Source organism: Leuciscus leuciscus (assembly GCF_965113295.1).
Source record: "Leuciscus leuciscus genome assembly, chromosome: 12".
NCBI classification, from domain to species: Eukaryota; Metazoa; Chordata; class Actinopteri; order Cypriniformes; family Leuciscidae; genus Leuciscus; species Leuciscus leuciscus.
In genome coordinates this window covers 189,111-259,998 of record NC_138736.1, presented here as the reverse complement: position 1 = coordinate 259,998, position 70,888 = coordinate 189,111, and the positions used below count along the sequence as shown (strand labels likewise).

Genomic DNA, 70,888 nt, shown 5'->3' with positions numbered 1-70,888 from the left:
GCCGAAAAATAATGGGAGTCAATGGCACTGAACCAACTTAACATAACAAAAACTTAACATAACTTAATTTTTTCTGCCCGTCATATCTAAATATGAAAACAATTTAAAATACATCAATGAGGATGACCGACGTTAAATGACGTTAAATTACAGAAAATGTTACGTCTATGTGTCGGTTATGCATGGCCTAATTACCCTTAGGAAAATAGTATTTTGGGACAAAATATTACTATAGAAGTACTATACTATAGAAATACTAGGCCTATAGCGGCTCTAGGATATTATAGAGGTATTATTTTGGTAGCCTACCATTCACAACTTTTGATAGTGGAAGCGCAAATAAATGCGTACCGTTCCGTACCGTAGCGCTCAGTGGAAACGAGCCATAACGTTACATACTTCTGTGATGTTCTGTAATATTTTAAAGCTGCTATAGTATTTCTATAGAATGTCCCACATTACTATAGTATTCCTATAAGATTACTATAATATTTTGTCCCGAAATACTATAAGATTCCTATAGTACTTTTTCGTAAGGGTATGTCCCCCACCGAATCGGCTTCATTAGCCTACCACCACTTACGGTTTGCAAAGATACAATTATAAAATTACTGCAAACCTTTAATCTATCAATATTTATGTTCTATTATGCATTTTCCTTGTTATATGAATAACAGAAATTCATGAAATAATATATAGGCAGACACACAGTAATAAGATATTTATTCAAATGTTGATTTTGAAATGAGTGAACATCACCATATGATTTGGAAAAATAAATAAATAAATAAAATTATAAATGAACATTTCTATAGACAGTTAATCTTTTACATAGAATATCAGAAAAATATTAACAACTTGTTTTTTCAACATCTTCAGTGAAAGTGCACACAGTGAACGTTTCAATGGCAAGAATAAAAACAATCTGTGAATGTTACAGGCGGAAAGGTACAAAAAAGATGTGCAATCTAGCAAGTGCACACATGAACTATAAACAGTAGGCTACTAAAATGGAAGTGGTGCCATAAGATCTCAGTAATTAATCAGACACCACCATCTATTACCGCTAACGATTTCAGCAGCTTTCAGTCCATAATGGCGGACTGTTGGCGGACAGTCCATAATGGCGGACAATCTACAGACTGTTACCCATAACACAACAGAGTTTCGCCTCTTGGGCTTCGATACTCTTTGTTTAGATCAGGGCAGAGCCATAGAGAGAGAGAGTTGCGACACTCTTTGATGTCGCCGCTATGGCTGTCACGTGGTTCATGTAAGCCCCAATAGTTCCAAAACGTACGCTGGCTGTCATGTTCTTCTATGGGACAGACAGCAGCGATTGCATTATTGAACGGTAAATATAAAATAAAACACACACCCAAGTACTTTTTCAGCTGTTATTGCATTATTGCATTTTGTTAATGTCAGTTTTGCATTTGGAGATAAGTTTTAAGCTATATTTTTGGAGGGAAAAGCTTAGTGTTCATGTTCGCATGGGTAGTAGCACTGGCTTTAGCGGCTCTAACTTAACTTTTCCATATCATTCATCTGATGATGGACGTCTCATGATATTTATTTTAGCACAACTGGGCTGTATTAGGCTATTGATTCCCGTGATTTTGCTTATAAATTTTGATTCAGCCATTAGCCTACCTTTGTGATCACGCAAAGAGGTCTGCCGTGGCGGTCCGTTCAGAATTCGCTTAAGCTAGCTCACTTCTTCTGATGAAAGTGGCCACCCCCCAGGACCACAACGTGAAACATGATCATGTTAAGATTAAGAATATTATTTTAAGATTAAGCCATACACATTATCAAAACTATAACAGATTAAAAACGAATTTAAGCATGGCTGATACAAATGAAGGTTTTCAAATAAAATATTTTTTATTAAACAATGACAGACAACAAAAATGTGTGCTTGTGTGTGTGAACAAGAAAAACAAAAACCAGGGGCAGGTGATCCATGAAACAGACAGGACTGGTGATGGCCATAACAATCCTAAAGGTCCAGCATTGTTCTCACAAGCCGCTTCACTCAAGACAATAATAACATAATGAAAAGTTAGTATATCCCAAAAAATTAAATTAAATAAAAGTTGCTATAAAGGTGGTAGCGATTCATTACCGAACTCTTAGCTGACGAAGTCGCGCTAGCTAACGTGCTTGAAAATTGGTTGAAACAACCAACATAAAATATAAATAATTACGCTGTGCATGTACAAATGAAGACCAGTATAAGCATCGCAAAGGGCCTCTGATACAATATAGACAGTTGACAATTCAAAAGAGGTCGATATTTCGGCAACTTAACTCTGGAACAACTCGACGCGCAGCAATGTAAGTGAATGGTGTCCAACGCCCAAATGACAGTGTTTGGAACTATTCCGATCTTCATATCCCGGAAGTAGGCGGTTAAAAGCGCCGCCATTATTTACAACGGAGGTCTATGGGAGTGTCGCAACTCTCTCTCTCTATGGCACTGGATCAGGGGTTTTCAACCGGTGGTCCGCGGCCCCCTGGTGGTCCGCGGCGGCATTGCATGTGGTCCGTGACATGCATTCCAGCCTACGTAATTTCACTATTAAAATCACTTTTTTTTCCATAAAAAAAAAGTTTGTCTTAAAAAAAAGGCAAGTCAGTCAGTAGCCTAATAAATACATTGGCATTCAGTAAAGTGTCGAACCCATAAAAAGTAGAACCATTGTCCGCTTTACATAAAACAAATCACAACATGACCTTGTGTGAGTGAGTGAGTGAGTGAGTGAGTAGCGTTCACACCAAACGCGAATAGAGCGTCTGGCGCAAGTGATTTTCATGTCAAGTCAATGTAAAGACGCGTTTACGCGCATCTGGAGGTCCTGCAGCGCGAATGAGGCGTTTAGCGCGTCGCGGTCGCGCGAATGAGGCAAATTGAGCGTCTGGCGCGATCGCGCGGTTCGCGCGAGTGATTTGAGGGTGAGAGAGAGAGAGAGAGAGAGAGAGAGAGAGAGAGAGAGAGAGAGAGAATTCTGATTAGTCGAGAGGATGTATCGCGTTTAGGCTAAAAATAGGTTTGGCACTTATCGCGATTGGGAAAGAAACTGCATCTTGCAGTACATTTTAAACAAGGAAATATAGCGATTTGGCATGAAATGTTGATGGAGCCGTGAATAGGTTCAGTACACAGCAAAATGACATGACAAACAAAAAAAGCCTTTTCCTCAATTCGACGTCTGACTGTGCTATCTGACAAAGGAATCCACACACTATATGTTGGGGATATTTTGGGGATATTTAATTTAATTTTATCAATCAATAAATTCTACTAGAAACAAACCTTGTTGTAGGCTATTATTTTAATTTGATACTGTGAAGCTGCTTTGATACAATCTGTATTGTGAAAAGCGCTATAAATATACTTGACTTGACTTGACTTTACACACACAATAGTGGGCCGCTGTCGCCGATTACTTGTTAGTTAGAATGGTGGTCCCTGGCACAGAACCAGTTGAAAACCCCTGGTTTAGATGAAGGTTAAGGTTTGATTAATAAAAGTTTAACCTGATAAAAATATATTTATGTAATGTTATCCGTGTTATATTTCATCTGCAATAGCACTGTAGATGTTAATAAAGATCCGTTTGGCCACTAACTTTTAAATGCATCATTATAAGGAGAGTCTCCGCATGAAAGACACGCGACAGCAGATCAACGTGATCCTGCTTTTCTCTCCGAGACAGAAGGAAATTAGATGAAATGTGGAGGATTTTAACTGTGACAAGATGATTGACAGGTCAGTTTACAGTGTCAAGATGATTGACAGGTCAGCCGTTAAAGACACAATAGTATGACGTGAGAGTTTGTCCCAAAGCTTGTCTACTTTTTCTTCACAAAAAGGGTTCACACTCTTAGGGCGTAGTGTATAGGCGAATCGAGACACATGTCTGCGTTCCAGTCTGTTTTCTATGCCCTTCCCTCGCTACTAACTTCCCAACCTCATCGACTGGATAATATTCTGCATGTTCTGATCCAGTCTGACCTCTGACCTGTAATCCTGCCTGAATCATAATCATAATAAGCTGTATAAATAAGCGTGACTCGACTCAGTGTCGGATATATAGTCAAACCAACATCCACTCACACACCTGCAACATTCCTCACATTATCAGTTTATTCGCTATAGTTCAGAAAATGCTAATAAAATATGAGCAGAACTCAGAGTTATGAACTCAGGTGATGTTTGACTGGTTTAGTCCGTCCTTCTGTTAGACTCTCACACATGTGTTGTGTGTATGCTAGGCCAGAGATGTGTGTGTTTAGTCTAGCCTTGAACTGACAGAGTGTGTCTGCTTCCCGGACAATGTTAGGAAGACTGTTCCAGGGTTTTGGTGCTGAATAGGAGAAGGATCTACCGCCAGCAGTCGATGTTGATATTCTAGGTATTATCAACTGGAGTTTTGAGATCGCAAAGACGTGAAGGACTATAATGTGTTAAAGGACAAGTTCGGTATTTTACACTTAAAGCCCTGTTTACAGATTGTATCTGATGAAATAGAACAGTTAAGATTAAAATGTGGACACATGCTGCTGTCCCGAGAATTTTAGGTTTATTTCGCTATTTTAAGATTCCGTCCTAAAAACACATTAAACTTTCGTTTACAAAGACGTGAAACTCACCGAGTGGTCAGGGGTGTTCACTGATATGTTCACTCAAAAATCGCTGAAAAAGATGCATTCCAACTGGTTTTATCGTAGTTTTTGTCCAACTCCATTGACTTAATAGGACGTGCTGTGAGACCGCAGCACCTTTACGGTATTACTCCGCCGCTTCTTCTTCTGCTTCTTCTGTGTATTCAATGAAATGCCCGTGGTTTGCTTGCAATTGGCAAAGGTGCATTATCGCCACCAACTGGGCTGGAGTGTCTATTATTCAAGCTCTCAACGGAAGAATCACGTGTGTGACGCATTTGAGCGAAATAAACCTAAAATTCTCGGGACAGGAGCATGTGTCCAAATTTTAATCTTAACCGTTCTATTTCATCAGATACGATCTGTAAACAGGGCTTTAAGTGTAAAATACCGAACTTGTCCTTTAAGAGCTCGCTCAAGCACTGCGGAGCTAAACCATTCAGTGCTTTGTAAGTAATCAGCAATATTTTAAAGTGTATATGATGTTTAATAGGCAGCCAATGAACCCTCTCCATGCTAAACTGGATCGTCTTGATCACTTGAATCCGCTGTTTAATATATTATTTACTTATTTTGCCTTACAAATGTATTTAACGCAGCATCCAATATGTATAAATGTGTCTTTGGGTTGTTTTAAATGTAAAAAATAATAATTAATATATCATAGAGTTGTTTGAGTTGTTTGCAGTGACATCACAATTGCGTTGCATTGTGGGATGTGGAGCTGTGAGGTGAACAAGTGGACTCGCTCCGGGTCGAGGGTCAGACAGATCCCGTGGGATTCTCCGGAGGGCCGTGCGTAGGTCCTGCGCGAGTGCATGTCTATAAGTGGAGTGGAACGCAGCCTTCAGCCTCATGTGTCAGATCTCTCTCCTCGTGTTTCACCAGCTGCGGGATATTCCTGCCAGGACCATCTTCTCCCTCGGATGACCCTGGAAATAAAGCTGTCCCAGTTAGCACTAATATACAGCGTGTCAGAACACACTAACACACATAAAACTCAGTTAATTATTAACCTTTGACTGGAAGGATATCAAGGGTTGAAGGGTTGTCCAGATTAGCTCACACTGCAGTGGTTTAGATTTATTATTCGACACGGTAATAAGAAAATCTATAATAGTATTAAGAAGAGCCACAGTAGTAGAGGAAGTAGAGGATTATCAGGGCATTAGTTCATCAAGGAGGTTTAATGCTACACTATCTTTAAAATTAAATGGACTGTGTTATTATATCCCAGAATTATAGTTTTTAACCCCGTTAGGGTCAAAGATCAGCGATGGCTCCAGATTATGGCTGGACCTGGACAATTATCTTGATCTGGACTAACTGAGCATCATTAGACAGATTAAAGCTGCGATATTCACTGTTCATGATAAAACTGGTTGCAGTGACTTAAGTTCTTAACTGATGTCAGGAGTGCACAATACTCCATCTGTAATGTTGAATATCATCACTCATATGCAGTCAGTCACGTCTCCTCAGGTTATTTGAGTTCACATGCACTAGACATGCAGCGTACGACACAGATCTTGGTTCACAGTGCGCATATTTGGAGAAATATTGAGTTATTATCACGTTTTGAAAATATTTTGTGCTACTGAATCCCTTTCATTTGCACAGAATCCTGCGATCTGGAGATCTGGAGCGTTTAGACACTGAGTGGAGCTGACATGAATATTCATGATTCTCCTCAGCGAACGCTAAAAAGCAACATTTCTACACCTTGAAACAAGAAGCTAATAAACGCACGATTACCATGATATATATATGGTTTGTGTGTGATTCTCCAGTGTCTTCAGCTCTTACACACAGTCTGAAACACACACACTTCTTCTGAAACACACACTTCTGTACATGATATGCATCACATAAGCATTATGACTTTGTGACATTGTGACTTTGTGACATTGTGATGATGGCATGCCTGTCATTTCTTTCCTATGCAATGTAAAAATAGTAAGTGCCTCTGGCCTCTGCCCACGACGGCCATCTGAACAATGCTTTAAATGGTTATGCACTGTATTATATAATCAAGTCTGATCTGCAATGTTTAATATGATCTGAGTCTTGGACTGTAAACTCAAGTGTTGGCTTTGATGGTTATGTGTCATTCAGAAGCTGCAACCTTTTTATTTTGGGTTTGTCCTTCGTGCGCCGCTGCCAGAAGGGGGGGGGGGGGGGGGGGGGGGTCTGTTGTGGCGGAGTTAAGTTTCTCCTCATATGCAACTTTATATTAATAAATCTCTGTCAAGCTGTCTCTAACACAGCCTCTCTCTGTTGCTATGAAATATAAGAGATTAAATATAAGAATAGAAGACATTGGCTTATAAATAATGTTTTATAGTTGCTTCTCCATGACGGTCTCTTACTTTCATAAGGAGAATGTCTGGATAAATGAAACTTCCGGTATATTTGCAGTGGATTGTGCAGCTGATACTGTACATCTGAATATACTGACTTAAGTCTAAAGATGTACAAGTAATGTTGATAAAAATGCAACAATATTTTCCTCAGATTCTTTCAGGACATTCAGTGGGACTTCATGGTTTCAGCAGATTCTGGGTCATTATAAGATTCATGATATTTCATATGCATTATATTTACCCAGTAAATCAGGTCATAAAAAGATTTAAGAAAGATATTGATTTGAAATGTGTGTTTTGTAATGTGAATCATGAGAGTATTTGTACTGAATTGTTCTGGTGTAATTTTAAGGTAATTTTAAGGAGATATTTAAGACATCACTTTGAGGACAAAAATATTTTTTACGATGAGCCTTTAGAAAATATGTTTTGTTCTTATTTGTTTATTATTTTAGAGAAATATCACATTCATAAATGGGATGAAATAGGATGAAAAAATACACCTATTTTGTACCATTAAAGTTTGATCTTTGTGAGTATCTTAGAGCGTTGGAGGAACACCGAGGCAAAGCACGGTTAGGGTTAGTAAAGCCTTTTTAAGGATTTCAATACCCCATGTATATAGTTCTTCATTTTTGTAGTTATTTTGTTGTTTATTTATTTTATATATTTGTATTATTAGTAGTAGCAGTAGTATTTTATGATAATTTTTACAGATTTTCTTGCTATTATTATTATTGTTATTTTGTATTTATTAGTTGGTTAAAGGTATGAATATGTTCTGGGATTATAATGTTTCATCGCTCGTCATCCGCCACGCCCCCGCCACGCCCCCTCCCCGCCTTTATAAAAGAAGCGCACGCGCACTGCGCTCTTTGTCCCCGGTCGCCTTCCGTCCTCAGGATCCGCTTCACGAACGCCTCATCGAGTCCGTAAGGTGTGTGTTTTTATCCGTTTTCACGAGTTTGATTTCATAAGTGCACTCTCATTTCCTTCGTTTGTGTCGTGATAGCACTGTGGCTTTATTCGCTGGTTGTGTGGTCTGCACGCCCTCTCTCTCTCTCTCTCTCTCTCTCTCTCTCTCTCTCTCTCTCTCTCTCTCTCTCTCTCTCTCTCTCTCTCTCTCTCTCTCTCTCTCTCTCTCTCTCTCTCTCACACACACACTCACACTTCAGGCCTAGATTTTAGTAGTGCAACAGAATCATGTTTAATAGTGGAAATGGACTCGCTACATGAATCGCTGCATGAACATCTGTAACATGCGGCTGCCTGTGTCTGAGACTGAGCGCTACTGCGCATGCGGGAGTCTGTCTGAAGCGCTACTGCGCATGCGGGAGTCTGTCTGAAGCGCTACTGCGCATGCGGGTGACTATCTGCCGCGCGTCTCGCATTTCTCTGACTGGATTCAATCTGAACTTGTTGAATATGAAGTCTGGCTTAATTCAAACATAAGATCGTGCTATATTGTGAATGCAGTCAGCTATAGACATATTCTCGGCACACGCGATTGTCTTGTGCAAAAGTAACGTCTGATCGAAGCGATAAGTTTAGGGTGAGAACACGTCCATTATGCCGTTCAGTGGAATCTGCTGTGCGCATGTGCGAGATCTTTACCCGTGCTCCGGGTGTCACGTGACTTGCTTTGATGGCAGGGAAATTACGTCTCGCACACACACACAATGCATATTATAGCACTTTCACCGTAGAGGTGTGTGTGTGTGTGTGTGTGTGTGTGTGTGTGTGTGTGTGTGTGGTGTGTGTGTGTGTGGTGTGTGTGTGTGTGTGTGTGTGTGTGTGTGTGTGTGTGTGTGTGTGTGTGTGTGTGTGTGTGTGTGTGTGTGTGTGTGTGTGTGTGTGTGTGTGTGTGTGTGTGTGTGTGTGTGTGTGTGTGTGTGTGTGTGTGTGTGTGTGTGTGTGTGTGTGTGTGTGTGTGTGTGTGTGTGTGTGTGTGTGTGTGTGTGTGTGTGTGTGTGTGTGTGTGTGTGTGTGTGTGTGTGTGTGTGTGTGTGTGTGTGTGTGTGTGTGTGTGTGTGTGTGTGTGTGTGTGTGTGTGTGTGTGTGTGTGTGTGTGTGTGTGTGTGTGTGTGTGTGTGTGTGTGTGTGTGTGTGTGTGTGTGTGTGTGTGTGTGTGTGTGTGTGTGTGTGTGTGTGTGTGTGTGTGTGTGTGTGTGTGTGTGTGTGTGTGTGTGTGTGTGTGTGTGTGTGTGTGTGTGTGTGTGTGTGTGTGTGTGTGTGTGTGTGTGTGTGTGTGTGTGTGTGTGTGTGTGTGTGTGTGTGTGTGTGTGTGTGTGTGTGTGTGTGTGTGTGTGTGTGTGTGTGTGTGTGTGTGTGTGTGTGTGTGTGTGTGTGTGTGTGTGTGTGTGTGTGTGTGTGTGTGTGTGTGTGTGTGTGTGTGTGTGTGTGTGTGTGTGTGTGTGTGTGTGTGTGTGTGTGTGTGTGTGTGTGTGTGTGTGTGTGTGTGTGTGTGTGTGTGTGTGTGTGTGTGTGTGTGTGTGTGTGTGTGTGTGTGTGTGTGTGTGTGTGTGTGTGTGTGTGTGTGTGTGTGTGTGTGTGTGTGTGTGTGTGTGTGTGTGTGTGTGTGTGTGTGTGTGTGTGTGTGTGTGTGTGTGTGTGTGTGTGTGTGTGTGTGTGTGTGTGTGTGTGTGTGTGTGTGTGTGTGTGTGTGTGTGTGTGTGTGTGTGTGTGTGTGTGTGTGTGTGTGTGTGTGTGTGTGTGTGTGTGTGTGTGTGTCCAGTACAGAAGAGCTGCACATGTGCATACACTCGTACTACTGAATATCACCATAATTCTATTATTCAATAATACTTACAGAACTTTCAACATGCTTGGATCCTATCAATATTAAAATATAACTAAAATTTTTTAATGAGAAATCATGAATGAAAGTTTGAAACTCACTCTTTGGTTTTCTGACTCAATCTGTCCCTCATCCCTCCAGCAGTTCGTGTGTGTGTGTGTACTCTCCTCAGACTCGTGTGTGTGTGTGTGTTCTTCTCTCCTCAGACTCGTGTGTGTGTGTGTTCTTCTCTCCTCAGACTCGTGTGTGTGTGTGTGTGGTCTTCTCTCCTCAGACTCGTGTGTGTGTGTGTGTGTTCTTCTCTCCTCAGACTCGTGTGTGTGTGTGTGTGTGTTCTTCTCTCCTCAGACTCGTGTGTGTGTGTGTTCTTCTCTCCTCAGACTCGTGTGTGTGTGTGTTCTTCTCTCCTCAGACTCGTGTGTGTGTGTGTGTGGTCTTCTCTCCTCAGACTCGTGTGTGTGTGTTCTTCTCTCCTCAGACTCGTGTGTGTGTGTGTGTGTTCTTCTCTCCTCAGACTCGTGTGTGTGTGTGTTCTTCTCTCCTCAGACTCGTGTGTGTGTGTGTTCTTCTCTCCTCAGACTCGTGTGTGTGTGTGTGTGTGTGTTCTTCTCTCCTCAGACTCGTGTGTGTGTGTGTGTGTGTGTGTGTGTGTGTGTTCTTCTCTCCTCAGACTCATGTGTGTGTTCTTCTCTCCTCAGACTCATGTGTGTGTTCTTCTCTCCTCAGAGTCATGGCTGATAAAGTCGAGCGCACCTTCATCGCCATTAAGCCTGACGGCGTGCAGCGAGGCCTGATGGGAGAGATCATCAAGCGCTTCGAGCAGAAGGGCTTCAGGATGGTGGCCGCCAAGTTCCTGCAGGTGTGTGTTCATCAGCAGCGCATGCTAATGCTCTGCTCGCTCATGCTAACGGTCTCTGCGTGCTCATGCTAACGTGTCTCTGCTCGCAGGCGTCTGAGACTCTGCTGAAGGAGCACTACATCGACCTGAAGGACATGCCCTTCTACGCCGGGCTGGTGAAGTACATGGCCAACGGGCCGGTGCTGGCCATGGTGAGCCATCGACGATCTGTAGCTGTATGCTAATTAAGCGTGTGATGCTAATGAAGCGTGCGACGCTAACGTGTGTGTTCGCAGGTGTGGGAGGGCCTGAGTGTGGTGAAGATCGGGCGCGTGATGCTCGGCGAGACCAACCCCGTCGACTCCAAACCCGGCACCATCCGCGGTGATCTCTGCATCGAAGTGGGAAGGTGTGTGTGAGCGAGATCTCGGAGAATAACCCGTGTCAGGTTTAACTCCTTACTGGAGTTACGCATTCGGATTACTTTTGCAAATAACTAGTAAAGTAACTCATTACTTTTTCAATTTACAACAAAATATCTAAGTTACTTTTTCAAATAAGTAACTCATTAATTTCCCACATGTATTGACTGACAGCTCTCCTGTCCTCATGTTGAGAGAAAGTGAGGGTGTGTAAACGTGAGGGTTATTTTAGTTCTAGACTAAATGTGAACATGCATTTACTAAGAGTTTGAGTAATGCAATATTGTAATGCATTACTTTAAAGTAAGTCCCCCCACCCTGAGAATGACGCTGATGTGTGTGTGTGCTTCAGGAACCTGATCCACGGCAGCGACTCGGTGGCCGCCGCTACTAAAGAGATCGCCCTGTGGTTTAAGCCTGAGGAGCTGGTGAGCTACAAGAGCTGCGCACAACCCTGGCTCTACGAGTGAACACACACATCAACATCGACCCCCGCTGGAGTGTGTGTGTCTCTTTCTCAAGCACTTGTTTAAATAAAACCTGGAATCTCACTTTCATATTCTTCTCTTTATTCTTCAATCATTCTCCAAACAAGCTTTTGTTTTGAGTCCGACGTGATGAGGATCAGAAGGATAGTCAGCTGGATGACACAGTTTAGTTGTTTGCATGAATAAAAATAAAAAAATCCCTAATGTGAATTTTAATAAAATAAATTAAAATGCAAAGTTGAATTCTGGGTTGGTTTGGTTTAGCCTTAATGATATCTAGAAGCTCAAACTATTTCAACACTTGCACTTAGCAGATTTATTCAAGCTCAGTCTCTCTGCCACAACACATCATCTTCCACACAACTGGTGTTTCTGTGGCACGGCTGTGAAACCCTTCTGGAAGCTTCATGTTTCTGTGTCCGGGTATGAAACTCATATCTGCATCTCTTCAGCTCCACTGCTTCATCAGTCAAACATCAATGAGAACTTTTGTTCAAACTCAATAAAAATCTCCCCTTTTCTGACTCTTCTCTGATTGTATATCATTTTGTTTATCAGTTGTATTTAAGTTTTGTTTTTTTTTTAAAGGAAATTGGGTTTCTCATGCCATTTTATTTCTCTTCATGTCTTCATTTATACAGCGCTTTTAACAATATAGATGTTTCACAGCAGCTTTACAGTGATAATAGGAAATTACAGTAACAGATTGTTTAGGCTTTACAGCAGATCTAGAATAAAGTTAGTTTGATTCACTTCCGTTGTAAAGATCATTAGTTATTAACTTAGGGGGGCGCTAACACACACCGTTCTACAGAAAACTCTTAAGTTCTTTATGCGCAAACTTCAAAAACGTGAACCTGTGAGAAAGACGCACATGTGTATCACGAGTTCAGTCTATAGGTGTGTGTGTTTGAATATATGTGCGCAGGCGTGTAGTCCTTCCCTACAAACCAACCCTCAACAAACTATTTGTCTGGCCTTAAAATTTATAATACAGAATTTGTATCGCTTCCATGTAGCCACGCGAACCAGAATTATCCCGACAACGCTTTATCTGTAGAGAGGTAAAGGGAGGGAAGGAGGCCTTCACAGGGAAGAGACTACTGACACTTCAGGACTGTGCTGTCGTCGCGTCCAGCTGAAGGTCCTTCATCAGATCTGCAGTGTGTGTCCAGGCGCAGATCTGGAGTGTGTGAGTGTGTCCAGGCGCAGATCCTTCATCAGATCTGCAGTGTGTGTCCAGGCGCAGATCTGGAGTGTGTGAGTGTGTCCAGGCGCAGGTCCTTCATCAGATCTGCAGTGTGTGTCCAGGCGCAGATCTGGAGTGTGTGAGTGTGTCCAGGCGCAGGTCCTTCATCAGATCTGCAGTGTGTGTCCAGGCGCAGATCTGGAGTGTGTGAGTGTGTCCAGGCGCAGGTCCTTCATCAGATCTGCAGTGTGTGTCCAGGCGCAGATCTGGAGTGTGTCCTTCATCAGATCAGGAGTGTGTGTCAAGTCCTACTCTTGTTCAATTTCCAAAGGACACAAGGACAACTCAAATTTCCAACTCAATCATTTTTATTTTGGCTTTGTCAGTTGATTGGTATGTTCAATGAATTAGGTTGTAAACCTTTAAAGACAGAGAACAAAAGTTATCATTTTAACTAAACATTTCAGTTAAACATTTTTAATGAGTTTAAACGTTTAAATAAACATTTTAAATACATTTTATGATTAATTACCCACTTAAGCCTTTTACATTGAATAACACCATTTCAAACACCATGAAAGTAAATAAAATATTTCACCAACCATTGGCGTCTTTGGACCGAACCTACGAGTGAGTGAACTTGGAGTGTCTTCTCTGTGAAGTTTGTTCCTCTAAATAACTGAGGACCTCCAAGTCTTCACAGGTGCTCCAAATCAGTGATAATTGATCAGGTGACTAGCAGCCGGTTTGCTGCTGGTGCATTCTGGGAAGTGTAGTTCTCTGAGAATTCAGCTCAACACCTCCCACTTGAGCTCCTGGTTTTTTTCAAAACCAGAGAGGTCACACAAGCCCTTCACACCTTTGCTTGTTCTTCAGTGGGAAGTAGAATGACAAGGCGTCTGACATCTCTATGAAGAATTGTGGCTGGGATTTTGGTTTGAAGTCTCTTGGTTCTTTCTCCGTTAGCTCTTGTAGGCCCTTCTTTGCCGTTTGCCTTTGTGATGTGAACAGGATAGCTGGGAAATGTCTTCACAAGCACATCTCTTACGATGCCTTTGCTGTCAGCATTGACACTGACCACTCTAGCCAGCTTGTACTGTCCTCTCAGGGCGTTTTGATCAGCCAACCAGACCACATCTCCAACAGCCACATTTCGCTCTTTAGTGTGCCATTTGTTTCTAATGAACAGATTAGGTCCAGCCAATTGGCTCCACTTCTTCCAGAAATTGCTTACCTCTGCTTGAATATGTTTAAGTCTTTTATAAGGGTAGCCATCAAACTGGAAATCTCCAGGGTCTCCCTTTGGATTGGCACGTCCTAAAAGCAGAGAATTTGGGGTGATGTACTCTACACAGTCTTCTCTGCTTTGAGTTCTTGCATCGATGGGTCTCTCATTTGCAAGATTGGCTGCCATGAAGAGAAAAGTTTGGAATTCTCCCCATGTGAAAACACCATCTCCACCAAGGTTGCTCAACGCCCGCTTCACTACTTTGACAGCTGCCTCTGCTGCACCATTCCTATGGGGAGAGTCTGCAGGGTGAATCTTCCACGACCATTCTGTACCATACTTGGCAGCTGTGTCTTCAATATCAGACTTGTTTAGTCGGTTAAGGAATTTGTGAAGCTTCTCTAGTGCAGGTTTGGCTCCCACAAAATTAGTGCCAGGGTCTGACCAGAGTTTCCTAGGGTGTCCTCTCAGTGAAGTGAACCTTTGATAGGCTAGCAGGAATCCTTCAGATGACATGTCACTCACCACTTCAGTGTGTATGGCTCTGGAAGCCATGCAGCAGAAGACTATTCCCCATACTCTGAGTCTAGTTATCTTCTTGACCTCATCTTTCACTTCATAAGGGCCGAACAGGTCCATAGTGGTGAATTCAAAAGGTGCAGCCGGGCCTGTTCGCTCTAGAGGCAGGTCAGCCATGATTTGTTGACACCGTTTTGCCTTGTTTTTCCTGCAGACCACACAGCTGTCAACCATTTTCTTGGCAAGTCTACAGCCTTTTATTACCCAGGCTTTCTTCCTCATCCGGAGAAGGGTTCCTGCCACTCCCTCATGGTTTGCTTTGTGGGATTCCTGTGCCAGCAGTGTAGACACCCATGCTTCAAATGGTAAAACTGGCACTGCTGTCTTTTCTTCGTTGAAAGTCTGAATTCTGCCTCCACAAACTAGCAATCCAGAGTTCACATCTTTGTATACTGCCAATCTGCTTAGAGTTGTGTCTGAAAAAACTGTACCTTTTTGAGCTGCAAGGAAGATGTCTTTGAGTGCATCTTCTCGTTCTTTGACAGTTAGCACAGCTTGCTTGGGTGATCTTATCTCCCACTTGGACTGTTTAGAGACCCGGCACTTCCTCTTCAGCCACTGCTTGGCAGCTAGACAAACCCAGGCAACGACTCTCACCAGTTTGGACAGGCTACTGGATCTTCTTACTTCCACAAGATCTTTAACCCAGCCAGTGGGCTTCCTTTTTAGAAGAAGAGTTGGATTTTCCACAGGTATTCCCTCTTGAGTTTCACTCTTTGGACTTTCCTGAGTGCCTCGTTGGTCTTCTTTCTGCTGACTCCTTCTTGCTTGAGCTCTTGTTAAAGCTGCCGTCGGCAAGTCTGGCAGATTGGGTCGATTAGCCAAAATTTTGAATGTTTACAACTCTCATGCCCCTCCCCACTACCAGCGAGCACCCTCCCATCGAGGTCGTGCTCGTCAGTGCGTCACTGTGCGTGTGTACCTGATTTTCTGTGAACGCGTCCGTCTCTTCAGCATCTATCAACACCATGGACTCGGAGGTAGGCTGCCCTGGCTAATCTATCCATAAATAGCAATAACCGAGGAATTGGAAGCTTGTTAGTAGATTTTCTCTCCGCCATCACGCTTCATGCAATCTCCAGGCGAACTTCAGGCGTGGCGTGTGCATGTGATATTAACGTACGCGAGCAGTACGCGAGTGAGGGGGATCTGTGGCGTGTGCACGACCTGTGATTGACAGTCAGATCTCACACCCCCCTGCGCTGATTGGACCTGATGAAGCGGGAGCGCTGGATTTTTGCAAAACAAATAACACGCTCCAGGTGGAGTTAGAAGCTCGGTTTTTTTTCTAAAACCACCTTATTTATGTTGTTCTGTCGGATTATAGTGTCGATTACACTGAATATGATCAAAAAAATGTTGCCGACGGCAGCTTTAATGCACCTGAGAATGCCTTCCTCTGGAGCTTGTTTACACTCTCCCTGGCATGAGCTGCTACCTCTCCAGCTGATCTTATAGGCCACTTTTCCACTGGCCACTTCAGGAACTCTGGTCCATTTTGCCATGTGGAGTTCTCCTTCAAATCTTCAGGAGCGCCCCCTCTTGTTATAATGTCAGCTATGTTTAGATCTCCACGGATCCACCACCAGTCTTGCACTAGTCCAGCCTTCTGGATTTCACCCACTCTATTTGCAAAGAAGGTTTTGTACCCATAGCTGACTCTTTGAATGGCTCCCAAGACCGTTTGACTGTCGAGTAGATGGAACCATCTCTCAATCTTCATTCAAGCATGCTTTTCCACATACTTCCTAATCCTGGCTGCGAAAACAGCTCCACAGATCTCAGCTTTTACAGCTTCTCCCTTCTGATCCAGGGGTGTCAGCTTGGCTTTTGATTCAACAAATCGAACTTCAGTGCCTTGACTTGTCTCCCATCTTAAGTACATCACAGCTCCATAGGATTTGTCACTTCCATCAGAGAATGTGATGCCCCAAGGTTTCCCTTCCCAGACAGCTGGTGTGAGGCTCCTGTGGAATTTCACCTGTCCAAGCTGCACATATTCTTCAAAAAGCTGTATAGCTTCTTCTCTGAGGCTTTCTGAGAGAGGTTGGTCCCAGGTTTCTTGGGTTAGTTTCCCACCTCCTCCCTCTTGGAATGCCTTTCTTACAAGAATTGCTCCTTTCTGTTTGGCAGGTGTAATTAAGCCAATTGGGTCGTACAGTCCAGCCACTTGGCTTAAGAGAGCTCTCCTAGTTAGTGGCTTAGGTGTCTCAGTTCTCACCTCCTCCTTGAGAAGATCTTTCCCAACTCTCATCTTCTTTTTCCTTTTGGAAAAGTTAACTGAGATTAACATGTAGAGCTTGTCTTCATCCATTTGGTAGCCAATACCCAAGGCTTTGTTGTCTTCGTCCCTCATTTGATTTGGAAGAATTAAGGTTTTACCTTGTGTCTCTGTTAGATCCTCCGTCTCCATTCCTTGCCTCCCACTTTGCCCTGACCGGACCCATGGTTTGAGGAAGAAACCTCCAGCTTTCAAGATCTCTTCAACATTTGCTGTGATTTTGTCAAGTTTATTTAGGTCATTTTGGGAGGTTAAGAGGTCATCCACATAACTGTCCTCTTCAATGACTCTGCGCTCATCCTCCAAGTGAACAAAGTTGGGCAGGCGTGCTGTTTCCCTCATAGCCAACTGAGCAATGCAACCAGCAGGTCTGTCCCCAATGTTGACTCTGGTAATTGCATATTCACTTATCTCTTCATCTGGGCTGTCCCTCCAGAGGAACCTGTGAAGATGCATCTCACGCTCCTCCAGCCATACGGAGTTGTACATCTTTTTGATGTCTCCTAGAGATGCATACGTTCCTTCTCTGAACCTCAGCAGAACAGCTCTGATAGGGTTGAGAACGTCTGGTCCCTTCAGAAGAAGATCATTCATACTCACACCTTTGTATTTCTGGCTACTATTCCATACAATACGGATTGGTGTTGTCACCGAATGAGGATTTGGCGCCACCAGGTGGCTTACGTACCACACTGGTCCGATCCACTCGTCCATGATTTTGTTGGTGAGTTTTATGGCTGCGCCTCGTTCGACCATCTCATGGATCTGGGTAGCATATGCCATTTTCCAATCTGGCTCTCTGCTTAGTTGCTTTTCCATCCTTAAGAAACAAGCCTGGACTGCACCTTTGTTGTTTGGAAGAGAGGCTGGATCTACCATCCAAGGATACATTGCATCCCAATGTGGAGCTGGTGTGTGAGCATCCCCCTTCTTGTAGGTGAGGCCTCCTTTAATAATCTCCAGTTCCCTCTCCTCTGCCAGGGTCATTTCTTTTCCTCCTGGTGGACAGTTTCCACATCGGCAACCTCCACATCTTGGCTCACATGCAGCTCCGATGCTGTCCCAGTGCCACCACTCAAGGAACTCACGGTTACTGGCAGCTGTAAAATTGGTCTGAGCCACATCCTCCTGCTGTAGCTGAGCTGTGACAGTTGTTGGACTTGTGATTTCTTGATATTTGACAGCTGCTGTTCTCATGGAGCGAGCGAAGTGTGTTTTGGACTCATATGCTCCAACCTCCACTTCTTCAAATAAGTCGGGATGTGCTCCACCCACCGTCTTCCCCAATGGACCCTCCCACAAGACGAGGTCTCCGATGATTTTTACCCTCTGGGGAGCGAGTCTTCCCTCTCGGTGGCTTATGAGAAGTTAGCTCTTCTGGCCTTTCCAATTCTTTAAGTTTGACTTCCGGAAAGAATTTTCTCAACTTCTCAGGTTCAATTACTTGATGCACTCTGGCGATTTCATCCAAGCCGTAGCAGACCATTTCATGAGCTCTCTCTGTTCCTTTAGGTGTCTTGACTCTGACTTTGAGGAGATACCTTTGTGTTTTCACTTCCATGGCCATACCACCAACCCCATGCACAACTAAAGTTATCTTCTCATGTCTTAACCTCAGTCTTTCAGCAGCCTTATGGGTAATATAATTTGTATCTGAAGCAAGGTCAATTAAAGTCCCAATCTTCTGCCCTGCGTTTGCAGTGACTTGCATTAACATCATGATGACAGGAAGTTCAGAGAGCCCATTCCTCTGCAGTAGCTCAGACTGGCCTGAAGCATCGAGTGTCACTGCGGTTTTGCTGGTGTTGGTGAAAGCCTTTCTGCATCTATCTGCTATTTCTGGGGAAAGTTCAGACAAGATCTCCTCTTGTTCCTCCGTTAGTTTGTTTTCACCTTTGCCGTCTTTTCCACGCTTTCTCTCTTCCCCTCTTTTGACTTCTCCTTTTGGGCAGAGGAAAAAATGGTGGTCTGGGGCACCACCTTCCCTTTTACAGTCTTTATTTCTGCATAGGAAAGTGTCTCTGCAGTATCCATCTTCATCATGGCATCCGAGACATTTTCGGCATGCTCCCAGCTTTCTCAAAACAGCTTTTTTTTCAGGTAGCTTAAGTCTTTTGAACTTTCTACAGAAGAAGATTTTGTTGTTGTGCCCACTATCACCACAGACACCACATACCTCATCAAGCTCTTCTTTCTTTGTGGTTTTTGTTGAGGCAATCTTTCGATCATACTTCTTGTCTGAACGATCTGATTTCTCCACCTTCTCCACAGTTCTGAGCTGTTCGAGTCTCTCTAGTATTTCTTCTTGACTTTTCAGGAACTTCAAGAGCATGACAAAGTGGTTGTCTGATGTGACATTGTTTCTGGGTTCAACCATGAACATCACCCAGTCTCTTTTAATAAAGTCAGGCAAGTTGCTTTCAATGGTCTTAATTACCAGTGGGTTCTTTATGGCTCCAGAGTTTCCTAACTCTGTAAGATCTGCTAGGGCTTTCTCTACTGACTGTATGAGATCAATGACCTTTCTTGGCTGGTTCCCTTTCACATGTGGCATCTTCTCCAGCTCCTCAAGGATTTCCACTATGATGGTTGACTTGTTGCCATATCTGTTTTCCAGGACTCTGAACATGTCACTGGCAGTGGTGTAGGTTGAAAGTCTGAGGTCCTTTGAGATTTTGTCATCCACACTCCCCAAGAGTTGAATTTTCTTCACTTCAATTGATCCGGATGGCTCTCCCTGCTTTTGCAGGCTTTCCCAGTCTTTCCTCCATCTGTGATATTCTCTCTTGCTTCCATTGAAGATAGGTAGAGAGGTTGGTTTGATTCTCACTATTGGAGTGGATGTTGCCGGTAGGGGTAGTAGTTTCCCTCCTGTGCCTTGCTCGTTGATTGTCCGTGCAGTGGCAAATTCGGCTTTCCTTAACTCAAGCCTGTAGTAGGATGCTCTTACGTCCTTGACTCTTCCATCTAATTCGTCCTTTAATTCTACAGGGATCCATCTCTCCCATGTTGACATTGCTGAGCTGGCCTCTTTTATTCTTTTTTCCAAGAGAGCGAGGTGCACTTCATAGCCCTCTAAATTGGCACTTTCCACAGGTACATCAGCCGCTTTATCATTAGCTTTTTCTGCTTCCAGGATTGCCACAAGAAGTTCACTCCTTCCATACCTCGACCACAGGTTTGTTTGGACCATGTCCCTTATCTCCTCCAACTTTGCTTCACCTTCATTTACAGATCTATCAATGTCAGCCTCTTGCTGTTCATCAAGACCTGCTTCCTCATCTTCAGTCTTAATGTCAGCCTCAAGTCCAATCCTGTAGTCATCATTGGCATCGAGCATCTTTCTGAAACAGACTGAAAGCTTAGTGAATTCTTCCCTTAACTCCACTTGAAGCATGCTGCTTGCTCCTCTTGAAATGAAGTTGGCTTGTCTGGTGAAGCTGCTTTTTGCAGTGGTCCTCTCCTTTTTGAGCTGCTGGACCGACTTCCCCAGGACATCTTCCGCCATCTTGACTTCCTCTGCGTCAACAGCTTATTTCTGGATCTGAAGCCGTTTATTTACATTTACATTTACATTTATTCATTTAGCTGACGCTTTTATACAAAGCGACTTACAATTGCTATATATATGTCAGAGGTCGCACGCCTCTGGAGCAACTAGGGGTTAAGTGTCTTGCTCAGGGACACATTGGTGTCTCACAGTGGATTCGAACCCGGGTCTCTCACACCAAAGGCATGTGTCTTATCCATTGCGCCACCACCACCCCTTCAGGGCCAGGCCGCTCCGCGTGGTTTACAACTGTCAAGTCCTACTCTTGTTCAATTTCCAAAGGACACAAGGACAACTCAAATTTCCAACTCAATCATTTTTATTTTGGCTTTGTCAGTTGATTGGTATGTTCAATGAATTAGGTTGTAAACCTTTAAAGACAGAGAACAAAAGTTATCATTTTAACTAAACATTTCAGTTAAACATTTTTAATGAGTTTAAACGTTTAAATAAACATTTTAAATACATTTTATGATTAATTACCCACTTAAGCCTTTTACATTGAATAACACCATTTCAAACACCATGAAAGTAAATAAAATATTTCACCAACCATTGGCGTCTTTGGACCGAACCTACGAGTGAGTGAACTTGGAGTGTCTTCTCTGTGAAGTTTGTTCCTCTAAATAACTGAGGACCTCCAAGTCTTCACAGGTGCTCCAAATCAGTGATAATTGATCAGGTGACTAGCAGCCGGTTTGCTGCTGGTGCATTCTGGGAAGTGTAGTTCTCTGAGACTCATTTCTGAGATTCAGCTCAACAGTGTGTGTGGGTCCAGGCGCAGGTCCTTCATCAGATCTGGATACGGCCTGGATCCGGCGGACTGCGGTAAACCTCGGGATAAACAGAGAGACTAATATTAGCGTAGACGCCATTCTTCTTATGATGTAACGAGTACATCAGGATTTATGGGAAGTGTTCCCGGTTCCGGCTGACCTAATCTATGCAGCCTAACATTGAATTATAGAAATCTATAATGTGTTATGTGAATGCTAGGTCAAAGAGATGTGTCTTTAGTCTAGCTTTGAACTGACAGAGTGTGTCTGCTTCCCGGACAATGTTAGGAAGACTGTTTTCCCAAGGGTAGCATGTACAGAGTGAACAGCAGCGGTCCTAGTACTGAGCCTTATGGTACACCATACTGAACTTGTGATCGATGAGACATCTCTTCATTTACTGCTACAAACTGATAACGGTCAGATAAGTATGATTTAAACCATGCTAGTGCAATTCCACTAATGCCAACATCATTTTCGAGTCTATTTAAAAGAATGTTGTGGTCGATAGTGTCAAATGCAGCACTAAGATCGAGTAACACTAATAGAGAGATACAACCATGATCGGATGATAAGAGCAAATCATTTGTGACTCTTAACGAGAGCAGTCTCAGTACTATGGTACGGTCTAAATCCGGACTGGAAATCCTCGCAGATATCATTTCTTTCTAAAAAGAAACATAGTTGTGAGAAATTTGAGATCGGCCTGTAATTGACTAATTCTGTACGATCAAGTTGCGTTTTTTTAACAAGTGGTTTAATCATAGCCAGCTTAAAAGTTTTTGGTACGTATCCTAATGACAAAGATGAATTAATGATATTAAGAAGAGGATCTGTGACCTCTGGAAGCATCTCTTTCAGTAGCTTAGTCGGTATAGGGTCTAACATACATGAGTTTAACGAATTCTTCCTCTCCTATACCAATGAATGAATCGAATTTTTCCTCAGGGAGACTACAATGCACTGCCTGATGCGATACTGTAGTAGACGGTTGCATAGTAATAATTTTCTCCCTGATATTATCAATCTTATAAGTGAAGAAGTTCATAAAGTCATTACTGCTGTGCTGCTTGAAATCTTCTGGGCTTGAAGCTTTATTGTTCGTTAGTTTAGCCACTGTTTCAAATAAATACCTAGGGTTGTGTTTATTTTCTTCTAATAGGGTTTAAAAATAAGCAGATTTAGCAGCCTCTCTGTATGCAATCGAGCTCTCTTTCCATGAAATGCGAAATACCTCTAGTTTTGTTTTCTTCCAGTTGCGCTCCATGTTTCTGGCTGCTCTCTTAAGGGCCGAGTGTGCTCATTGTACCACGGCATTGGACTATTTTCTTTAATCTTCTTTAAGCGCAACGGAGCAACTGTGTCTAAAGTGCTGGAAAAGACAGAGTTAAAATATCGCAATATCTAGTTCTTCTAAGCTATCTGGGATGCTGAGATGATGAAACTGATCAGGAAGATTATTAATAAAGCAATCTTTAGTGGCAGAAGTGATAGGTCTAACATATTTGTAACAAGGAGTCGACTTTGCAGCCTTGGCTAAATTAAGTTTACACGAGACTAGATAATGATCTGAGATGTCATCGCTCTGCTGCAGAATTTCAACGGCATCAACATCTATTCCATGTGATAATATTAGATCTAGAGTATGATTACGACAATGAGTAGGTCCTGACACGTGTTGTCTAACTCCAATAGAGTTAAGAATGTCTTTAAATGCCAATCCCAATGTATCGTTTTCGTTATCTACATGTATATTAAAATCACCAACAATTATGACTTTATCTGCAGCCAGTGCTAACTGATAGAAAGTCAGCAAATTCTTTGATGAAGTCTGTATGGTGCCCTGGTGGCCTGTATACAGTAGCCAGCACAAATGTTAAACGTGATTTATCATTTACACTATATATTGCTATATTAAGCACCAATACTTCAAAGGAATTATATTTAAAACAAGACATCTCAGTAATTCTGAAGATATTACTATAAATTACAGCAACACCTCCCCCTTTGCCTTTCAGATGAGGCTCATGTTTATAACAGTAATCTTGCGGAGTGGACTCATTTAAAGTAATGTATTCGTTTGGTTTAGCCAGGTTTCTGTCGAACACAGCACATATAGATTATAGTCTGTAATCATATAATTAACAATAAGTGCTTTTGAAGTAAGGGATCTAATATTCAGCAACCCAAGCTTTATCATTTGCTCATTTGTATTATATCTGTTTTTATTTGTTGAACATCAATACAAAATTTACCCTTTGATGGGTTTGGAAGTTTTTTGTATGTCCTAATTCGGGGAACAGACACAGTCTATATATGATGAAAGCTAGGTGAAAGAGGCTCTATGTGATGGGATTTATCTGACCTTGGTGACGCGAGGCCGCTAGCAGACGGTCGGTTTAGCCAGTCTGTCTGCTTCCTGACCTGAGGCCCAGATTGTCATGTTTGAGCTCTAAGACTATGTGCCATGTTACTAGAGAGAAGAGCAGCACCATCCCAGGAGGGATGAATACCATCTCTTTTCAACAAGTCAGGTCTGCCCCAAAAACTTTTCCAATTGTCTACGAATTCTATATTATTTTGCGGACACCACTTAGACAGCCAGCCATTGAGTGAGGACAATCTACTGACTATCTCATCACTCCTGCAAACAGGAAGGGGGCCAGAGCAAATTACAGTGCCTGACATCGTACTTGCGAGTTCACACACCTCTTTAACATTAATTTGAGTGATCTCCGACTGGCGGAGTCGAACATCATTAGTGCCGACGTGAATAATAATCTTAGAAAATTTACGATTAGCATTAGCTAGCACTTTTACAATTGCTTTGATGTCAGGCGCTCTGGCTCCCGGCAAACATGTGACTATGGTGGCTGGTGTCTCTAATTTCACGTTCCGTGTAATAGAATCGCCAATAACTAGGGCACATTCAACAGGATTCTCAGTGGGTGTTTCACTGAGTGGGGAGAATTCACTGGTAATCGGAACGGAAGAGTGGTGTTTTGTCCCGCAACTACAGCGCCTCACCGTCACCCAGTTGCACTGCTGCACGGGCTCTACTTCAGCCGGAACCAGTGGTGTAGTCTACGTGATACGCAGGTATACGCCGTATACCCACTAGAAAAGGCCAAGGATTTCCGTATACCCACTTAAAAAATCGTGAGGATACGTAACAACTTCGTTGTGTGTCAGAACTTTCACTTTCATTCATAAATTCACCCCGTCAGTGTTTGCGAAGCGACACCGAATCGCGGAATCCAGTCACAAATGGAGCTTGCTAAGCAGAACGTCACGGAATTTGGCTATTTTTGAATGAATAAATAAAAAGTAGGGCTGTACAATGAATCAAATCTCGATATGGACTACTAGTGTATATGAATATTAAAGTTAAAAGAGACTGCAATTGTTCTACGCATATATTACAGTATACTCACTACAAAAAACTAGACTACACCACTGGCCGGAACCGAACAATGTACAGAGTTCACTAAGCTAGTCGCATCCAAAGCAGTATCTAAAGCCCTTGCACTCTTACAATTAACCTCGATTAAAGCTTGGATCCGTGTCTCTAGTTCTGAAATCTTCCCCGTCAGCTTTACTATCTCCCTGCATTTATCATGTAAATCCTGTGCTGACAGAGAAGGCTATGCTATACATGTTGCATGAGGTGCAGGTGACAATAAGAGGAGAAGATGACATGACTCACCGTGTTTGTTGACTGATCCTACTCACCTAAGTTGTTTGATGGACTCGTAAAAGGCGCAAGAAAAATAAATAAATAAAGAGCAGGCGGATGGCATGCTAACAGGCTAGCGAATTACTAGCGTGTTGTGCTAACAATTTAGATTGAAGCCAGCGATGTCAGGTTAATGTGTGATGCTGAGTAAGTTATGTTTAGCAGTATAAACAACAAGGAATGATAGTAAATAATGATTCAAAACAGAAAGATATACGAAGCTTACAGACAACGCAAAAGCAGCAGAAGCAACAAGCTAACTCAGTCCATGTCTCTGTGAGAACTGGTGCACGTTTGAGCCGACGCTCAATATGAGCTAAATACTGGTAAAATCATATTACTTTTTGGAAATGAAGTCTGGTTTCTCCCAAGCTTTTATACTCCATTCTGTCACTGGTGGAGTTTTGGTTCCTGTCGCTTTTGGCTTGCTTAGTTTTGGACATTTAATATTCAACAATATTATTGATCTCCTGCATTAACACGAACTGAGCTGGACGATGACGCGTTTTACTCCAACTAAATAACTTTTTTACAACAAAAATGAAGCATCACTGAACTTATACTTAAGCTGGACTGTTACGCTATTATCTCTGTAAAGCTGCTGTGAAACACTTTATAAAACACTTAAAAGCGCTTTATAAATAAATGTGACGACGTCTAGTCAGCTTCATTTCCACAGCGCTAAAGCACAGATGTTTCAAAGCAGCTTTACAGAGAAAACAGGAAAATAATGCAAAATTAAATTCAAATCAGCTCTAAAAAGACAATAGAAAACAGTAATTATTCAGTTGAAGTGAGTTCAGTTTAATTCAATGCGAATTCAGTTCAGAAAGCAGTGATGACATCGGTTCAGTTCTCATACAGCAGATTAATAATAGTGCTGAATATTAAGTGTTCTCGACTAGCCAGAGGCAGGAACTCAAACTCCATCAGGATAGAGGAAAACCCTCAGGAAAATCCAGACTCGTACACTATATTCAACAGCTGAATGATCATGAACTGGAATGCTTGAATATTATACTATCACCACAAATGTCTTTCACAATCATTGTGGTATATCGCCCCCCCTCTTCAGATGCCATTTTTTATGAAAAGTTTGAAAAATTACTGAAAGAATCTAACTTAAACAAAGAGACCATTATTTTGGGTGATATCAACATAAACTGGGAGGACACATCATGTAGAAAAAAGCTTAAAAAAATAACTGACAAATTTGATCTAGTCCAAATGATCAAAGGGCCCACAAGAATCACCACATCAAGCAGCACCCAGATTGATTTGGCATTTACCAACCGACCTGAGAGAATATTTAAATCATACAATATGTTAGCTGGTCTTTCTGATCACAATTTGATCCTTGTGGCCAGAAAGCTCTCAAAAAAGAGATTTGATTATTCTGTCAGAGAGCGTGAGTTTGTTGGAATCCCCAAAAACCGCCAGGAAGGATTTAATAGTGCTGTCCAGCGGATTGACTGGGATCACATATTGTTGGGAACAAATTGTGAAATTGACTCTGAATCTTTTGTGGCGACAATTGAGAGAACAATTAAAGATTTTAGCTGTAAAGTTAAACACAAACACAATAAAAACATACTTCCCTGGATGAACTCAGACATTCTCAAACTAATGAAAGAGAGGGATCGTGCGTTAAAAAATGCAATTAAAACTTACTCAGCTAGTGCTAAAAATCTATTTACAACATTGAGGAATAAGATTGTTAAAGCTATACGCAAGGCCAAAGCAGATTTTTTTTGACTATAATAGAAAATGCAAAAGGGGATTCTAAAACAATTTGGAACCAACTTAAAAAACTTGTAGGACAGGACACAAAAAGTAAACAATTCTTAGAAATTAAGATAAATGGACAAATTACAAATAATACAAACAAAGTTGCAGATGCCTTCAATAATTTTTTTATTGAATCTGTATCCATTATTGCCCAAAGCTTACTGTCATGATTCTGCCTTCTTGTCTCTGATTTTCCCTGGTCTTGAGGCAGGATCATGACAGGCCCATGTTTTGTGTGTAAGCACATGGCCATTTGTTTGGCTGTGTGCTTGCGTTGTCTCGTCATGTAACCCCGCCCCCTTGTTATCTCATCTTGTTATCATTATTGTATCATCGCCGTCACCTGTTTCCCTCATTAGTTTCTCCCTATTTAATCCCCTTGTGTTTGCTGTCCTTTGCCGGTTCATTGCCAATCTTTATGTGAAGATTCATTTGTGAGTAACCTGTTGAGAAGTCTTGTGAAGTGTTTTGATCCTGTCTTAGCTGTTAGTTTATTGTTCAGTTTTCTGTCAGTCTTAGTCTAGTCTTGTTTGTCAATCCTGTCTTGTTTTGCCCCCTCGTGGGTTTTGTTTTTTCTGTAATAAACCCTAGAGATGTCTGCAAATGGTCTGCGATTGGGTTCTCTCCTTCTAAACATAACAGAATGAACCGGCCAATATTGAACCCAGCAGACAGTATGTCCTTTCCTGCCAAGCGACAATCTTTTGAAGGGACCCGGTTGGTCGTGTTTCGCGGGATCCGTGGAGGCCGCAGTAGAGGAGGTGATCGAGAGGGTTCTACAAGGTCTTCTCCTGCTTCACTTCCTGTGATCCCAGAGGGTCGCGTCCTGGCCGTTGTTGCCCTTGGTGATAAGGCTGGTTCCACTTCTTCTCCTGAGGCCTCTTCTGTTCCCATTGTTCTCCATGGTAAACGAGGGAGACGAGTTTCCTGGGATTCCCCTTCTGAGTCTTCCTCGACCGAGTCAGCGCTGCCCGAGAACGCCGTCCCTGCTCCTGTTACGGTTCCAGCTGAACATCTCCAACTGGTCGCTAGCCCAGCTACAGATTCGGCTTCGCGTTCAAGGAGAAAGAAGAGGAGAAAGGGAGCCTCTCGCTCGTCATCTCTAGCTCCTGCAAGCGCTGTCCCTGAGCCCGCTCCTGCAAGCGCTGTCCCAGAGCCCGCTCCTGCAAGCGCTGTCCCAGAGCCCGCTCCTGCAAGCGCTGTCCCAGAGCCCGCTCCTGCAAGCGCTGTCCCAGAGCCCGCTCCTGCAAGCGCTGTCCCAGAGCCCGCTCCTGCAAGCGCTGTCCCAGAGCCCGCTCCTGCAAGCGCTGTCCCAGAGCCCGCTCCTGCAAGCGCTGTCCCAGAGCCCGCTCCTGCAAGCGCTGTCCCAGAGCCCGCTCCTGCAAGCGCTGTCCCAGAGCCCGCTCCTGCAAGCGCTGTCCCAGAGCCCGCTCCTGCAAGCGCTGTCCCAGAGCCCGCTCCTGCAAGCGCTGTCCCAGAGCCCGCTCCTGCAAGCGCTGTCCCAGAGCCCGCTCCTGCAAGCGCTGTCCCAGAGCCCGCTCCTGCAAGCGCTGTCCCAGAGCCCGCTGCCGTGAGTGCTGAGGAGAAAGCTGCGGCCGATTCAGCTGCTGAAGCAGTTCTTCAAGCCGTATCAGCCCATCAAGACTTACCTGTTGTTGTCGCGGCAAAGACCTTATCTAATTATCTGTCACGTCTAGTCAAGATCCTTGAGGTCCCTGTCAGTCCTGTCAAGTCCTCTAGTCCTGAATCCACAGCTGCAAGAGATCCGGTTCCTGAGTCAGCTGCAGCCAGTGTTGATCTGAAGCCCGCTACTGCAAGCGCTGTTCCTGAGCCCGCCACTGCAAGTGCTGTCCCAGCTATTGTGTCCAGCCCCGTCCCAGCTAGTGTGTCCAGCCCCGTCCCAGCTAGTGTGTCCAGTCCCGTCCCAGCAGATGTGTCCAGTCCCGTCCCAGCAGATGTGTCCAGTCCCGTCCCAGCAGATGTGTCCAGTCCCGTCCCAGCAGATGTGTCCAGTCCCGTCCCAGCAGATGTGTCCAGTCCCGTCCCAGCAGATGTGTCCAGTCCCGTCCCAGCAGATGTGTCCAGTCCCGTCCCAGCAGATGTGTCCAGTCCCGTCCCAGCAGATGTGTCCAGTCCCGTCCCAGCAGATGTGTCCAGTCCCGTCCCAGCAGATGTGTCCAGTCCCGTCCCAGCAGATGTGTCCAGTCCCGTCCCAGCAGATGTGTCCAGTCCCGTCCCAGCAGATGTGTCCAGTCCCGTCCCAGCAGATGTGTCCAGTCCCGTCCCAGCAGATGTGTCCAGTCCCGTCCCAGCAGATGTGTCCAGTCCCGTCCCAGCAGACAGGAGGATGTCTGTGTCCAGTCCTGTCCCAGCAGACAGGAGGATGTCTGTGTCCAGTCCTGTACCAGCTGTCACCCGACCTCTGTTTGTTTCCCCGGACACCCCTGTCACCACTTCACCCCGGTCTGTTTCCCCTAAGACTGTTCCTCGTGTTTCCCCATCCAAGTCTGCCCGGACCCCTCGTCCTCAGCCATCGTCCTGTCAACCCAAGACCCCTAGTCCACCTGTTCACCCTGGACTGCCCCCTAAGAACTTTGTTTCCTCCACCTCCCTTGCCTTGTTTATTGTATTTCATATGTCACCCCAACCCTGTTATTGTTTTTTCATGTCTGCCTTTATTGTTATTTGTCATGTTTTGTTGGTTTGTGTCCATGTCTCAGTCCGTCATGTCACGTGTTTAGTGTTCCCTTAGGGAGCGTCTGGAAGCCGCTCCTTAAGGGAGGGGTTCTGTCATGATTCTGCCTTGTCTCTGATTTTCCCTGGTCTTGAGGCAGGATCATGACAGGCCCATGTTTTGTGTGTAAGCACATGGCCATTTGTTTGGCTGTGTGCTTGCGTTGTCTCGTCATGTAACCCCGCCCCCTTGTTATCTCATCTTGTTATCATTGTATCATCGCCGTCACCTGTTTCCCTCATTAGTTTCTCCCTATTTAATCCCCTTGTGTTTGCTGTCCTGTGCCGGTTCATTGCCAATCTTTATGTGAAGATTCATTTGTGAGTAACCTGTTGAGAAGTCTTGTGAAGTGTTTTGATCCTGTCTTAGCTGTTAGTTTATTGTTCAGTTTTCTGTCAGTCTTAGTCTAGTCTTGTTTGTCAATCCTGTCTTGTTTTGCCCCCTCGTGGGTTTTGTTTTCCCTGTTTTTTCTGTAATAAACCCTAGAGATGTCTGCAAATGGTCTGCGATTGGGTTCTCTCCTTCTAAACCATAACACTTACCATCTAACAATCTAAATATTTGTCCGATAAATAACTCAGACAATTAAAGCACTAAAAGCTTCCAGAACTAGAGACATATTTGGCATAGATATGTGCATGCTGAAAGTAACACCAGTAACTAAAATTGTCAATCTCTCCTTTATTGAGGCAGTATTTCCAAGTGTGTGGAAGTTAGCTGCTGTTGTTCCAATTCTCAAAAATGGAGATCCATTGTCAGTGGACAATTACAGACCAATCAGCATCATACCTACAGTGTCAAAAGTCGCAGAGAAACTAATTTCCCAACAAATAACAACACATCTGAATACCACTACATTTTCTCTTCATTCAATGCAATTTGGTTTCAGAACTCAACACTCCACGGAAACTGCTAATTGTTTTTTCATAGAAAATATCAAACATTTATTGGATAAAGGTGGCGTGGTTGGAGCTGTGTTTCTCGATTTAAAAAAAGCTTTTGACACTGTAAACCATAAAATATTATTAACCAAACTAAGTAAATTTAATTTCTCCTCAGATGCAATAAAATGGATAGAATCATATCTATCGAATCGCTCACAGTCAGTCAGGATCAGTGATTACCACTCACCGCCCCTCGTCATGTCCACGGGGGTTCCTCAAGGTTCTATTTTGGGGCCACTGCTATTTTCACTTTATATAAACGACCTCCCTTCTGTTTGTCCAGACGTCCATATTCAGATGTACGCAGATGACACAGTCATTTATACCCATGGTAAAAACACAAAACAAGTTGCTGAAAAACTCACACAGTCTATGGCCCATGTCTCTGAATGGCTAAATCAATCCTGCTTAACACTTAATGTAAATAAAACAGTTTCAATGTTCTTCTCTAAATCAAACATTGCAAATAATCAGGCAGATATTTATGTGACAGGGGAAAAAATAAAAGTTGTGTCAGAATTCAAATACTTAGGCATCATAATAGACTCTAAACTAACTTTTAAATCACAGATAAAAAAGGTCTGCAATAGAGTCAAATTTAATATCGCAAATTTCCGGTTCATAAGATCAAACTTGTCACTTCAGGCAGCTAAAATGTTCATGTACAGTATGGTTCTGTCTCACATCACTTACTGTCTTACAACCTGGTCACAGGCAAATAAAACAACACTAAAATCTTTAGTCACTTTATAAACAGACAATCAAAATGGTGGATAAAAAACCATTTAGGTATCATCATTGTGCCATTTTACAAAAGCATAAGCTTTTAAGTTGGGAAAATGTCATTAAGTATTCAAACCTCTGTCTGTTTTATAAAATCATCCATGGTCTGTCATCTCCTCCACTCCAGTCAGTTTGTAAACATCAGAAACACCACACAGAGAGTAACACGAGGGTCGGTCCGAGGAGACTGTGTTGTTCCTCTACGGAAAAGTGCTTTTAGTCAGAGTGCCTTTTCAGTCACAGCAGCGCAGGAGTGGAACTCTGTCCCTCAGAACATCAGAGAACTCACCACATACACTCTGTTTAAAAAACATCTAAAACGCTGGCTCATAACACATCAGACATGTCAGCACTAATAAGAATATGTAACTTCCCTCTACCCAACCTGCTGCCACTTGTGTCTCTGCTGTGTCAATGTGTATAATATTAAATTTTTTTTTTATTTTTTTTTTTATAATGTCTGTACTTTAGTAAACTTGTATTTATCAACAGGATGTGAGGAGTTATATCTATTTTACTGCTTTTTATATTTGTATTGTTCACTGTAATCTTTTTATTGTGTTTTTTTTAGGTAGACAATTTTAAGATCTGTCCAGGGACAACGGATGAAAAATAGCCTTTTGGCTAATTCTGGTGCATTTGCAGCAATGCTAATTAATGTACACTGTCCCTGTCAAATAAATTAATAAATAAATAAATAAATATGATCCAGACTCAGTTCTGATTATGATCCAGACTCAGTTCTGATTATGATCCAGACTCAGTTCTGATTATGGTACAGACTGCATCACCAGTCGGACTTTGGATCGATATCTTTCAGAATATTTCTTTCATTCTTTCATTCTTCGCCAGCAGCCATGTCACCCTGTAGCCCAAGACTGGTTGCCCACTGAAGCTAAGCAGGGCTGAGCCTGGTTAGTACCTGGATGGGAGACCTCCTGAGAAAACCAGGTTGCTGCTGGAAGGGGTGTTAGTGAGGCCAGCAGGGGGCGCTCACCCTGTGGTCTGTGTGGGTCCTAACGCCCCAGTATAGTGACGGGGACACTATACTGTCAAAGAGCACCGTCCTTCGGATGCGACGTAAAACCGAGGTCCTGACTCTCTGTGGTCATTAAAAATCCCAGGATGTCTTTCGAAAGAGTAGGGGTGTAACCCCGGCATCCTGGCCAAATTTGCCCAGTGGCCTCTGTCCATCATGGCCTCCTAATCATCCCCATATACTGATTGGCTTCATCACTGTCTCCTCTCCACCAGTAAGCTGGTGTGTGGTCGGCGTTCTGGCGCAATATGGCTGCCGTCGCATCATCCAAGTGGATGCTGCACATTGGTGGTGGTTGAGGAGATTCCCCCCTTCTATGTAAAGTGCTTTGAGTGCCGAGAAAAGCGCTATATAAATGTAATGAATTATTATTATTATTATTCTTGTCAGCTCCTGTTTTGTGTTTTCCTTCTCCACTGGAAGGCATTCATACAGCAGTTTCTCTCGTCTTCTCTGTCTCACACACACACACACACACACACACACTAGTTCAGCCTGTCAGTCTCGCTCGACGGCTTTCATCTTAAAGGAACAGACTCACAACACCGCGGACAGAGACACTGAACCACATTCACAGGACAACAACGACAGAAGAGAGTCAGGAACATTTCATATTCAGCACAGATACAGCAACGGTAAGAGATTATGTGAGATGTTTGACTGTGTATATTCTCATATTAATGAAATCAATGTTCTGTTGAAGGCTGGTGTTACACGAGTTTAAATCAAATCTTTATCACAGTTCTCCGCTGAATCCAGTTCATGTTAAATCAGTTTATAAAGCGTCTGATATTCATCTGTACTGTAACCGTCAGCTGTCAATCATCACTGCGAGAGTTTGGTTTGGAGAGAATGAAGAGCTCAAACTTCATCAGATCCATTCTGTACTGTACTTGGGGACATTTAATATTCACCAATATTAGCCTATTGCTCTGCCTTACTTAAGGTGGACGATGACGCTATTTTTCTTCTAGAAACAAACTTTGTTGTATTATTTTCATGTTATCACTGTGAAGCTGCTTTGATCTGTATTGTAAAAAGCGCTATATAAATAAAGGTGACTTGCCTTGACACACGAGATACTGACTGTTACCATAAAAATAATCTTTAAAACTAAACAAACACCTGCTAAAACTGACTCTGCATACTAAAGTAATAACCTTCTGCACGAACAAACTGGACTTTTGAGGATACAATGTAATTATTATATTAAATTACATTAAGTGCATGTTATGTGCTGTATGTTGGAACAATAATTATGCAACCTCACTAAAGCTCAACTAGACATTGTTCAACCTGACTTTCAGCATTTTACAAAATGTTTGTGCAGACAACCTTTGTTCTGAGATATGTGCACATCTAATTCATGATGATTGCGCATTTATAAGCAGACACTCCCGCTGAAAAGACCAGCTTACAGTTTCCATACTGGTTCCTGCTGGTTTTGTCTGGTTCTACGTGTTTAGATAGATATATGAATATATATGTGCGCAGGCATGTAGTCTTTCTTTACAAATTGACCCCAACAAATGACTTGTCTGGCAGCGTAATACAGAATTATTTGTCACTTCCTGCGGATCCATGTGAACTGGAATTATCCCGACAACGTTTTATCAGTACAGACTCGAAGGAGGCCTTCACAGGGAGAGACTAGCGACGCTTCAGGACTGCGGTGTCGTCGTGTCCAGGCGCAGGTCTGGAGTGTGTGTGTGTGTGTGTGTGTGTGTGTGTGTGTGAGTGTGTGTGTGTGTGTGTGTGTGTGTGTGTGTGTGTGTGTGTGAGTGTGTCCAGGCGTAGGTCCTGCATCAGATCTGGAGTGTGTGTGTGTGTGTGTGTGTGTGTGTGTGTCCAGGCGTAGGTCCTGCATCAGATCTGGAGTGTGTGTGTGTGTGTGTGTGTGTGTGTGAGAGAGAGTGTGTCCAGGCGCAGGTCCTGCATCAGATGTGGAGTGTGTGTGTGTGTGTGTGTGTGTGTGTGTGTGTGTGAGTGAGTGTGTGTGTGTGTGTGTGTGTGTGTGTGTGTGTGTGTGTGTGTGTGTGTGTGTGTGTGTGTGTGTGTGTGTGTGTGTGTGTGAGTGAGTGAGTGAGTGTGTCTGTGTGTGTGTGTGTGTGTGTGTGTGTGTGTGTGTGAGTGTGTGTGTCTGTGTGTGTGTGAGTGTGAGTGTGAGTGTGTGTGTGTGTGTGTGTGTGTGTGTGAGAGAGAGTGTGTGTGTGTGTGTGTCCACCTCTATAGCAGGAGCTGAAGCCACAGAGAACGTTCAAATAGACATATTAATCCATTTTCCCAAGAACAAAAATAAACTTGACAGATATTAGTTCTTGTTTTCCGCCCAAACTCACTTCAGGTGATGATTTTCAGTCCAAATGAGTTTTTACTCAATTGGTTTATTCACAGTGTGAAGTTTCTTGCTGATTGGTAATAAACTGAGTTGCTGACGGTGGATAAATGAGTGTGTCCTTCCTCCCTCCCTGAAGTTTGTATATGTGCTGTCAGCTGGCTAATCTCTGTGTGTGTGTGTGTGTGTGTGTTCTGCAGGATCATCAGATGGAGGGCGATCTCTCCTCTGAACAGGACCTCTCCTGCTCCATCTGTCTGGATCTCTTCACCCAGCCGGTCTCCACTCCCTGCGGACACAACTTCTGCCAGGCCTGCATCGGGGGCTATTGGGCCTCGGGCTCCGGCTCCGGGTCGGTGTTCTGCTGCCCACTGTGCAAGCGCGAGTTCCAGGAGCGGCCCGAGCTCAGCATCAACCGTGTGCTCGCACACATCACACAGAAGTATAAAGAGATGCGGTACGGTGCGCCTCCGGAACCCATGCCGCGGCAGAGAGTCTCTAACGGAGCCGGTCCCAGAGTCTCTACACCCGGAGCCAGTCCCGGAGAGCTGATCATGTGTGACGTGTGCAGTGGCGTGAAGAGACCGGCCGTGCGCACCTGCATCACCTGCACCGCCTCTTACTGCGAGCTGCACCTGCTCCCGCACCAGAACACACTCTTCTACTCCTCGCACCGGCTAATGGACCCCCTCGAGGCCCTCAGGGGCCGAACCTGCCCCGAACACGGGCGCCTGCTCGAGGTCTACTGCCGCACCGACCAGAAGTGTGTGTGTGCCATCTGTGCGCTGGAGGAGCACCGCACACACACCACCGTGTCCGTGCAGACAGAGCGCGCCAGCAAACAGGTGCTACTCCTGATCCATACGCTCACAGAGAGGAAACACGTGATGTCTAACGCGCTGTTTACACAACACCGTTTTCAACTAGTTTTGGCCGTTCGTTTACATGACAGCGGCCTTTTGGGTGCGTGAAGCGCAAACTTTTGAAAACGGGTTTCAAAGTGCAAGTTTTTGAAAACGGTCTCAGAGTAAACAACAAATTAGGCCACGTCTACATTAATCCGGATACATTTGAAAACGGCATTTTCGTTTAAAAACGCTCTCTCCGTCCACACTAGCGTTTCAGTGTGGATGAGAAACTTTTGGAAAACGCTAAATTAACCTTTACTGCGCATGCGTAAAACCTCACAGAAGCTCACTGAGATGCAGATGGGAAAATAAATAATACAGTTATCGCGCAATTCTTCTAACAGGATTATTTTATTTAGCAAAATATCTCAGCATTCACTGATGGTCCAGGTCACTCTCACTCACCATTCTTTGTTTGGTCTAAAACGCTAAAACTGCTCTCATGTTTTACTGCAGGACAGCAGATGTGAGTGTATTTTCTGTCATCTTTGCAGGACTGTGATATGAAGAGTCTGTAAAGTAACATTAGCAACTGTGTGGAAGTAAATAGCACATAACAGGCACAATATCAGTATAAACATGAATATCTATTGGTACAGTAATGGTCACATGACTTAACTTACGTCATCGTTTTGACAGTCCACACTACAACGCGAAAACAGCGCTTTCAAATGTATCCAATTTGGAGAGCGTTTTCAAAAAGGTTTGTTTTCATTAATAAAAATGCCATCTCAGTGTGGACGCAAGGCCAAAACCGAAAGAAAAAAAATGTGTTTTCAAGCGAGGACATGCTAGTGTGGACAAGGCCTGAGAGATGAATGTGTTTTCTCTTCGCAGAGACTCCTGGGTAAAACAGAGCTGGACCTTCAGACGTGTATCGACAACAGACAGGCTCAGCTGACGGAGATGAAGAACAAACTACACAACTTGCAGGTCCATTTTAAAACTCCAGTCCGTCATACAATTTACATTATGTAGATGAATGAATTATATATAGTGTAGGCAAGGCAAGGCAAGGCAAGTTTATTTATATAGCACATTTCATACACAATGGCAATTCAAAGTGCTTTACATAGAAGAAATTAAAATAATAAAAAGAAATAAGAATAATTAAAACAGTTTAGAAAAATAATATGAAATACAGTACAGTACAGTCGGACGAACAGTGGCACAGTGCTCATTCAGTAAATGCACAGCTAAACAGAAGTGTTTTGAGTCTGGATTTGAATGTGACCACTGTAGGAGCACATCTGATCTCTTCTGGAAGCTGGTTCCAGCATAATAGCTAAAAGCGGACTCGCCATGCTTAGAGTGAACCCTTGGTATTTCTAGCTGATATGATCCTAATGATCTGAGTGATCTGTTGGGTTTATATTCAGTGAGCATATCTGCAATGTATTGAGGTCCTAGGCCATTGAATGATTTATATACCAGTAATAATACTTTGAAATCAATCCTAAATCTAACTGGGAGCCAGTGTAATGACCTGAGGACTGGTGTGATATGTTCATATTTTCTGGTTCTGCTCAGAATCCTAGCGGCAGCGTTCTGTATGAGCTGCAACTGTCTTATGGTCTTTTTGGGAAGGCCAGTGAGGAGTCCATTACAATAATCCACCCTGCTGGTGATGAAAGCATGCACAAGTTTCTCTAAGTCTTGTCTGGAAACAAAGCATCTAATTCTTGCAATATTTTTTAGCTGATAGTATGCTGATTTAGTTATTGCTTTGACATGACTACTGAAACTAAGGTCTGACTCTAGTGTCACACCAAGATTCCTGACTTGATTTTTAGTTGTTTGACCCCTAGAGTGAAGGTATGCGTTCACCTTGAGAACTTCATCTTTGTTTCCAAATGCAATGACTTCAGTTTTATCTTTGTTTAACTGAAGAAAGTTTTGGCACATCCAACTGTTGACTTCATCAATGCATCGGCACAGGGAGTCAATGGGGCTGTAATCGTTAGGCGATAGGGCTAAGTACAGCTGTGTATCGTCTGCATAGCTGTGGTAAGCGATTTGGTTCTTTCTCATTATTTGGCTCATTGGGAGCATATACAGGTTGAACAGGAGTGGCGCAAGAATTGAGCCTTGAGGGACTCCGCATGTCATGGATGTCCACTCAGACTTATGGTCTCCTATACTCACATAATAACCTCTCCCATCTAAGTATGACCTGAACCATTTTAGGACTATCCCAGAAAGCCCCACCCAGTTTTCCAGCCTGTCAAGAAGTATGTTATGATCGACAGTGTCAAATGCAGCACTGAGGTCGAGTAGTACCAGCACTGATAATTTGCCTGAATCAGTATTTAAGCGAATATCGTTTATTATCTTTATGAGCGCTGTCTCTGTGCTGTGATGCGGTCGGAAACCAGATTGAAAATTGTCAAAGTATCCATTCGAGCTTAAGAATTTGTTCAGCTGATTGAAGATAACTTTTTCAATGATCTTGCCTATGAAAGGAAGATTTGAGATCGGTCTATAGTTGCTTAATATGGTCTTATCCAGATTGCTCTTTTTCAGGAGGGGTTTGACAACTGCAGTTTTCAGGGAGTTTGGACAACTCCCAGAGAGAAGTGAGGCATTTACCACTTCTAGAAGATCTGCTTCTAAACTGTTTAACACACTTTTGAAAAAAGATGTGGGAAGTGTGTCAAGAGCGCATGTTGATGTTTTAAGGTGCTGTACGGTTTCTACCAGAATTTTGCTATCAATTTTTTTGAAATCAGACAAAGTTACTACTTTCTCAGGTGGTCTGATCTGTCTGACCCCAGCGCAACTCAATGATGTGCTGATCACCTTTCTGATATTATTGATTTTGTCAGAGAAGAAAGAAGCAAACTCACTGCACCTGCTGTTTGAGAGCATTTCACTGGGAATCTGGCTTGGGGGGTTTGTCAGTCTCTCTACAGTAGCAAAAAGAGTGCGTGTGTTGTTTAAATTGCAGTTTATAATATTTGAGAAGAAAGTCTGTCTAGCTTTGCCTAGTTCCATATTGAAAGCATGAAGGCTGTCTTTGTAGATGTTATAATGGACTACAAGCTTTGTCTTCCGCCACATGCGCTCTGCTTTTCTGCATTGTCTTTTCATATTTTGCACTGCTGTTGAGTTTCTCCAAGGTGCTTTTTGTCTGCCACTCTTCTTCCTGACTTTCACAGGAGCAATATCATCAATTACACTTTTAACTTTTGAGTTAAAAGAATCAAGGAGAAAATCAACAGAGTCAGCAGATATGCTTGGTGTTAAGGATATAGCCTTCATAAATAGTACACTAGTGTTCTCATTTAAGCATCTCTTCTTGGCAGACACAGATCTAGCTTCAGTGGCAGGAGAGATCAATATATCAAAGAAAATACAGAAATGATCAGACAGTGCTACATCCTTAATAACAATCGATGAGATGTTTAGACCCTTACTGATAAGTAAATCTAGAGTGTGTCCATGATTGTGTGTGGGTCCATGTACATGCTGAGTCAGATCAAAAGTTTTTAAAACAGTTTTGATTTCTTTTGCCATATTGTTTTCTGCATTATCTATGTGAATGTTAAAATCTCCAGCAATGGCAAAACAGTCAAACTCTGAGGTAATTGTTGATAACAGTTCTGTAAAGTCCTCAGCAAAGGCTGGAGAGTATTTTGGAGGCCTGTAAATAATGATAAGTAAAATGCGAGGAGCACCTTTTAATACAATACCCAGATATTCGAAAGACGTGTAGTTCCCAAATGATATTTGCTTACATTGATAGATATCTTTAAAAAGAGCAGCTAGACCCCCACCTCTCTTAACAGCTCTGCAGACACTCATAAAAGTAAAGTTAGGAGGGGATGTTTCATTGAGGATTGTTGCACTGCAGCTGTCTTCTAGCCAGGTTTCATTTAGAAGCATAAAATCCAGGTTGTTTGTGGTTATTAAGTCATTGACTAGAAGTGATTTATTTTTAAGTGAGCGGATGTTTAAAATTGCTAACTTAACAGTCTTACTTTTTTTCCCTACATCAATCTTAGTTAGACGTGCAACAGGCACCAGATTAGTTGAGTTTGCTGTACGGCTATTGAAGGCCTTAGACTTTCTATCTTGTAATAGAACAGCGATAGAGAAAGATACAGGCACACTGGGTTCCCGCTTGTTCTGTAAACATATGAGAAAGTTACTGTTATCAAAGCGGGGACACGACACACATCACTGAGAGCTGGTATCAGTTGTTTTTGGTTCACCTCGAGCAGATGGAGGAGGGTGTGGGCCCTGGCGTTGTGGCAGAGGCCGAAGAGCTCTCACAGAAGGAGGGGGAGGGCGAGCTGGGCCTGCAGGCTTTGGTGGTAGCGGTGCCTGATGTTTTTTGGTTGATATCTGGGGGCTTGCAGCAAAAGAGTGGGATAGTCTGGTTCCAGCATGCACCAGTTCTTCCATTTTCTGTGAGAAGCACAGAAGTGGAGTTGCTGGCGAGAGGGAGAACGTGTCTGGTGAAAGGGGCTGTTGCTCTGGTGTTATAGGAGGCTGTGATATGCTGTCCTGGCTTCCCTGGCTGTTTTCCAGGAAGTCGTCCTTGGGTGCTGAATCTTGGAGCAGTTCTGATGTGTCTGTCTGTGGTGAGCTCTGTGGGCATGGCTCAGCTGAGATTGTGTCCGTGAGCAGAGGTTGTTGTGGCGGAGTGGTGTTATCATTGTCCTTGTGTGATATGTCAACATCATGTCCATTCTGAAGTGAAGTCCTGTGGTCATTCATACTGTGTCCAGGTGTGTGTGTGCCGTTCTGATTGAGTGGATTGGCTCACACTGCAGAAGGATGATTGAGGGAGAAGTAGATATTGTCCTTTAACACTCTTGAACCAAGTTTGTTTGGGTGATGGCCATCCCGATGAAATAGTTGTCTCTGACTCCAGAAGAGATTGAAGTTGTCAATGAAGTTTACTCCTTTTATATTGCAGGTTTTTTGCAGCCATGTATTAATCCCAAGCAACCGTGAAAACCTGTTTGTCCCTCTTGCTGGGAGTGGTCCACTGATGAATGTCTGAACTTTCAGTTTTTTAAGTGTTTCAAAAAGTTCATTGAAATCCTTCTTAAGGAGTTCTGACTGCTCTTTATGAATGTCATTCTTCCCCACATGAATGATGAGTCGATTTGCAGTCTTATGTTTCATCAGAATGTTCTGAAGTTCCCTGTTTATATCAGAAGTTGTTGCTTGTGGAAGGCAGCATGTAGTTGTATCCCTGCTGCTAATGTTTCTGATTATGGAGTCCCCCACTATCAGAGTCCTGGGCTCGGCTGCGCTCTGAGCTGAGTGCCGCTGTCTGCTCGACCTTGAGCGCCAGTTAGCATCAGTGTTAGCTACTGGCTGATACAGTCTGTGTTCGATCACATTCATCACGTTTGGGGATTCCTCATTTACATTCATTAGTACTTCAAATCTGTTCTCAAGATGTATAGGTGTTGGTGGGAGACCAGTGTTTGCAATCTTTGTCAGAGCTGTATCTGGGGTAGAGGATGCTACTGCGGTAATATGTGAGGCTCGTGACAATCTGATGTCTCGAGTGCCTTTGGGTCTCGCTCCCTGTTTGTGCCATCGGTTTGTAAGTCGATCGGCTTGTTTCTCTACCTGTCGAGGAGCACTAGTTTCATGGGACTCACCGGCTATATGCTGAGGGCGTCCATGACGAAGCTCTGTTGTGTGTTCCGTCTGGTTTGGTGGTCCCGTAAATAACTTAGTTTCAAGAACTGCAATCCTTTGTAAAAGTCTGTGGCAGTTAGTGCAGCAAGTAGATTCCAGAAGAGGCATTTTCTCTCTTATCCTTGTAGGCAGTTGTGTTTTCCTTTCCCCGGAATGTAAGCTGGTCGGGTAGAAGAATTCTGCGTTTTTGTAGTAATCCAAACTTTGTCGTTTGAGCACTGTGCTGATTTGCTAAAGTTAAAATTAGGTGATAAAAGGAGCTCAAATTATAAAAGTATAGAAGATAAAATATAAAAGCGATAGAGCAAAGCGCGGAGCAGTAAGCAAGAGCGTCCGAACAGTAGCTGAGCAGGAAGGAAGTGCGAAGTGTAGCGAATGGAGTGAGAATGGAGCAGTTTTAATGCTCTTTTATCAATGCGAGCACCTGTGTGGCCGATGCTCTTGCCTCAAACTTCTGGAACATTTTTCCCCAGATCCCGTCAACACGTCACTGCATAGACTCATTCCTCAGAAGAACAGCCCACGCCTTAAAGCCCCACACAACCAGAAAACATAACACATGAAAGAACATGCATACACCTAGATCATACCTGATATAGAACATAAACAGTCTGTTTACCCATTACATCCACCCCTGCTCTCTCCATTGGGCCTCCTACAGGGAACTGTTGCAGGGGAGCGAGGGACTGGTTATCACACAACCATCACACCGCCGACAAAAATCCCACAAGCCCCCAGTAAAAACCACTTACGAGGTTCAGTGACTCATCCACACTAGGGATGGGGTATGAGTCCTTCCTGGTGACCTCATTAAGGCGCCTATAGTCAACGCAAAACCTCCACTGCCCCCCCTTCTTAGGCACCATGACCACCGGTGCGACCCATGCGCTCCCGGACGGCTCAATAATCCCTGCTCGCTGCATGTCTAACAAGGCCTTATCAGCAGCGTCCTGACAGGCAAAAGGGAGCCTCCGGGGCCGCAGCCTAATGGGCATGGCATCCCCAGTCTCAATTTCGTGCTGGGCAAGGTGTGTTCGCCCCACATCTCCTTCCCCAAATGCTAAACAATGTTGGAAATCAACCAACAAATCCCAAAACAGCCCCCGCTGACTCTCATCCAAGCCCTCACAATTCTTCAGCCACAACTCCCTCAAAGCAAGCAACCCCTCCCCCTCCTCGAGAGCCAGAAATGGAATGCCGTTTTCCTGCCCATTCCTGCTGGAGAGGCCCGAGGCTGGCTCTAAAGGGGACTGTGTGGCCACCCCGGGGAAGAGGTCAGCTGGGGGGTCAAGTCAAGTCATCTTCATTTATATAGCGCTTTTAACAATGTAGATTGTTTCAAAGCAGCTTTACAGAGATAAACGTATAATTTAAGGTAAGATTGTTTTTGCTTTATAGCGGTTCTTTAATAAAGTTATTTCCAGCTAAAGTTAGTTTCGATTGATTCGCTTCCGTCGCAACGATCATTTGTTATTAAATTAGGGGCCGCTAAGACGACACCATTCTCTCTACACAAACTTTAAACGAGAACCTGTGAGAAACGCTGATGGCGTTCACATGCGCATTATGAATTGGTTCTATAGTTATGTGCATTTGAATATATGTGCGCAGGTTTGGAATTCCCTACAAACCAAGCCTAATCAAAGTACTGGTGTTTCCTTATAATTTTGATACAGAATTTAATTTAATTTTATCAATTCGGGTAGATCTGCGAATTGAGTTTCCCGACGACGCTTTATCTGTAGAGTGGGAAAGGGATCCTTCATAGGGAGAGACTAGTTGGCACTTAGGCACTGCGTTGTCATCGGGTCCAGGCGAAGGTCCTTCACCAGATCTGGATACGGCCTGGATCCGGCAGGCTGCAGGAAAACCTCGGGATAAACAAAGACACTAAAATTAGCGTAGATGCCATTCTTCTCATGATGTAATGAGTACATCAGGATTAATGGGAAGTGTTCCCGGTTCCAGCTGACCTAATCTATGCAGCCTAACATTGAATTATAGAAGTCTATAGTGTATTATGTGAATTCTAGGTCAAAGAGATATGTTTTTAGTCTAGCTTTGAACTGACAGAGTGTGTCTGCTTCCCGGACAATGGTAGGAAGACTGTTCCAAAGTTTTGATGCTAAATAGGAAAAGGATCTACCGCCAGCAGTCGATTTTGATATTCTAGGTATTATCAACTGGCCGGAATTTTGAGATCGCAATAGACGTGAAGGACTATAATGCGTTAAGACAGTGGTTCTCAACCTCTCCTGCAGGGACCCCCTGACAGGCCATGTTTCTGTTTTAGCCCTGAAATGGCACACCTGATTCAATTAATTAAAGGCTTAATGAGTAGTTGACTAATTGATTAATTGACTAATTCCTACTCTTCCTACTCTAATAACTACTCATTAATTGAATCAGGTGTGCCATTTCAGGGTTAAAACAGAAACATGGCCTGTCAGGGGGTCCCTGCAGGAGAGGTTGAGAACCACTGCGTTAAGAGCTCGCTCAAGTACTGTGGAGCTAAACCATTTAGTGCTTTGTAAGTAAAGGATGGGGTAAGGGTGTGGGGTAAGGGTGTGGGGTAAGGGTGTGGGGTAAGGGTGTGGGGTAAGAGGGTGGGGTAAGGGTGTGGGGTAAGAGGGTGGGGTAAACAGCTACCTGTGGTGGACTGGCGACAGCACTGGGGTGGGTTCGCGAGTGCAGTGTGTAGTGCTCCACACTAGTGTCCTCAGGTGCAGCTGCTGCTTCCAGCAGACCTGTAAAAGACCCATCAACATTACTTTCAGTGGACATGACAACCTCAGGACCCCCTTCAAACGGAGCAGGCCATCTCTCAGGTCTAACTGGCAACCTGCACTTCTGAGGAAGTCCAGACCAAGAACACAAGGGTCCTGGACTGCAGCCACCCACACTGAATGACATAATGTCTTCCCCCTGCAGTCAGCCCCACCACGCCTTTACCCTTCAATGGCGCCAGTTCACCCGTCACTGTGCGTAGTCGGACAGTGGTGGGTACCAGACTGCTATTGGCCAGAACTACCTCTGGTCTTATAACTGTCACAGTTGATCCCGTATCCACCAATGCTAAACACGGAACCCCCTCCACCAAATATCGGGGATGAGTGTTGGGGGTTCACATGGCTCCGATCATGCAGACCCCGTCCCATTTCCCTGGTTACTGGCTAGCTTAGGACACTGACAAACTAAATGTCCAGTCTGCCCACAACCCCAACAAATCCTTGGTCGTGTGCGGGGACGTTGATCAGGTTGCAGTGCCACAGCTCAAATTAATTCAGTAATCTCGGAAACCCAGGCTGGCCTTTCGCTTAGCCACGTCAGTGGACCCCACCGACACAGATTCACGCAAGTTCCCCAAACAATCTCCCTCTCCAACGCCATCTCGAAGGCATCCTGCAGTGCCCCGACAAGTGCATTATAATTGTGTCTATCTTCAGGGCTAAGTAGTAACAAACAGTTCAGAGCATCATCTGTAAGACACATAGTCAATTCAATAGCTTGCGGTCCTCTGGCCAGTTTGCAGCATGAGCCAACAGTTCAAACTGTGCATGAAAGGCTTCCCAATCAGCTTTACCTGAGAATTTGTTTGTTTTTTACTGCCACCGTAGCCGTGGAAGTGTGGGCGCCGCCATGTTCATTGGCGGTACTCGGCAACGAAAGCCTGTCGTCTGCAGCCATCCTCCTAGTAGCCTTCCTCACACGACCCTTGTGCAATTCCAGAAAGTCTTCCTCTGTTGCGAATTTATCGGAAGCCCATGCCGAAGCGTCTAGAGCCTCACGACCTTTTCCCCAGATCCCGCCACACATAATAATAATAATAATAATACATTTTATTTATAGGCGCCTTACATGACATCACACATCATTCGTTCTTCAGAAGAACAGCCCACGCCTTAAAGCCCCACACAGCCAGAACACATAACACATGAAAGAACATACATGCATCTAGATCACACCTGATATAGAACATAAACAGTCTTTAGACTCGCTACAATATACTGAAAAAAAATGATAGTGTAAATGCTATGGATATCTTTCAAATATAAAGTGAAAAACAGTAAAAGGACCGTTTTTTACAGTGAAGTTTAATCTGGTCTGCTGATGATGTGTGTGTGTGTGTTTCAGAGCTACTCTCTGTCATCTGCAGATGTGTGTGTGTGTGTGTGTGTTTCAGAGCTACTCAGAGTCACTCATCTGATGTGTGTGTGTGTGTGTGTGTGTTTCAGAGCTACTCTCTGTCATCTGCAGATGTGTGTGTGTGTTTCAGAGCTACTCAGAGTCACTCATCTGATGTGTGTGTGTGTGTGTGTGTGTTTCAGAGCTACTCTCTGTCATCTGCAGATGTGTGTGTGTGTTTCAGAGCTACTCAGTCACTCATCTGATGTGTGTGTGTGTGTGTGTGTGTGTGTGTGTTTCAGAGCTACTCTCTGTCATCTGCAGATGTGTGTGTGTGTTTCAGAGCTACTCAGAGTCACTCATCTGATGTGTGTGTGTGTGTGTGTGTTTCAGAGCTACTCTCTGTCATCTGCAGATGTGTGTGTGTGTTTCAGAGCTACTCAGAGTCACTCATCTGATGTGTGTGTGTGTGTGTGTGTGTGTGTGTGTGTGTGTTTCAGAGTTACTCTCTGTCATCTGCAGATGTGTGTGTGTGTGTGTGTGTGTGTGTTTCAGAGCTACTCAGAGTCACTCATCTGATGTGTGTGAGTGTGTGTTTCAGAGCTGCTCAGATTCACTCATCTGATGTGTGTGTGTGTGTGTGTTTCAGAGCTACTCAGTCACTCATCTGATGTGTGTGTGTGTGTGTTTCAGAGCTACTCAGAGTCACTCATCTGATGTGTGTGTGTGTGTGTGTGTTTCAGAGTTACTCTCTGTCATCTGCAGATGTGTGTGTGTGTTTCAGAGCTACTCAGAGTCACTCATCTGATGTGTGTGTGTGTGTGTGTGTGTGTGTGTGTGTGTGTGTGTGTGTGTGTGTGTGTGTGTGTGTTTCAGAGCTACTCAGAGTCACTCATCTGATGTGTGTGTGTGTGTGTTTCAGAGCTACTCAGAGTCACTCATCTGATGTGTGTGTGTGTGTTTCAGAGTTACTCTCTGTCATCTGCAGATGTGTGTGTGTGTGTTTCAGAGCTACTCAGAGTCACTCATCTGATGTGTGTGTGTGTGTGTGTGTGTGTTTCAGAGCTGCTCAGATTCACTCATCTGATGTGTGTGTGTGTGTGTGTGTTTCAGAGCTACTCTCAGGCCGAGCTGGCGGAGCTCGAACAGCTTCTGTCTGACGTCACACACTCCGTGCATCGCATCCGGGCGGAGCTGGTGGGTGGAGTCGAGCAGAGGAGAGAGGCTGTGATTGGCCGAGGGCAGAGCATCGTGTCCCAGCTGGAGTCGAAGTTAGATGAGCTGCAGGAGCGCAGGGCTCGACTGGAGGCTCAGGCTGTGTCCGACGACCACATCGGCTTCCTTCAGGTGCGCAGACACCCAGATCTCGTCTTTATCTTTATCTGATCCATTGCTTCATCCTTTTTAGTAAAATGAATGGAAAAACTGATACTTCAAATCAACATTTCAAACAAAAAATATCTAAACTTTGACAAAAAGTAGTCTTTGAGAATGTCTAAATAAATCAAAATCCACAACCTAATAAAGTAACCTAATAATTTATTAGTTTTTATGTTTAAACACAACTATAGGATTTACATCTACATTTACAACTCTTTATATAGTTACAGGCATGGCATTACAGATGTCTCAACCCCTTTACAAAGATATGGGACTTTCTGCTTAGAAAGACTCAAAATGACGATTTTTACATCATTATAAGCAGGAACTGCAACACTGAAATCCGTACTTCTCCCGTCTCAGGGGAAAATGAGGGAATAATGCACGACCATTCAGAAATATGACAGGGTTTCTAACAATACAAAGCTTAATGCAAACGGGTGAAGTGTCCCTTTAAGAATGTTTAGATATTTGTGCTGGAGAACAAGAAAGAAACACTGAGGAAGAAGACGTTTGTGCAGTGTGAGCTGATCAGAATCATTAAGTGTGCATCCATGAATCACTGTATATTTGATCAGATTCAGATATTATATCTGTAAGATTTCTTTAATATTAAGAAGGCTGTGTTCACTGTCAAGTCAAGTCAAGTCAAGTTTATTTGTATAGCGCTTTTCACAATACAGATTGTATCAAAGCAGCTTCACAGTATTAAATTTAAATAATACAACAAAGTTTGTTTCAAGAGGAATTTATTGATTGATCAAATTAAATTAAATATCCCCAAAATATCCCCAACTGAGCAAGCCAAAGGCAACAGTGGCAAGGAACCGAAAAACTCCATCAAGTGACCTAATGGTGTCCTAAAACTCCATCAGGTGACCTAATGGAGAAAAAAAAAACCTTGGGAGAACCCAGGCTCAGTCGGGGGCCAGTTCTCCTCTGGCATTTATGAGCTAGAGGCCGGATTGTAGTTTGAACTGTAGGATTATATTAGGGTGACCATATTTTAGTTTTCAGAAAACAGGACGGGGGCGTGGTTGATGGGCGGGGCATGATTTTTGGGGAGGCGTGGTTAAGGGGTGGGGGCGTGGTTTGGGGGAGAATGCATCAAAAAATACAAATGCATTCACAACCTTGCAACTATGTTATACTTTAATACATAAAGTAATACATCCTTTCCATTCAATGTTTGGCACGCAACAATAGAATACTATATATATATATATAAAAAGTTTCGCTTTTAACACCTTTTACATGACACTATTTCTTTTCATGGCCATAGCAGGTTAAAAATCTACTACTAAAATAAAAATCTACTATACTATTTCAGTAAAAAAAAAAAACAATTTCAATCCTCCTGATGTTCTCTTAGCCTATACTTTCTTTATGTGCGCTTTTAGGTCGCTAGCACCTTTATTTGACACTGACACGTACGTGCCAGCTTTGCAGTTCATGCATTCTGCTTTACACGGATCCCGACCGAAACGAAAACATGGGAATTTTCTCTGTAAATCATCTGTGAATTTACATTTTGGCTTTTTTTTAATATATATTTTTATTTTATTTTCTTATGCTGTTAGCTACTTACATCTTACCCATGATCTTACCTCGCACTTGACCGTAAAGTGAAAGCGTAAAAGCGTCACGTTGCTAAAATTCTGTGAACGTAAAGTCCGCCTACTTTGATTTGATTGGTCATTTCAAATATTCTGACATGGACAAGCAGTGACAGACCAATGACAATGAGGCTGCGATGAACAGACACACACACACACACACACACACACACACACACAGAGGCCTCTATTCTGACGTGCTCTCTGCTTGCCGCTGCGGATTGAAGAACGCGCTGATTATAACAAGACGGGACGAAGCCGGTTTCATTTGTTTTGTGTGCTAAGGCAAGCTTGTATTTAAAGAACACTCTTAATGGCCCAATGAAAAATAATGAAAACCAGGACATTTTCATCACTTTTTAAAAAACAGACAGGACGGCCAGGACAGGACGTGAAAACAGGACATGTCCTGGGAAAACAGGACGTTTGGTCACCCTAATTATATGAATGCCTGGCTGAAGAGATGCGACTTTAATCTAGTTTTAAACTGGGAGAGCGAGTCTGAGCAACGAACAGTATCAGGAAGACTATTCCAGAGTTTTGGAGCCAAATGTGAAAATGCTCTCCCTCCTTTGGTGGTTCTGGATATCCTAGGTATGACCAAAAGCCTTGAATTTAGTGATCTTAAAGAGCGCGATGGATTATAGGGTGATAGAAGATCCGTTAAATAGACTGGAGCTAAGCCGTTTAGGGCTTTGTAAGTCAGTAGCAATATCTTATAATTAATACGGAGCTTTATAGGTAACCAATGCAGTGATGATAAAATCGGTGTTATATGATCATATTTTCTTGATCTCGTAAGAACTCTAGCGGCGGCATTTTGGACTAACTGTAGCTTTTATATTGAGGATGCAGGACAACCAGCTAATAAAGCATTACAGTAATCCAGTCTCGAGGTCATGAATGCATGAACTAACTTTTCTGCATCAGAAACTGATAGCATATTACGTAGCTTAGCAATGTTTCTAAGGTGGAAAAAGGCTGTTTTTGTAACATATGAAATATGATTTTCAAAAGACAGGTTGCAATCGAGTATAACACCCAGGTCTTTTACTGTAGAGGATAAAGTAACAGGACATCCTATGATGTTAAAGTTGTATTGTGAGAGGTTTTGTGGGCGGTTTTTTGAACCGATAAGTATTACCTCTGTCTTGTCTGGATTTAATAAAAGAAAATTACGCGTCATCCAATCTTTTATATCTTTAACACACTGTCAATTTGGAAAATTTAGCGTTTTCATCCGGCCGTGATGAAATATATATTTGAGTGTCATCAGCATAACAATGGAAACTAATTCCATGTTTCCTTATAATATTTCCAAGTGGCATCATATATATTGAAAATAACAGAGGGCCTAATACAGATCCCTGCGGCACTCCATAGTTTACTGGAGTTATGATCGATTTTTCTCCATTTAAATAGACAAAATGATAGCGGTCAGATAGGTATGATTTGAACCAGCTTAGTGCTTGTCCTTGAACACCAGTATAATTTTGTAGTCGATCTAAGAGTAATGTATGATCTATAGTATCGAACGCAGCACTAAGATCAAGTAAAACTAGTATTGAGATACAGCCTTGGTCAGAAGCTAAAAGTAAATCATTTGTGATTTTAACGAGCGCAGTTTCAGTGCTATGATGCGGTCTGAATCCAGACTGAAACTTTACATAGATATCATTTTGTTGCAAGAAAGAGCCCAGTTGAGCGGACACCTCTTTTTCTAATATTTTAGACATAAATGGAAGATTTGAAATGGGTCTATAATTTGCTAGATTATTATGATCTAATTGTGGTTTCTTAATGAGTGGTTTTATAACTGCCAGTTTAAATGTTCTTGGAACATGACCTAAAGATAAAGACGAGTTAATAATATTGAGGAGAGGCTCTTCCACTACTGGTAACACTTCTTTCAGTAGTTTAGTTGGTATAGGATCTAATAAACATGTTGTTGTTTTAGATGAAGTGATAAGTTTATTTAACTCTTTTTGTTCTATAGTTGTAAAGCACTGTAATTGTTCTTGCGGGGTGATAATTGAAGCTGAATTATAAGGCGCGATTGAAGATTGAACGTTTACAATTGTGGTTCTGATGCTTTCTATTTTCTCAGTGAAGAAGTTCATGAAATCATTACTACTGAACTGTAACGGGATATTTTGTTCGGGTGACGTCTGTTTATTTGTTAGTTTAGCCACGGTGTTAAATAAAAACCTTGGATTATTTTGGTTGTTTTCTATTAGTTTGCGGAGGTGCTCAGCCCTGGCCGCTTTTAGGGCCTTTTTATAACGTGACATACTGTCTTTCCACGCGATTCTAAAGACCTCTAAATTAGTTTGTTTCCATTTACGCTCTAAAATACGGGTTTCTCTCTTTAAAACATGCGTAGTATTGTTATACCATGGTGCTTTATTTTTCTCTCTGACCTTTTTTAATTTAATAGGTGCAACCACATCCAATGTTCTAGAGAGAATGGTGCTCATAGTGCTAGTTAGTTCTTCTAGTTCATCTGTTTGTTTGGGTTCAGGCAGCAGCTGAGACAGATTAGATAAGCAATTTGAGAAATTATCTATGGTGGATGGAAGGATTGTTCTGCCTGGTCGATAACGCGGCGCTGCATGACATATTACAGCAGTACGTAATATGCAAGTTACCATGTAGTGATCAGTGACTTCATCACTTTGTGGAATGATATCTATATCGGTTGGATCGGTTCCATGTGATATAATTAAATCGAGTGTATGATTAAGACGATGTGTTGGTCCGGTGACGTTTTGCTTGACCCCAAATGAATTTAATAAATCTGTAAACGCAGCTCCTAACGCATCATTTGGATTATCTACGTGTATGTTAAAATCTCCAACAATTAGTGCTTTATCGACATTGACTAATAGGTCTGAGAGAAAATCTGCAAACTCTTTTAGGAAATCAGCGTAAGGCCCTGGCGGTCTATATACGGTAGCCAAGGCTAGAGATAATAGGGATGTTTTTCTAACATCTAAGAGCGTAACATTTAGTACAAGTACTTCAAATGAAATAAACTTATAACCCGTTTTCTGAGTAACATTTAGAATATCTCTATAAATGGTTGCAACACCTCCGCCACGACCAATCAGACGGGGCTCATGCTTATAACAGTATCCAGGAGGAGTAGACTCATTAATACCGAAATAATCATTTGGTTTAAGCCAGGTTTCAGTGAGGCAAAGTACATCGAAGCTATTATCTGTGACTATTTCATTTACAATAACTGCCTTAGGTGTGAGTGATCTAATGTTTAGAAGCTTTAGAAATAGTTTTTGTTTACTAATAGCAACATTTTCTGTTTTAATAACAATTAGATTTTTCCTAGATCCTGCATTAGATTTATTATTTGATCTCACTAAACGAGGAATAGACATGCAATGTTTCTATGCAATGTTCTACACTAGTATTTATATCAGTTGAATTGGTGCAGCAGAGACTATGATTTGGACTTTTGGTTACTAGTCAAAGGGTATTTAACATTTTGGAGATGTTATCTGACAGAAGAGCCGCTCCGAATCTGTTTGGGTGTAAGCCATCAGCACGGAAAAGCCTAGGACGCTCCCAAAACAGATTCCAATTATTTACAAAGAGCAGTTTCTGCTCATTGCACCATGACATTAACCATTCATTTAGCGCAAATAATCTGCTGAACTTTTCATGCCCTAGTCGGTACGTGGGAAGCGGTCCTGACACAATGATCGTTGTTTCAGGCGATGTGCTGCGTACCGTATCGAATAGATTCCTGAAGTCTTTCTTCAGAATCTCCGTCTGGCGCAGCCTGATGTCGTTCACTCCCGCGTGCAGGACCACAGTTCCGACGCGCTCGTCACCGTTCAGGATCTCGGGAACGCGAGCAGCGATTTCAGAAACACGAGCACCAGGAAAGCAGTGACTTTGCACCTTACTTTTACCTAACATAGCGTGTACGTGCCGAACGATGGAATCGCCGATGATCACAGCATCGTGTTCTGTTTCGCGTAGAGGGGAAAAGCGGTTTTGTGTGGATAAATCGAAAACCGGGAGGGTCGGAGAAAGTCTTGGTCTAAACCTGACTCGCGTCTTCCGCTGCGGAACCACCCAGGCTTCGTGGTGGCGTGTTGGAGCCGGAGTTAACGAGACCATGGCTGATTGCGACCGATGCTGAGGAACGCACGGAGTAGACGCGGTCGGAGTCAGCGGGTTAGTAACGTTAAACACTGATTTGTGTGCATCGGCACGTGATGTTTCAAGAGCCAAACACCGGTCTCTCAGCTCGGCCTGTCTCAATAAAAGGTTGTGGATCTGTTTCTCAACAGCTTCCAGCTCAGACTGCAGTGCGTGCAGCTCAAATGTGTCCTCACCTGCACCAAAAGGTAGACTACTTACATCTGATATATTCGCCATCTTAACAGATGGACAGTGAGTTAGCAACGAAGCTACCAGTGATGCTATCAATATTAATACTAATTTATATTATAAGTTTGTTTGTTTGTAAGTGAGTGTGGAGAAGACGCGTTCAGCCGTGATCCACGGACGTAACCTTTAAGAGTATGCAGCGTTGGATCACTAATAGGCTTGAGACGCGTCTGCTCAACAGTCCGCGTTGTAACAATGAGGTTTGAGCAGTAGTGCTTCTCAGTGAGGAAAAGTAGAAAATCTTAGTTGTAAGCGAGTTTAAAGAGAAAAATCAAGAATTATAAATCAAATCGATAGAGCTCCAAAAACAACAACGCATTCAGACACGACGCATGATAATAACAGGACAAGACATTACTCACCGTGTTTGTTGAGTGTTTCTTACTCACCTGAGCTTTTATGAACTCAAAGGCGCGAGAGAAAATAAATAAATAAAAATAGCTGAGCGCACGGGTGGCGCGCTAACAGGCTAGCGAATTACCAGCGTGTTGTGCTAGTAGTAACGGAAGCCAGCGATGTTGGGTAAGCTGTATTTAGTAGTAGTATAAACAACTAGAAATTGTAGTAAATGATGGTTCAAAACAAGGAAATACGAGGCTATACGAGGCTAATACGGAGCTTACAGCACCGAAGCAGACAAACTCACAGCAGGTAGCCAGCAGGCAACGAACACTGATGTCATTATACCTTTACCATCGTTTCGAGTGCTATATCCCCAATGAACACATTTTATTAATGACGCGATCTACTGCAAGAATATGGAATTAAATAATTCTGAGAAATATTCGTACTTACTGCTCTGAGGCGACTGAAGTTTTACTGAAGTCACTGTCCTCTGTTCCTCTATATAACTTCTTCATGTTCCAGCTGATTCTGCTCGCTCGTCTAGTTTAGCTGTGACTCTTCTGATGATGTTCTTCTGCTGGCAGAGTTTCGAGGAAGCCCATGGGCCGGTGCCGGACTCAGATGTGGATCTACAGGAGGATGAAGTGACTCTGAGCTTCTCGCTCGGGGACGTGAAAGCAGCTCTAGGAGAGATCCGGGAGCGACTCGACGACATTCGCTTCGGGGAAGTGCGTTACAGACACTCCGGTGAGAAACTGAGCGAACGCATAACGTCATGTTACTGACGGAGATGAAACGTTTTTCAACATTTCTGCACCTTGGATTTCAAAGTTTGCGTTCTCGAGCTCCAAACACTCGTAAATGAACGGCTAGAACACATTAAAAGTTTTTTTGTTCTCAGTTAGAACGGTGTGTGTTAGCGGCCCCTAAGCTAACAACTAATGATCTTTGCAACGGAAGTGAATCAATCAAAACTAACTTTAACTGGACAATAACTTTATTCTAGATCTGCTGTAAAGCCTAAACACTCTCTGTTACTGTAATCTCCTGTTATCTCTGTAAAGCTGCTGTATTGGTAAAAGCGCTGTATAAATGAAGGAGACTTGACTCGTGTGTTTCAGTGTCCACGCTAGCCGAGAGTGAGAGTATGGTGAGTGTTCGATCTCTGAGGAAGAAGGACTGGTCACTGAAAGGTACGTGAAGAATAACTCTCAGAAAACACATCTGGAACAGCTGTGGGATGAGTACTAATCATCTTTCTCTCTTTCATTTCTACAGATCTGCGCAAATTAAAACTGGGTATGTATAAATGCATGTGTTTTATTGCATCCATACATTTGTGTCTCAACTTTCTCTTAAAAGAGGTCAGAGCAGCAGATGTTCAGTTAGATGTTGATAGTGAGTAATATTCATTCTATTATTGGACGTAAATAATCTAAACATCTGCTTTCAGTGGTTTTACACTGTGAGGTTCATTCAAAGGTTACAGAAATGTCTGATAGAGTCACCAGAACAGAAGCTGGTTTCTGTAGTGTTGATTCAAACGCTACGCTAACAGATTAGCCAGAGGACTGGATTACTGACAGAGGACCAACACTGACAATTCTCACTCCAAACATTCACTCCTAAATCTCCTGCCGGTACTGAGACTCGAACCCACGAGTCCGACTCTCTAGCATTAGGCCACAGTCAGTGCGAGACACAGACAGACTATCATAAGAATATCCATAAACACAGAGGCGTTTCCCTACAGAAGACTGAGTCATATATCCATATCTCCACTTCACTCAAGATCCAGTACTGATAGATTCGCATAAATTGAGTTTAAAATATGCAGGATTTTTTTTGCCTAACACACCATCTCTGTTTTGATCAGATGTTGAATATTTTGTGTGTTTTAGGGCACAAGAAGGTTAAAGGTTATCTTGGTGAGTGTTCTTGACTCCTGTTGCTTTGTATTTCCTTCACAATCTGTAATATACTGTAGATTATGTGCATAGTCATTCCTCTCCTACTACTTTCAATGCTTTAAAAAAAAAAAACCATATGAATGATTTGTGAAATGCAAGTCCTGATGAAACACCCGTGTGTGTGTGTGTGTGTGTGTGTGTGTAGAGGACGTGACCCTGAACCCCACGTCGGCGTACCCGTTCCTGATCCTGTCTGAGGACCGTAAGCAACTGAAGCGCGGAGAAAAACTTCAGTTCTACAGGAACAGCTCTCAGCGCTTCGACGTCTGGTCCTGTGCGCTCGCTAAACACGGATACGAGTCGGGACGCCACTACTGGGAGGTGCTTCACACACACACACACACTCACACACACACACACACACTCACTCTCAGCGCTTCGACGTCTGGTCCTGTGCTCTCGCTAAACACGGATACGAGTCGGGACGCCACTACTGGGAGGTGCTTCACACACACACACACACTCACTCTCAGCGCTTCGACGTCTGGTCCTGTGCGCTCGCTAAACACGGATACGAGTCGGGACGCCACTACTGGGAGGTGCTTCACACACACACACAAACACACACACACACACACACACACACACTCACTCTCAGCGCTTCGACGTCTGGTCCTGTGCTCTCGCTAAACACGGATACGAGTCGGGACGCCACTACTGGGAGGTGCTTCACACACACACACACACTCACTCTCAGCGCTTCGACGTCTGGTCCTGTGCGCTTGCTAAACACGGATACGAGTCGGGACGCCACTACTGGGAGGTGCTTCACACACACACACACAAACACACACACACACACACACACACACACACACACACACTCACTCTCAGCGCTTCGACGTCTGGTCCTGTGCGCTCGCTAAACACGGATACGAGTCGGGACGCCACTACTGGGAGGTGCTTCACACACACACACACACACACACACACACACACACACACACACACTCACTCTCAGCGCTTCGACGTCTGGTCCTGTGCGCTCGCTAAACACGGATACGAGTCGGGACGCCACTACTGGGAGGTGCTTCACTCACACACTCACACACACACACTCTCAGCGCTTCGACGTCTGGTCCTGTGCGCTCGCTAAACACGGATACGAGTCGGGACGCCACTACTGGGAGGTGCTTCACACACACTCACACACACACACACACACTCTCAGCGCTTCGACGTCTGGTCCTGTGCGCTCGCTAAACACGGATACGAGTCGGGACGCCACTACTGGGAGGTGCTTCACACACACACTCACTCTCAGCGCTTCGACGTCTTGTCCTGTGCTCTCGCTAAACACGGATACGAGTCGGGACGCCACTACTGGGAGGTGCTTCACACACACTCACACACACACTCACACACACTCACTCTCAGCGCTTCGACGTCTTGTCCTGTGCTCTCGCTAAACACGGATACGAGTCGGGACGCCACTACTGGGAGGTGCTTCACACACACTCACACACACACACTCTCAGCGCTTCGACGTCTGGTCCTGTGCGCTCGCTAAACACGGAGCTTCCCACTTGTATTTACGACATTATGGTGGCGTTCAACTCGTAAATACGATCTTTACGAAATGACTTTTTACTGCTGTTCTATGACAGTTTTCCCTCCTCCACCCCATCTCCTCACTTACTGGTCCTATCCCAAACCTGGGATGGGGGAGTACTCTGTGTTCCCCTCGGACAGCACGCATAATACGCATAACCTTTACCCTATCTAATATATGTAAGTGTGAACTGGTAAAACACCTGTCCTCTCTCTCCTCAGGTGAGCGTGGGCGAGAACAAGGACTGGAAGCTGGGAGTGGTGTGTGAGTCTGCGCAGAGGAAGGGTCTGTTCGACATGACGCCCGCCAGCGGATACTACGCGTTGTGGTGGAGCGGGAGTCACTTACGCGCGCTAACCGCGCCGCCGCTAGCGAAGGTGCGCGTCACCGGACACCTGCGGCTCGTCGGGGTGTACCTGGACCTGGAGGAGGGTCACCTGATCTTCTACAACGCCAAGACCGGGTCCGAGCTGTACTCCTTCACGGCCCAGTTCCCGGAGAAGATGTTCCCGCTCTTCGGAACCGCAGATAAAGATGTTCCGCTGGTGTTGAAGAGTCCGGTTCCCAGCGTCCCGGAGTGAGGAGAACCAGATCTGAGGGAAGCGAGGCACTGAAAGCCACTCAATAATACAGGAACATATCAGACTTCTGCTTTATTTATAGCTCAAGGGTTAGGGAATGCAGGAACTATGAAGTGAAATATGAAGTTTAAATTAAGTGAAGGTAAATTCTACTCTCTCTCTTTCTCAGGAGCCACAGCTCAAAGTCTGGAATCACTGAGACATTCTTATGTGTTTGAAAGAAATTGATGCTTCCTTCAATAATACAGGTTTAATCTGAACAAAGTTATTACAAAAAATCATTTTTGAAGAAAGAAAGCAAACTGTAATTCTGTATGTTGACAGAGAGAGACAGACAGAGAGAGTGTGTGTGTGTGTGTGTGTGTGTGTGTGTGTGTGTGTGTGTGTGTGTGTGTGTGTGTGTGTGTGAGAGAACGAGAGTGTTTGTGTGTGTGTGTGAGAGAGAAAGAGAGAGAGAGAGAGTGTGTGTGAGAGAACGAGAGAGAGTGTTTGTGTGTGTGTGAGAGAGAGAGAGCAGTCATCATGAAGCATGATTCCTCCAGTTAGAGAAACATCTTTTTCTGAACAGCAGTGAAAAGACCGATCACACTCACACACTCACTCTCACACACACACACACACACACACACACACACACACACACACACACACACACACACGAGCAGCGTGCAATGGGCCAAAGAATGAAAGAGTGCATAATAAATGATTATTGTGTGTGTGTGTGTGTGTGTGTGTGTGTGTGTGTGTGTGTGTGTCTGTGTGTGTGTGTCTGTGTGTGTGTGTGTGTCTGTGTGTGTGTGTGTCTGTGTGTGTCTGTGTGTGTGTGTGTGTGTGTGTGTGTGTGTGTGTGTGTGTGTGTGTGTCTGTGTGTGTGTGTGTCTGTGTGTGTGTGTCTGTGTGTGTGTGTCTGTGTGTGTGTGTCTGTGTGTGTCTGTGTGTGTGTGTGTGTGTGTCTGTGTGTGTGTGTGTCTGTGTGTGTGTGTGTCTGTGTGTGGGGTCTTGTGGGAACAGTCTGATTCATGAGTAGTTCACTACAGCAGGAGAGATGGATCATAACACAGACACTCTGATGAACAATACAATACAAACATCTGTAATATTATCACTGTCTTCTGCTGTACTTGTCTTGTATTCAATTTAATGCATTTTTGGTGAAAAATTTATATTAGATATGAATATTTGTAGAAGTGGCACAAGGGAAATTCATGACATTTAATGAAAATGCACATTTCTCCCCAAAGTTGAACTTAAAATAAATAAATGACATAAATACATGATAAAAGCTTAATCAGCTTATGAACAAATGTTACAGTAACCCTGAAAATCTGCAGAGAATTAAATGCGTTAGAGATCCTGGATGAAGACGATCACGGTTCTGGAACGGTTTGTACATATTCAATCTCTGCGATGATGACTGGCATTTGGGAGTTTATTCAGACAATGGCTGATCTCGAACACGAGTGTGTTTCAGAACGAGTGTGTTTCAGGAGTGTTTCAGAACGCGTGTTTCAGGAGTGTGTTTCAGAACGAGTGTGTTTCAGGAGTGTTTCAGAACGAGTGTGTTCAGGAGTGTGTTTCAGAACGAGTGTGTTTCAGGAGTGTGTTTCAGAACGAGTGTGTTTCAGGAGTGTTTCAGAATGAGTGTTTCAGGAGTGTGTTTCAGAACGAGTGTGTTTCAGGAGTGTGTTTCAGAACGAGTGTGTTTCAGGAGTGTGTTTCAGAACGAGTGTGTTTCAGAATGAGTGTGTTTCAGGAGTGTGTTTCAGGAGTGTGTTTCAGGAGTGTTTCAGCACGAGTGTGTTTCAGGAGTGTGTTTCAGAACGAGTGTGTTTCAGCACGAGTGTGTTTCAGAACGAGTGTGTTTCAGGAGTGTGTTTCAGTAGGGTGACCATATTCCAGGTCATGTCCGGCCGGGATTTCGAGATCGCCCAAAATATCCGCGATTCGGCTTTTGCTTTCTCGTCGCCATTCATTTTGTTTACATGTACACCTTTTGATTCAGTAGTACTGAATTACTTCCGATTGGTTAATCTGAATGTAGTGTTTACATGAACACTAAACAAGTGATCGGTTGATGTGCGTTCTAGCATTGCTAAGAAAATTCCTGTGTTTTCGTCTCGATCGGGATCAGTGTGAAGCAGAATGCATGACCTGCAAAGCTGGCACGTACGTGTCAGTGTCAAATAACGTAATAATGTAAACATAATGAATGGTGACTGTAGAAAGCAAAAGCCGAATCCCGGGCATTTTGGGCGATCTCGAAATCCTGGCCAGATATGTCCTGGTTAAACAGGACGTATGGTCACCCTAGTTTCAGGAGTGTTTCAGAACGAGTGTGTTTCAGAACGAGTGTGTTTCAGGAGTGTTTCAGAACGAGTGTGTTTCAGAACGAGTGTGTTTCAGGAGTGTTTCAGAACGAGTGTGTTTCAGAACGAGTGTGTTTCAGAACGAGTGTGTTTCAGGAGTGTGTTTCAGAACGAGTGTGTTTCAGGAGTGTTTCAGCACGAGTGTGTTTCAGGAGTGTGTTTCAGGAGTGTTTCAGCACGAGTGTGTTTCAAAACGAGTGTGTTTCAGGAGTGTTTCAGAACGAGTGTGTTTCAGAACGAGTGTGTTTCAGGAGTGTTTCAGAACGAGTGTGTTTCAGGAGTGTTTCAGAACGAGTGTGTTTCAGGAGTGTGTTTCAGAACGAGTGTGTTTCAGGAGTGTGTTTCAGAACGAGTGTGTTTCAGAACGAGTGTGTTTCAGGAGTGTGTTTCAGAACGAGTGTTTCAGGAGTGTGTTTCAGCACGAGTTTGTTTCAGAACGAGTGTGTTTCAGGAGTGTGTTTCAGGAGTGTTTCAGCACGAGTGTGTTTCAGGAGTGTGTTTCAGGAGTGTTTCAGCACGAGTGTTTCAGCACGAGTGTTTCAGGAGTGTGTTTCAGGAGTGTTTCAGAACGAGTGTGTTTCAGGAGTGTTTCAGAACGAGTGTGTTTCAGGAGTGTGTTTCAGAACGAGTGTGTTTCAGGAGTGTGTTTCAGAACGAGTGTGTTTCAGGAGTGTGTTTCAGAACGAGTGTGTTTCAGGAGTGTGTTTCAGGAGTGTGTTTCAGAACGAGTGTGTTTCAGGAGTGGGTTTCAGAACGAGTGTGTTTCAGGAGTGTGTTTCAGAACGAGTGTGTTTCAGAACGAGTGTGTTTCAGAACGAGTGTGTTTCAGGAGTGTTTCAGGAGTGTGTTTCAGAACGAGTGTGTTTCAGAACGAGTGTGTTTCAGGAGTGTGTTTCAGAACGAGTGTGTTTCAGAACGAGTGTGTTTCAGGAGTGTGTTTCAGAACGAGTGTGTTTCAGGAGTGTGTTTCAGAACGAGTGTGTTTCAGAACGAGTGTGTTTCAGGAGTGTGTTTCAGAACGAGTGTGTTTCAGGAGTGTGTTTCAGAACGAGTGTGTTTCAGGAGTGTTTCAGGAGTGTTTCAGAACGAGTGTGTTTCAGGAGTATGTTTCAGAACGAGTGTGTTTCAGGAGTGTGTTTCAGGAGTGTGTTTCAGAACGAGTGTGTTTCAGGAGTGTGTTTCAGGAGTGTGTTCAGGAGTGTGTTTCAGAACGAGTGTGTTTCAGGAGTGTGTTTCAGAACGAGTGTGTTTCAGGAGTGTGTTTCGGAACGAGTGTGTTTCAGGAGTGTGTTTCAGAACGAGTGTGTTTCAGGAGTGTGTTTCAGAACGAGTGTGTTTCAGGAGTGTGTTTCAGGAGTGTGTTTCAGAACGAGTGTGTTTCAGGAGTGTGTTTCAGAACGAGTGTGTTTCAGGAGTGTGTTTCAGGAGTGTGTTTCAGAACGAGTGTGTTTCAGGAGTGTGTTTCAGAACGAGTGTGTTTCAGGAGTGTGTTTCAGGAGTGTGTTTCAGAACGAGTGTGTTTCAGGAGTGTTTCAGAACGAGTGTGTTTCAGGAGTATGTTTCAGAACGAGTGTGTTTCAGGAGTATGTTTCAGAACGAGTGTGTTTCAGGAGTGTTTTTCATGAACGAGTGGGTTTCAGAACGAGTGTGTTTCAGGAGTGTGTTTCATGAACGAGTGGGTTTCACGAGTGTGTTTCAGAACGAGTGTGTGAAAGTGTGTTTCAGAACGAGTGTGTTTCAGGAGTGTTTCAGCACGAGTGTGTTTCAGGAGTGTGTTTCAGGAGTGTTTCAGAACGAGTGTGTTTCAGGAGTGTTTCAGCACGAGTGTGTTTCAGGAGTGTTTCAGCACGAGTGTGTTTCAGGAGTGTGTTTCAGGAGTGTGTTTCAGGAGTGTTTCAGCACGAGTGTGTTTCAGAACGAGTGTGTTTCAGGAGTGTGTTTCAGGAGTGTTTCAGAACGAGTGTGTTTCAGAACGAGTGTGTTTCAGAACGAGTGTGTTTCAGAACGAGTGTGTTTCAGACCGAGTGTGTTTCAGGAGTGTTTCAGAACGAGTGTGTTTCAGGAGTGTGTTTCAGAACGAGTGTGTTTCAGGAGTGTGTTTCAGAACGAGTGTGTTTCAGACGGAGTGTTTCAGAACGAGTGTGTTTCAGAAGTGTGTTTCAGAACGAGTGTTTCAGGAGTGTGTTTCAGCACGAGTGTGTTTCAGAACGAGTGTGTTTCAGGAGTGTGTTTCAGGAGTGTTTCAGCACGAGTGTGTTTCAGGAGTGTGTTTCAGGAGTGTTTCAGCACGAGTGTGTTTCAGGAGTGTGTTTCAGGAGTGTTTCAGCACGAGTGTGTTTCAGAACGAGTGTGTTTCAGGAGTGTGTTTCAGAACGAGTGTGTTTCAGGAGTGTGTTTCAGGAGTGTGTTTCAGAATGAGTGTGTTTCAGAACGAGTGTGTTTCAGGAGTGTTTCAGGAGTGTGTTTCAGAACGAGTGTGTTTCAGGAGTGTGTTTCAGAACGAGTGTGTTTCAGAACGAGTGTGTTTCAGAACGAGTGTGTTTCAGAACGAGTGTGTTTCAGGAGTGTGTTTCAGGAGTGTTTCAGGAGTGTGTTTCAGGAGTGTGTTCAGGAGTGTGTTTCAGGAGTGTGTTTCAGGAGTGTGTTCAGGAGTGTGTTTCAGAACGAGTGTGTTTCAGGAGTGTTTCAGGAGTGTGTTTCAGAACGAGTGTGTTTCAGGAGTGTGTTCAGGAGTGTGTTTCAGAACGAGTGTGTTTCAGGAGTGTTTCAGGAGTGTGTTTCAGAACGAGTGTGTTTCAGAACGAGTGTGTTTCAGGAGTGTTTCAGGAGTGTGTTTCAGAACGAGTGTGTTTCAGAACGAGTGTGTTTCAGAACGAGTGTGTTTCAGGAGTGTGTTCAGGAGTGTGTTTCAGAACGAGTGTGTTTCAGGAGTGTTTCAGGAGTGTGTTTCAGGAGTGTGTTTCAGAACGAGTGTGTTTCAGGAGTGTGTTTCAGAACGAGTGTGTTTCAGGAGTGTGTTTCAGAATGAGTGTGTTTCAGGAGTGTGTTTCAGAACGAGTGTGTTTCAGAACGAGTGTGTTTCAGGAGTGTGTTTCAGAACGAGTGTGTTTCAGAACGAGTGTGTTTCAGAACGAGTGTGTTTCAGGAGTGTGTTTCAGAACGAGTGTGTTTCAGGAGTGTTTCAGGAGTGTGTTTCAGGAGTGTGTTCAGGAGTGTGTTTCAGAACGAGTGTGTTTCAGGAGTGTTTCAGAACGAGTGTGTTTCAGGAGTGTGTTCAGGAGTGTGTTTCAGAACAAGTGTGTTTCAGGAGTGTTTCAGGAGTGTGTTTCAGAACGAGTGTGTTTCAGAACGAGTGTGTTTCAGGAGTGTTTCAGGAGTGTGTTTCAGAACGAGTGTGTTTCAGAACGAGTGTGTTTCAGGAGTGTGTTCAGGAGTGTGTTTCAGAACGAGTGTGTTTCAGGAGTGTTTCAGGAGTGTGTTTCAGGAGTGTGTTCAGGAGTGTGTTTCAGAACGAGTGTGTTTCAGGAGTGTGTTTCAGGAGTGTGTTTCAGAACGAGTGTGTTTCAGAACGAGTGTGTTTCAGGAGTGTGTTCAGGAGTGTGTTTCAGAACGAGTGTGTTTCAGGAGTGTGTTTCAGAACGAGTGTGTTTCAGAACGAGTGTGTTTCAGACGAGTGTTTTTCATGAACGAGTGGGTTTCAGAACGAGTGTGTTTCAGGAGTGTGTTTCATGAACGAGTGGGTTTCAGGAGTGTGTTTCAGGAGTGTGTTTCAGGAGTGTGTTTCATGAACGAGTGGGTTTCAGGACGAGTGTGTTTCAGGAGTGTTTCAGAACGAGTGTGTTTCAGGAGTGTTTCAGAACGAGTGTGTTTCAGGAGTGTGTTTCAGAACGAGTGTGTTTCAGAACGAGTGTGTTTCAGAACGAGTGTGTTTCAGGAGAATGTTTCAGAACGAGTGTGTTTCAGAACGAGTGTGTTTCAGGAGTGTGTTTCAGGAGTGTGTTTCAGAACGAGTGTGTTCAGGAGTGTGTTTCAGAACGAGTGTGTTTCAGGAGTGTGTTTCAGAACGAGTGTGTTTCAGAACGAGTGTGTTTCAGAACGAGTGGGTTTCAGACGAGTGTTTTTCATGAACGAGTGGGTTTCAGAACGAGTGTGTTTCAGGAGTGTGTTTCATGAACGAGTGGGTTTCAGGAGTGTGTTTCAGAACGAGTGTGTTTCAGAAGTGTGTTTCAGCACGAGTGTGTTTCAGAACGAGTGTGTTTCAGGAGTGTGTTTCAGGAGTGTTTCAGCACGAGTGTGTTTCAGGAGTATGTTTCAGGAGTGTGTTTCAGGAGTGTTTCAGCACGAGTGTTTCAGGAGTGTGTTTCAGGAGTGTTTCAGCACGAGTGTTTCAGCACGAGTGTTTCAGGAGTGTGTTTCAGGAGTGTTTCAGCACGAGTGTGTTTCAGGAGTGTGTTTCAGGAGTGTTTCAGCACGAGTGTGTTTCAGGAGTATGTTTCAGGAGTATGTTTCAGGAGTGTGTTTCAGGAGTGTTTCAGCACGAGTGTTTCAGCACGAGTGTTTCAGGAGTGTGTTTCAGGAGTGTGTTTCAGGAGTGTTTCAGCACGAGTGTGTTTCAGAACGAGTGTGTTTCAGGAGTGTGTTTCAGAACGAGTGTGTTTCAGGAGTGTGTTTCAGCACGAGTGTTTCAGGAGTGTGTTTCAGGAGTGTTTCAGAACGAGTGTGTTTCAGGAGTGTGTTTCAGGAGTGTTTCAGCACGAGTGTTTCAGGAGTATGTTTCAGGAGTGTTTCAGCACGAGTGTTTCAGCACGAGTGTTTCAGGAGTGTGTTTCAGGAGTGTTTCAGCACGAGTGTATTTCAGAACGAGTGTGTTTCAGGAGTGTGTTTCAGAACGAGTGTGTTTCAGGAGTGTGTTTCAGAACGAGTGTGTTTCAGGAGTGTGTTTCAGCACAAGTGTTTCAGGAGTGTGTTTCAGGAGTGTTTCAGAACGAGTGTGTTTCAGGAGTGTGTTTCAGGAGTGTTTCAGCACGAGTGTGTTTCAGGAGTATGTTTCAGGAGTGTGTTTCAGGAGTGTTTCAGCACGAGTGTTTCAGCACGAGTGTTTCAGGAGTGTGTTTCAGGAGTGTTTCAGCACGAGTGTGTTTCAGAACGAGTGTGTTTCAGGAGTGTGTTTCAGAACGAGTGTGTTTCAGGAGTGTGTTTCAGAACGAGTGTGTTTCAGGAGTGTTTCAGAACGAGTGTGTTTCAGGAGTGTGTTTCAGCACGAGTGTGTTTCAGGAGTATGTTTCAGGAGTATGTTTCAGGAGTGTGTTTCAGGAGTGTTTAAGCACGAGTGTTTCAGCACGAGTGTTTCAGGAGTGTGTTTCAGGAGTGTTTCAGCACGAGTGTGTTTCAGAACGAGTGTGTTTCAGGAGTGTGTTTCAGAACGAGTGTGTTTCAGGAGTGTGTTTCAGAACGAGTGTGTTTCAGGAGTGTGTTTCAGGAGTGTTTCAGAACGAGTGTGTTTCAGGAGTGTGTTTCAGAACGAGTGTGTTTCAGGAGTGTGTTTCAGAACGAGTGTTTCAGGAGTGTGTTTCAGAACGAGTGTGTTTCAGAACGAGTGTGTTTCAGGAGTGTGTTTCAGGAGTGTTTCAGGAGTGTGTTTCAGAACGAGTGTGTTTCAGGAGTGTGTTTCAGAACGAGTGTGTTTCAGGAGTGTTTCAGGAGTGTGTTTCAGAACGAGTGTGTTTCAGAACGAGTGTGTTTCAGGAGTGTGTTTCAGAACGAGTGTGTTTCAGAACGAGTGTGTTTCAGGAGTGTGTTCAGGAGTGTGTTTCAGAACGAGTGTGTTTCAGAACGAGTGTGTTTCAGAACGAGTGTGTTTCAGAACGAGTGTGTTTCAGGAGTGTGTTTCATGAACGAGTGGGTTTCAGGAGTGTGTTTCAGGAGTGTGTTTCATGAACGAGTGGGTTTCAGGACGAGTGTGTTTCAGGAGTGTTTCAGAACGAGTGTGTTTCAGGAGTGTTTCAGGAGTGTGTTTCAGAACGAGTGTGTTTCAGAACAAGTGTGTTTCAGAACAAGTGTGTTACAGGAGTGTTTCAGAACGAGTGTGTTTCAGGAGAATGTTTCAGAACGAGTGTGTTTCAGGAGTGTGTTTCAGAACGAGTGTGTTTCAGAACGAGTGTGTTTCAGGAGTGTGTTTCAGAACGAGTGTGTTTCAGGAGTGTGTTCAGGAGTGTGTTTCAGAACGAGTGTGTTTCAGAACGAGTGTGTTTCAGGAGTGTGTTCAGGAGTGTGTTTCAGGAGTGTTTCAGCACGAGTGTATTTCAGAACGAGTGTGTTTCAGGAGTGTGTTTCAGAACGAGTGTGTTTCAGGAGTGTGTTTCAGAACGAGTGTGTTTCAGGAGTGTGTTTCAGCACAAGTGTTTCAGGAGTGTGTTTCAGGAGTGTTTCAGAACGAGTGTGTTTCAGGAGTGTGTTTCAGGAGTGTTTCAGCACGAGTGTGTTTCAGGAGTATGTTTCAGGAGTGTGTTTCAGGAGTGTTTCAGCACGAGTGTTTCAGCACGAGTGTTTCAGGAGTGTGTTTCAGGAGTGTTTCAGCACGAGTGTGTTTCAGAACGAGTGTGTTTCAGGAGTGTGTTTCAGAACGAGTGTGTTTCAGGAGTGTGTTTCAGAACGAGTGTGTTTCAGGAGTGTTTCAGAACGAGTGTGTTTCAGGAGTGTGTTTCAGCACGAGTGTGTTTCAGGAGTATGTTTCAGGAGTATGTTTCAGGAGTGTGTTTCAGGAGTGTTTAAGCACGAGTGTTTCAGCACGAGTGTTTCAGGAGTGTGTTTCAGGAGTGTTTCAGCACGAGTGTGTTTCAGAACGAGTGTGTTTCAGGAGTGTGTTTCAGAACGAGTGTGTTTCAGGAGTGTGTTTCAGAACGAGTGTGTTTCAGGAGTGTGTTTCAGGAGTGTTTCAGAACGAGTGTGTTTCAGGAGTGTGTTTCAGAACGAGTGTGTTTCAGGAGTGTGTTTCAGAACGAGTGTTTCAGGAGTGTGTTTCAGAACGAGTGTGTTTCAGAACGAGTGTGTTTCAGGAGTGTGTTTCAGGAGTGTTTCAGGAGTGTGTTTCAGAACGAGTGTGTTTCAGGAGTGTGTTTCAGAACGAGTGTGTTTCAGGAGTGTTTCAGGAGTGTGTTTCAGAACGAGTGTGTTTCAGAACGAGTGTGTTTCAGGAGTGTGTTTCAGAACGAGTGTGTTTCAGAACGAGTGTGTTTCAGGAGTGTGTTCAGGAGTGTGTTTCAGAACGAGTGTGTTTCAGAACGAGTGTGTTTCAGAACGAGTGTGTTTCAGAACGAGTGTGTTTCAGGAGTGTGTTTCATGAACGAGTGGGTTTCAGGAGTGTGTTTCAGGAGTGTGTTTCATGAACGAGTGGGTTTCAGGACGAGTGTGTTTCAGGAGTGTTTCAGAACGAGTGTGTTTCAGGAGTGTTTCAGGAGTGTGTTTCAGAACGAGTGTGTTTCAGAACAAGTGTGTTTCAGAACAAGTGTGTTACAGGAGTGTTTCAGAACGAGTGTGTTTCAGGAGAATGTTTCAGAACGAGTGTGTTTCAGGAGTGTGTTTCAGAACGAGTGTGTTTCAGAACGAGTGTGTTTCAGGAGTGTGTTTCAGAACGAGTGTGTTTCAGGAGTGTGTTCAGGAGTGTGTTTCAGAACGAGTGTGTTTCAGAACGAGTGTGTTTCAGGAGTGTGTTCAGGAGTGTGTTTCAGAACGAGTGTGTTTCAGGAGTGTTTCAGGAGTGTGTTTCAGGAGTGTGTTCAGGAGTGTGTTTCAGAACGAGTGTGTTTCAGGAGTGTGTTTCAGGAGTGTTTCAGGAGTGTGTTTCAGGAGTGTGTTCAGGAGTGTGTTTCAGAACGAGTGTGTTTCAGGAGTGTTTCAGGAGTGTGTTTCAGAACGAGTGTGTTTCAGAACGAGTGTGTTTCAGAACGAGTGTGTTTCAGGAGTGTGTTCAGGAGTGTGTTTCAGAACGAGTGTGTTTCAGGAGTGTGTTTCAGAACGAGTGTGTTTCAGAACGAGTGTGTTTCAGAACGAGTGTGTTTCAGACGAGTGTTTTTCATGAACGAGTGGGTTTCAGAACGAGTGTGTTTCAGGAGTGTGTTTCATGAACGAGTGGGTTTCAGGAGTGTGTTTCAGGAGTGTGTTTCAGGAGTGTGTTTCATGAACGAGTGGGTTTCAGGACGAGTGTGTTTCAGGAGTGTTTCAGAACGAGTGTGTTTCAGGAGTGTTTCAGAACGAGTGTGTTTCAGGAGTGTGTTTCAGAACGAGTGTGTTTCAGAACGAGTGTGTTTCAGAACGAGTGTGTTTCAGGAGAATGTTTCAGAACGAGTGTGTTTCAGAACGAGTGTGTTTCAGGAGTGTGTTTCAGGAGTGTGTTTCAGAACGAGTGTGTTCAGGAGTGTGTTTCAGAACGAGTGTGTTTCAGGAGTGTGTTTCAGAACGAGTGTGTTTCAGAACGAGTGTGTTTCAGAACGAGTGTGTTTCAGAACGAGTGGGTTTCAGACGAGTGTTTTTCATGAACGAGTGGGTTTCAGAACGAGTGTGTTTCAGGAGTGTGTTTCATGAACGAGTGGGTTTCAGGAGTGTGTTTCAGAACGAGTGTGTTTCAGAAGTGTGTTTCAGCACGAGTGTGTTTCAGAACGAGTGTGTTTCAGGAGTGTGTTTCAGGAGTGTTTCAGCACGAGTGTGTTTCAGGAGTATGTTTCAGGAGTGTGTTTCAGGAGTGTTTCAGCACGAGTGTTTCAGCACGAGTGTTTCAGGAGTGTGTTTCAGGAGTGTTTCAGCACGAGTGTTTCAGCACGAGTGTTTCAGGAGTGTGTTTCAGGAGTGTTTCAGCACGAGTGTGTTTCAGGAGTGTGTTTCAGGAGTGTTTCAGCACGAGTGTGTTTCAGGAGTATGTTTCAGGAGTATGTTTCAGGAGTGTGTTTCAGGAGTGTTTCAGCACGAGTGTTTCAGCACGAGTGTTTCAGGAGTGTGTTTCAGGAGTGTGTTTCAGGAGTGTGTTTCAGGAGTGTTTCAGCACGAGTGTGTTTCAGAACGAGTGTGTTTCAGGAGTGTGTTTCAGAACGAGTGTGTTTCAGGAGTGTGTTTCAGCACGAGTGTTTCAGGAGTGTGTTTCAGGAGTGTTTCAGAACGAGTGTGTTTCAGGAGTGTGTTTCAGGAGTGTTTCAGCACGAGTGTTTCAGGAGTATGTTTCAGGAGTGTTTCAGCACGAGTGTTTCAGCCCGAGTGTTTCAGGAGTGTGTTTCAGGAGTGTTTCAGCACGAGTGTGTTTCAGAACGAGTGTGTTTCAGGAGTGTGTTTCAGAACGAGTGTGTTTCAGGAGTGTGTTTCAGAACGAGTGTGTTTCAGGAGTGTGTTTCAGCACGAGTGTTTCAGGAGTGTGTTTCAGGAGTGTTTCAGAACGAGTGTGTTTCAGGAGTGTGTTTCAGGAGTGTTTCAGCACGAGTGTGTTTCAGGAGTATGTTTCAGGAGTGTGTTTCAGGAGTGTTTCAGCACGAGTGTTTCAGCACGAGTGTTTCAGGAGTGTGTTTCAGGAGTGTTTCAGCACGAGTGTGTTTCAGAACGAGTGTGTTTCAGGAGTGTGTTTCAGAACGAGTGTGTTTCAGGAGTGTGTTTCAGAACGAGTGTGTTTCAGGAGTGTTTCAGAACGAGTGTGTTTCAGGAGTGTGTTTCAGCACGAGTGTGTTTCAGGAGTATGTTTCAGGAGTATGTTTCAGGAGTGTGTTTCAGGAGTGTTTAAGCACGAGTGTTTCAGCACGAGTGTTTCAGGAGTGTGTTTCAGGAGTGTTTCAGCACGAGTGTGTTTCAGAACGAGTGTGTTTCAGGAGTGTGTTTCAGAACGAGTGTGTTTCAGGAGTGTGTTTCAGAACGAGTGTGTTTCAGGAGTGTGTTTCAGGAGTGTTTCAGAACGAGTGTGTTTCAGGAGTGTGTTTCAGAACGAGTGTGTTTCAGGAGTGTGTTTCAGAACGAGTGTTTCAGGAGTGTGTTTCAGAACGAGTGTGTTTCAGAACGAGTGTGTTTCAGGAGTGTGTTTCAGGAGTGTTTCAGGAGTGTGTTTCAGAACGAGTGTGTTTCAGGAGTGTTTCAGGAGTGTGTTTCAGAACGAGTGTGTTTCAGAACGAGTGTGTTTCAGGAGTGTGTTTCAGAACGAGTGTGTTTCAGAACGAGTGTGTTTCAGGAGTGTGTTCAGGAGTGTGTTTCAGAACGAGTGTGTTTCAGAACGAGTGTGTTTCAGAACGAGTGTGTTTCAGAACGAGTGTGTTTCAGACGAGTGTTTTTCATGAACGAGTGGGTTTCAGGAGTGTGTTTCAGGAGTGTGTTTCATGAACGAGTGGGTTTCAGGACGAGTGTGTTTCAGGAGTGTTTCAGAACGAGTGTGTTTCAGGAGTGTTTCAGGAGTGTGTTTCAGAACGAGTGTGTTTCAGAACAAGTGTGTTTCAGAACAAGTGTGTTACAGGAGTGTTTCAGAACGAGTGTGTTTCAGGAGAATGTTTCAGAACGAGTGTGTTTCAGGAGTGTGTTTCAGAACGAGTGTGTTTCAGAACGAGTGTGTTTCAGGAGTGTGTTTCAGAACGAGTGTGTTTCAGGAGTGTGTTCAGGAGTGTGTTTCAGAACGAGTGTGTTTCAGGAGTGTGTTTCAGAACGAGTGTGTTTCAGACGAGTGTTTTTCAGAACGAGTGTGTTTCAGGAGTGTGTTTCAGAACGAGTGTGTTTCAGGAGTGGGTTTCAGAACGAGTGTGTTTCAGGAGTGTGTTTCAGGAGTGTGTTTCATGAACGAGTGGGTTTCAGGAGTGTGTTTCAGAACGAGTGTGTTTCAGGAGTGTGTTTCAGAACAAGTGTGTTTCAGAACGAGTGTGTTTCAGGAGTGTGTTTCAGAACGAGTGTGTTTCAGGAGTGTGTTTCAGAACGAGTGTGTTTCAGGAGTGTGTTTCAGAACGAGTGTGTTTCAGGAGTGTGTGAAAGTGTGTTTCAGGAGTGTGCTAGACCTGACCTGTTGAAAAGAGATGGTATTCATCCCTCCTGGGATGGTGCTGCTCTTCTCTCTAGTAATATGGCTTATAGTCTTAGAGCTCAAACATGACAATCTGGGGCTCAGGTCAGGAAGCAGATAGACTGGCTAAACCGACCGTCTGCTAGCTGTCTCACGTCACCAATGTCAGATAAATCCCATCACATAGAGCCTCTTTCACCTAGCTTTCATCATATATAGACTGTGTCTGTTCCCCGAATTAGGACATACAAAAAACGTCCAAACCCATCTAAGGGTAAATTTTTTATTGATGTTCAACAAATAAAAACAGATATAATACAAATGAGCAAATGATAAAGCTTGGGTTGCTGAATATTAGATCCCTTACTTCAAAAGCACTTATTGTTAATGATATGATTACAGACTATAATCTAGAT

General features: G+C 43.8%; 2 protein-coding genes across 2 annotated transcripts; both read left to right on the top strand.

Moving 5' to 3' along the window:
• Positions 1–7,869: 7,869 nt before the first annotated feature.
• Positions 7,870–11,642, top strand: LOC309511262 (nucleoside diphosphate kinase A 2-like). Its single transcript, XM_082186355.1, has 5 exons — positions 7,870–7,971; positions 10,558–10,690; positions 10,780–10,881; positions 10,966–11,078; positions 11,444–11,642. Exons 2-5 carry the CDS (start codon positions 10,562–10,564, stop codon positions 11,559–11,561), a joined length of 462 nt encoding a protein of 153 aa, XP_082042481.1. The 5' UTR covers positions 7,870–7,971; positions 10,558–10,561; the 3' UTR covers positions 11,562–11,642.
• A 21,061-nt stretch (positions 11,643–32,703) lies between these two features.
• Positions 32,704–58,380, top strand: btr30 (bloodthirsty-related gene family, member 30). Its single transcript, XM_082186073.1, has 10 exons — positions 32,704–32,841; positions 34,742–35,386; positions 36,287–36,382; positions 46,352–46,585; positions 53,580–53,742; positions 54,117–54,188; positions 54,274–54,294; positions 54,897–54,923; positions 55,111–55,286; positions 56,739–58,380. Exons 2-10 carry the CDS (start codon positions 34,751–34,753, stop codon positions 57,096–57,098), a joined length of 1,785 nt encoding a protein of 594 aa, XP_082042199.1. The 5' UTR covers positions 32,704–32,841; positions 34,742–34,750; the 3' UTR covers positions 57,099–58,380.
• The last annotated feature ends 12,508 nt before the right edge of the window (positions 58,381–70,888 follow it).

Bases quoted from the DNA above. Each gene is read 5' to 3' on its own strand.
- LOC309511262 (XM_082186355.1), top strand. From the start codon at position 10,562: ATGGCTGATAAAGTCGAGCGCACCTTCATCGCCATTAAGCCTGACGGC. The intron at 10,691-10,779 runs GTGTGTGTTCAT...CTCTGCTCGCAG, and splicing joins TGGCCGCCAAGTTCCTGCAG to GCGTCTGAGACTCTGCTGAA. The intron at 10,882-10,965 runs GTGAGCCATCGA...GTGTGTTCGCAG, and splicing joins ACGGGCCGGTGCTGGCCATG to GTGTGGGAGGGCCTGAGTGT.
- btr30 (XM_082186073.1), top strand. From the start codon at position 34,751: ATGGAGGGCGATCTCTCCTCTGAACAGGACCTCTCCTGCTCCATCTGT. The intron at 53,743-54,116 runs GTGAGAAACTGA...CGTGTGTTTCAG, and splicing joins AGTGCGTTACAGACACTCCG to TGTCCACGCTAGCCGAGAGT. The intron at 54,924-55,110 runs GTGAGTGTTCTT...GTGTGTGTGTAG, and splicing joins GAAGGTTAAAGGTTATCTTG to AGGACGTGACCCTGAACCCC.